Raw genomic sequence first — 71,675 nt, 5'->3', positions numbered from 1 at the left:
GTCCTGAGAGTAAGGGGACATCGGGACTGTCTGTATTACATGTGTCCTGAGCGTGAGGGGATACAGGGACTGTCTGTATTACATGTGTCCTGAGAGTGAGGGGACATCGGGACTGTCTGTATTACATGTTTCCTGAGAGTGAGGGGACACCGGGACTGTCTGTATTACATGTATCTTGAGAGTGAGGGGACACCGGGACTGTCTGTATTACATGTGTCCTGATAGTGAGGGGACACAGGGACTGTCTGTATTACATGTGTCCTGAGAGTGAGGGGACACCGGGACTGTCTGTATTATATGTGTCCTGAGAGTGAGGGAACACCGGGACTGTCTGTATTACACGTGTCCTGAGAGTGAGGGGACACCGGGACTGTCTGTATTACACGTGTCCTAAGAGTGAGGGGACACCGGGACTGTCTGTATTACATGTGTCCTGAGAGTGAGGGGACACCGGGACTGTCTGTATTACATGTGTCCTGAGAGAGGGGACACTGGGACTGTCTGTATTACATGTGTCCTGAGAGTGAGGGGACACCGGGACTGTCTGTAATACATGTGTCCTGCGAGTGAGGGGACACCGGGACTGTCTGTATTACATGTGTCCTGAGAGTGAGGGGACATCGGGACTGTCTGTATTACATGTGTTCTAAAAGAGTGAGGGGACACAGGGACTGTCTGTATTATATGTGTCCTGAGAGTGAGGGGACACAGGGACTGTCTGTATTACATGTGTCCTGAGAGTGAGGGGACACCGGGACTGTCTGTATTACATGTGTCCTGATAGTGAGGGGACACAGGGACTGTCTGTATTACATGTGTCCTGAGAGTGAGGGGACACCGGGACTGTCTGTATTATATGTGTCCTGAGAGTGAGGGGACACCGGGACTGTCTGTATTACACGTGTCCTAAGGGTGAGGGGACACCGGGACTGTCTGTATTACACGTGTCCTAAGGGTGAGGGGACACCGGGACTGTCTGTATTACATGTGTCCTGAGAGTGAGGGGACACCGGGACTGTCTGTATTACATGTGTCCTGAGAATGAGGGGACACCAGGACTGTCTGTATTACATGTGTCCTGAGAGTGAGGGGACACCAGGACTGTCTGTATTACATGTGTCCTGAGAGTGAGGGGACACCGGGACTGTCTGTATTACACGTGTCCTAAGGGTGAGGGGACACCGGGACTGTCTGTATTACATGTGTCCTGAGAGTGAGGGGACCACGGGACTGTCTGTATTACATGTGTCCTGAGAGTGAGGGGACACCAGGACTGTCTGTATTACATGTGTCCTGAGAGTGAGGGGACACCAGGACTGTCTGTATTACATGTGTCCTGAGAGTGAGGGGACCACGGGACTGTCTGTATTACATGTGTCCTACACACACCGTACTTCCTGTCACTCTGCAGACGGCCACTTGTGTGCTATTACGGACAGGTTACTGCTCCATTATACCCAAAGCCTGGACACAGAGATGGGCCGTTACCGTAATCCTCATAAAACCTTAGTTCTCTGCCCTCGTTAGAGGCGCAGGGCGATGTCCCAAATTCCAGTTTCCCAGAGTCAGTTCCTTATTGCCATAGATGAATTACATCGTCTCTCTTTGTCCCAGGTACCAAAATAGATTGTAAGCTCGGTTGGTCAGGAAGTCTAAGCCTGGACACATCTGTGTACAGTTCTGTGTATAATTGTATATTGTAATGTAGTATAATTACCTGAGTATTGTTACTCTGCAGTAATTCTAAGTTTAGAGCCCCCAGACCTAGAACACACAGTGAGGGGTGAACTCTTATTACCGGCAGAGAATATATGTCCATGTTGCAGAAAAGAGCAGATTTACTGTAATAATAAAAGTTGTTTTGTTCGTTCGCAGGAATTTCGCTGCAGACAATAAGCTGTTTTGTGCTTTTTGTAATGAGCTTAGTGACTGAAAAAATAATGACATTTAAATGTCTACGTTTCTTATGTTTTATTCTCATGTACAAGATAATATAATCCGAGATCAGCCATCTGGAAATGATCAATTTACAAACTGAATCTATTTGCAGGGTGGTGCTGAACAGCAAATTCACACTGCAGCCCCCCATGGTCAGAATCACATTAGGTTAAACTCTTTAATCTCCAGAGGTCTTATACTCCAGGCTGGTACACAGTGAGTGATCCTACCGCCAACCGCATAACCTCTACAGTCAGCACCCCCATATTATAACCTTACATCCCAATTGCCACTCAGTCATTACCAATTATCTAATTATCCCTGGGAGACCCTGGAGTGTGTAAGGTTTGGGTTGGGGGTTATATGTACTTATATTATAATGGTAGTGTGTTATACCATCTTTCCTTCTTGGTCTCTGTGACCGGGAGAGACCCCTTCCAGGAATCCTGATATACTTGTCACTGTGTATCCTCCCGGAAGATGATGGAACGTCCGGAAAGTCATATAGTGTAAAGTACATTGGGACCATGACAGCCCCCACAATCCGGCCAACGCCCTGTGCCGTGGCTCACCTCCAGAGATGTTACACCTCCACTATGAGCCCTGATCCTCTCCTGGCCGATACACATTGCAATGCTGTGACCGATGTGAATCTTCCCAGATGAGGGGAGGGGGGCTAATTATTAGGTTATTATTACTTATCAATATCCGTGTCTGACACAATGCTTATTGGAAGGAACTACAGTGAGAATAAAGTGAGAGGTGAATCAATATCCCCTCACTGCCATTGTTGTATCTTCAGATAGGCATCACTGGGAAAGACCTGCAAGGCGGTTACTCCCAGACAAGGCTGTATCTACCCTCAACCATATCACCAATGGTGGCAATTCATGGGAGTTTTGTGGCCCTTTCTCTATTCGTAAGGTCTGCCAGAAAGTCAGAGATACAAGAAGCTATACAAGAATTGACAATGGTGTGGGAGACCTTAGGTCAGACATATAGCAGGATTGAAGACTAGTGACAGGGTGCCAGGGTCTTAGGATTGCAGGATCAGGGTACCAGGAACTCAGGATTGCAGGGTCAGGATACCAGGAACTCAGGATTGCAGGATCAGGGTACCAGGAACTCAGGATTGCAGGGTCAGGATACAGGGAACTCAGGATTGCAGGATCAGGGTACCAGGAACTCAGGATTGCAGGGTCAGGATACTAGGAACTCAGGATTGCAGGGTCAGGATACCAGGAACTCAGGATTGTAGGATCAGGGTACCAGAAACTCGGGATTACAGGGTCAGGAACTCAGGATTGCAGGGTCAGGATACCAGGAACTCAGGATTATAGGATCAGGGTACCAGGAACTCAGGATTGCAGGGTCAGGATACCGGGAACTCAGGATTGCAGGGTCAGGATACCGGGAACTCAGGATTGCAGGATCAGGGTACCAGGAACTCAGGATTGCAGGGTCAGGATACCGGGAACTCAGGATTGCAGGGTCAGGATACCAGGAACTCAGGATTGCAGGATCAGGGTACCAGGAACTCAGGATTGCAGGGTCAGGATACAGGGAACTCAGGATTGCAGGGTCAGGAAACTAGGAACTCAGGATTGCAGGATCAGGGTACCAGGAACTCGGGATTACAGGGTCAGGATACCAGGAACTCAGGATTGCAGGGTCAGGATACCAGGAACTCAGGATTATAGGATCAGGGTACCAGGAACTCAGGATTGCAGGGTCAGGATACCGGGAACTCAGGATTGCAGGGTCAGGATACCGGGAACTCAGGATTGCAGGATCAGGGTACCAGGAACTCAGGATTGCAGGGTCAGGATACCGGGAACTCAGGATTGCAGGGTCAGGATACCAGGAACTCAGGATTGCAGGGTCAAGATACCGGGAACTCAGGACCAAATCATCACCAATAATCTGCCCAGGACTTCACCAAGACTAATTAATTGTTGCATTGCGGGAAAAGCAGAAATCCTAGATTCGGCAGCACTTCGGGTTGGAGGACCGTATTACAGTCCACAATGGCCAGACGGTGTAGCCCTAATAGAGAGAAACCAGCTGGGGGTCAGTTGTCATAAATTTTACTCATTATCCCCTATATTATGCATAAAACAATTGCGAAGTAGGACTCTTCACAAATATTTGGATAGATCATGCCTTAAATATGCAATTTAAAATATTAGACAACTGTTCCCAAAAAATATGTCTTAAATATATGAGAATGATATTTTGTTCTCAGCCATGTTACTCACACATAGAAATAATACTACGATCCAATCAAATCAATTGTTAAACACATTTTCTAAAATAAACAAATAACAGTAAAACAATGATTGCTGACACTATCAAAACTTTAATTCCCTTTCCAAACTTACAGAACAGTAGAATAAAATCAGACAATAATGACTTAAAGTGAAAGGAAAAGGCACAATTTCTCTAACAAATACTCTGAATTCTTTCAGTAAATAGGAAATTGTAAAACAAAAAGGAGCTTTGATGTAGCAAACAAATTGCCCTAAGCAAAGAGCATTGTGCTGTCCGTTCTGCATTCCTGAAAAGTCAAATATTTAAGTCCAATATAGCAGTGTAAAGTGTATCCAGATTTAAATGACAAAGGTGAGTGAGGGTAACACCTTCAGCCCCCTGAGTCACTTAAGGCCAAAACTCACCAGCAAAACATGAAAATAATTGTAGAACAGTTTGGAAAATTCAGTTCATCTCCCCCTATTAGCCCGAGATAAAGCCCAGTAAGGGGCATTGTACAGCTATGTTATACAGAATCAAGCTGAGCTGCATATAACATAACTACGAGAGGGACATTGGGCCCAGAAGTGGGATAGTTATCCAGGAAGAGCAGAATGATACGTTATTTGCAGATACAATGTAGCAGTTGTACTATATAGTCCACATTTCCCTCTGGGTTTCTGTGAGGAAAGAGTTTGTGTTGAGCTGGTTATTGATCTGCTGTTACCCAGTTTGGTTTTCAATGGATTAACTCTTAGTTTGCTTTATGTACTGTGGGGTTTGTAGATTAACCTAGAGCCTCCTCAGCTGGTATAAACCACGGCTGTAACAATCTGTGACACCACTGTCTCCCATCAGTAACAATCTGTGACACCACTGTCTCCCATCAGTAACAAACTGTGACACCACTGTCTCCCATCAGTAACAATCTGTGACACCACTGTCTCCCATCAGTAACAATCTGTGACACCACTGTCTCCCATCAGTAACAATCTGTGACACCACTGTCTCCCATCAGTAACAAACTGTGACACCACTGTCTCCCATCAGTAACAATCTGTGACACCACTGTCTCCCATCAGTAACAATCTGTGACACCACTGTCTCCCATCAGTAACAATCTGTGACACCACTGTCTCCCATCAGTAACAAACTGTGACACCACTGTCTCCCATCAGTAACAATCTGTGACACCACTGTCTCCCATCAGTAACAATCTGTGACACCACTGTCTCCCATCAGTAACAATCTGTGAATCTCCGCAGCTGGACAGGAAAACTTCCCAAAATGTGGAATTTTGTCAAATTTCAAAACTGAATCAAAGTGTTAGATTTTTATTTTTTTTACTAGAACATTGTAACATCGGGTTATTCTCCGCTGTATAATACACAGGAGATCCTGCTGAATATCTGGGGTGAGGAGAGGGGCTAGTGGTGGTATCGTACGGCAGAAGTACTGACAGGTCTGGAATAAACACATCGCACCTGATTCAGGATGCTCCGTCTATACGTTACTGGCCGTAAGTAAACACACTGCAGTATAAGAATATGTGCACTGTAAGGTCACTTCAGAACTGGACGTAGTCAGAATGTCAACAATGAAGCTGACGACTTTCACAATGTCGTCATTTTAACCCTATCGACCTAACGATCATGGTGACGTTCTGACTGTAGAGCTTATGGCGTCGACATTCCAGATGTTCATCATCGACATCTCATACCCAGCCCTTTTTATTATATCTTTGTTTTAACATTAAATACAGAAATCAAGATGTTCCCTGTACATACCATGTATCTTCCTTGTATACACATATCCTGTGCTATCTAGTGGCTGCATACTGCATTCTACCAAACAAGGACTGTGGGCATCAGTCATCACTATCAGTCGGCACCTACACCGGGTCTGTAGCTGCTGCAAACGAGACGGCTGACACCAGGCGGACTTATAAGAAACAAAGGGATCCGATCAGCCACATCTGTGTCTGAACATCCTCAGCCATATACTGTTCTCTACATTGGACGCTTCCCTCTCCCATTAAATGTCATTTGCGTTTGGACTTGAATTGAATACAATTACGTTCATTGGCGTAAAGTCCGTTTTTAAACCTGCGCAGAACAATTTCAGGCAAGAAACTTATGTCCCAATATGAATCAGATCCATATTGACTTGAAATAAACATTTAACAATTGTAAAGTATTTATTTGAAATATGTATTAAATATCTTCATAACACGTATGAATAAAATACATTTCCAATTACTAGAGAAGAAGAACATTCTCCCACCGTAAGACTAGACCAGAACATCAGACTTCACCAGAAAGGATTGTGGAGCTTTGGCGCCACCCGGTGATTATAGCACAGAAGATGTGTTTTTACAACGATAATTATTGCATCATATTATTGTTTTAAAAAACAGCAGAGTTAGTAAAGTTTATTTATAATTACCCATTTTTAGATATTTGTATAAACCAAAATCATGGAGCAGTGTGCATTCCCATGCATCTGTATCCATATATTTATTACTAATATCCTTTATTTATAAAGCACAGAATGTATTACTGCACACCACCCCCTGCCCAGCAGAGCTTACAATCACATTTTTCTACCACAGACACACACAAAGGGACAATGTAGGTGCACTGTATAAGTCACAATAGGAGCAGTTGTACTGTTGAATAATAAATAACTTCAAAATAAGTATTAATACTAAATTATTAGAAAAGAGTTAAGCCTGGAGACTACTGCCCCGAGATCTGTCTGCCTGCTACCTGGAGCCAAATTCGGCTGCAGGGGGGAAGCCAGACCCCAGGGCAAGGTCACTGAAAGTATTTATAGATAAGGAGTGAAATGAATAGGGCGCTGATGGGCTGGAGCGAGCAGCGCGGTTCAATGGATGAGGAAGCCGATTGCGACAGTGACCCGGAGGAGACGTTAACTCCAAACCTAGAGGTACCAGCGGTAACATCCCAGAACACAGCAGCCCTCTCCCACAGAGTGAACCAGTGGCGCAAGTTCATCATCCTGATGAGGGTAAGTAACTGTTCTGTACTAATGCGGCTGTTGGAGTCACCAGGAGACAGAACAACTGAGGCGGAGCAGCTGCTTATGATGAAGTTGTGGGGCAATCGGTGAACCGTCATCTGCTGCGCCCAGATTGGGCTCTCTTCACTTTACCAAATTTGATGACAATGTGGGAGATATTGATGGACATTTTCAGGTGTTTGAAATGTCCTGTCACCTTCATTATTTGCCCAGAAGGGGGTTCGTCTAGTATTTGGTCCCCACACTAGAAGGCCGCACAGTCTCTGGGCATCCTCCATTAGTTTGGTTCCCAAGAAGGACAAGTCAATGAGGTTTTGCGTAGATTACCGCCGGTTGAATGAGGCGACTGTGTCTGACGTCTGTCCCCTGCCCCGCATTGACGATCTGTTAGATGTGTCCACCCTTGACTTGAGCAAGGAGTATTGACAAATACCCCTGACCCCACAGGATCAAGAACAGTCGTCGTTCATCACCTCGTTCGGCCTGTTGGTATTTAAGTCCATGCCGTTTGGTTAATACCTACTGGAAGGGTGTAAAGGCATTGATCGGGATGACATTGCCACTTTCAGTCCTGGGAGGACCATCTGAGACATGTAGGACAGGTGTTGGAGAAGATTCAGTGGGCATGTCTGACCATCAGAGCAGACAAGTGTCGGATGGGGATGTCAGAGGTGCAGTACCTGGGTCATCGTGTGGGGGGAGGTAGGGTTAAGCTAGAACCAGCTAAGGCAGAGGCAATCCGAGACTGGCCCCAGCCCACGACCCAAAGACAAGTACTGGCCTCTTAGGGACCTCAGGCTACTACAGACTTTTCGTCTCAGACTTTAACACTGTAGAGAAGCCCCTGACAGATCTCACATTTGGGATAAAGTAAAGAGTATGGTGCCAAGGCAAGCCCAACCGGTCCCCAGCAACACAGCAGACAGGGTGGTATCAGAGGTCCATCCTGTCACAGCGCCCAGTTATGACAAGGACTCATTGTGCTGACTGACACCGTCGCAGTATGGACTGGGAGCAGTACTTAGCCAGGTGGGGCCTGATGGGCAGGAGCACCCTGTGGCCTATTTGAGCAGATAACTGCTAAACCGGGAGGTGGGGTATGGCAGCATTGGAAAAAAAGGCAGTAAAGAAATTCAACCTTATTTGTATGGACGACATTTTACTGTGGTGATTGATCATAATCCTTTAATGTGGCTGCAACACACCTCAGGGGAGAATGTCCGTTTGCTGCGCTGGAGCCTTGCACTTCAAATTTATGACTTTCATACAATTCACAAGCAAGGAAAGGATCACTTGGCAGGAAGAGCCGGATCCCTGGAGTCACCTCCGGTAACCCCAACAGACTGCGGGATCAGGGGCCAAATTGTGGAGACATTGCCCTCTGGTAGCCCGCATGGACTACGGGGCGAAAAATGTGGCTAGGTCCAGAGTTGAAATGTGCTTCGGTGATGGAGGGGTTAAACTACCGGTGCTAGGCACCGTGTCTGTAAAATAATTATTTAAAGTGTCTTTTATAAAAAATAAAAGTATAAATGTAATACCCAGTGCCGCAGCATTCAATAGGCCAACCCCCGGCGCTGAGCGTCAGGGAGCGCAAGGCTGTATGTTTTAAATGAATGTATTTAACGTATGGGCGCTGTGGCCCAATAAGTAAGCGGCATGCAGTGCTCGAAGGGTTAATTCCCTGCGCTAGGGCAGCACAGTGGTTAACATTGCTACCTCACAGCACTGGGGTCGTGAGTTTGAATCCCGACCATGGCCTTATCTGTGTGGAGTTTGTATGTTCTCCCCGTGTTTGCGTGGGTTTCCTCCAGGTGCTCCGGTTTCCTCCCACACTCCAAAAACATACTGGTAGGTTAATTGGCTGCTATCAAGATTGACCCTAGTCTCTCTCTCTCTGTCTGTCTGTGTATGTTAGGGAATTTAGATTGTAAGCTCCAATGGGGCAGAGACTGATGTGAGTGTACTCTGTACAGCGCTGTGGAATTAATGGCGCTATATAAATAAATGGTGATGATGATGATGATGATAGGCGTGTCTCCTACCTTCCCTGGTGGTCCAGCAGAGATCTGGGCTCCTCCGGTGGCTTTAATCCCCCGGCTCCAGTTCTCACTCATGGGGAACCGAGTACTCAGGTGCTGGCAGTGGTCCAGCGGGGGCTGAGAGGGCTTTTTAGCAGCGCCTCCTGGATTTGAATGAACCCAGGAGACACCGGGCACCAAACACCAGGCTGGAGAACGTCATAGTGTCATACAAGAGCTCAGACAGCCCCAGGTGCGGCAGCCTTGAGATTCTGCCCTTGGATCTGGCTGCTTACTCCCTGGATCGGCTATATGGGGAAGCCAGGCAGGACCCCTGGATGTGTTTTTAGGTGGGAAATTTAAAAATAAATCTCCTGCCCCCGATATATTGGCACCTGGGGTGTAGAGGAGGCTGAGCCCCCCCTCTCCCTGGCAGCTCATGGACAGAGGGGAAGTACATAATGTAAAAAGGTGATTTACATGCAGGGGCAGGTTGAGCAGAGGGGGAGGGGGGCATCTGCCCCCCCCGGGCTGGTCTCATAGTGGGCTACCTTAGACTGTGTCACTGGGCCACCTGCATTTTTTTCCTTCAAATAGTCAAATCTTGCCCCACGGGTTAAAATATGCCAGCCCTCCCCTGTTCACATGCTAATGTTAATGACAATGTCCTCAACTACCAGAAGCACTTTGTGGGGTGTTCACCTACAGCAGCCCCCATTCCAAGGAACTAGATGTGTCCACAGCACTCGGCTGTCCCAGGTCCTGTGCTCATTCCAGCTGTCGCAATATTGCCAATGGTGTGAACAGAACACAGAAGGGGGTAGTGAGCAACTGTGATGGTATTAGAATAGTCCAAAACAAACTGAGATCAGGACAGGGAGGGGTAAATTAAATTCAGTTTAAAGAGTTCAGGGCAGGCAGAGATAAGATTAACAAGCCAAGGTCAGGAGCAGGAGTAATACTTGGGACTAGTTACCAGTTGCACCATCCATTTCTGGTAGTAGCATGTGAGTAAAGAGACCGTATGCGCTGTATCTCCCATTATCAGCGACAATCTATATAAAGACTCTCTGGTGATTACACACAGCATCCTGTGAGTTATATCTACAATGTGCACGGCCACTATCTCTAGTCTCTGCCTGTGATCTCCATTCTCCTATCTTTCTCCTGTTATTTCAATCCTGCCATCTGCCGTGGTCTAAATATCAATATAATTATTTCACTGATTCCCCCCATTTATTGTAGTGATTGGCTTATTAATAGAGCGTCTGATATTTCATAATACATCTGTGCAGAGCGCACACCCGACGTAGGTGTCACTGTATAACTTCATCTGTTTGGCCTTAGACCCTGGTCGGAATGTGATGGTGAAATTGAACTGAGAAAAGAACAGAGCCCCCTAGATATAATCACTATGAAGATATATATAATATTAGGAGTACTATATATATTAGGAGAACTGTATATAATATTAGGAGTAGTATATATAATATTTGGAGAACCATGTATAATATTAGGGGTACTATATATAATATTAGGAGTACCATGTATAATATTAGGGGTACTATATATAATATTAGGAGTACCATGTATAATATTAGGAGTACTATATATAATATTAGGAGTACCATGTATAATATTAGGGGTACTATATATAATATTAGGAGTACCATGTATAATATTAGGGGTACTATATATAATATTAGGAGTACCATGTATAATATTAGGGGTACTATATATAATATTAGGAGTACCATGTATATTAGGAGTACTATATATAATATTAGGAGTACCATGTATATTAGGAGTACTATATATAATATTAGAAGTACCATGTATAATAATATTAGGAGTACTATATATAATATTAGGAGTACCATGTATAATATTAGGAGTACTATATATAATATTAGGAGTACCATGTATAATATTAGGGGTACTATATATATTAGGAGTACCATGTATAATATTAGGAGCACTATATATAATATATACCCCCTCCATTATCATTGGCGACTTCAATATCCCTATTGACAACCCCACCGACCCTGCTTCCGTCAAACTCCTTGCCCTTTCTTCCTCCCTTGGGCTCTCCCAATGGACCTCCTCTTCTACCCACTGCCTTGGTCACTCCCTTGACCTTGTCTTCTCCCACCGTTGCAGTCTGTCCGACTTCTCTATCTCCCCCTTTCCACTCTCGGACCACCATCTCCTCTCATTCTCTCTCTCCTCTACTCCTGCACCCCTCCCCCCATCCAAATCTACCCGGTCCAGGCGCGGTCTCGACACCCTTGATCCTGCTATTCTGTTCTCTTCTCTCAAAACTCTCCTCTCTCCCCTTTCCACCCTGTCCTGCCCTAATCAGGCGGCCTCCCTCTATAACCAAACCCTCTCCTCCGCCCTTGATGCGGTTGCCCCTGCCCAGCCCATCCACCTTCGCTGCTCCAATCCCCAACCCTGGCACTCCAAACTTACCCGTTTCCTCCAAAAATGCTCTCGTACTGCCGAACGCCACTGGAGAAAATCTCGCTCCCTGGCTGATTTCCTCCACTTCAAGTTTATCCTCTCCTCCTACAGCTCTGCCCTCTCACTCGCTAAGCAATCCTTCTTTAAATCCCTCATCTCCAACCAGTCCTCCAACCCCCGCCGCCTCTTCGCTACCTTTAACACTCTCCTGTCTCCCCCACCTCCCTTCCTCCTTATCTGCCACTGACTTCACCTCCTTTTTCTCCTCTAAAATCGCGGCCATCAGACTTGAAATCTCCTCCTCCACCCACTCTTCCGCCACCCACCCCTCTCGCCCTTCCTCCCCCCTCCACTCTCCCCCCAGCCACCAACTCCTTCTCTCCTTCCGCCCCACCTCGGGTGAGGAAGTCCACTCTCTCATTTCTTCTTCCCCCCCTTCTACCTGCCCCCAGGACCCCATCCCTTCTCACCTTCTTCGCTCCCTTTCCGCCTCCACCTGCTCCCACCTCGCTTATCTCTTTAATCTGTCCCTCTCCACCGGCATCTTCCCCTCCGCCTTTAGAAGATGCTCTCGTCTCACCCATTCTCAAGAAACCCAATCTTGACCCCACCTCACTCTCTAATTATCGCCCCATTTCCCTTCTCCCATTTGCCTCCAAAATACTCGAGAGACTTGTCTGCAACCGTCTCTCCACCTACCTCTCTGAACACTCCCTCCTTGACCCTCTCCAATCAGGCTTCTGTCCCCTCCATTCCACTGAAACTGCCCTGGCTCAAGTTACGAACGATCTCCTCTCGGCTAAAGCCATGGGCCACTACTCCCTCCTGATTCTCCTCGACCTCTCAGCGGCCTTTGACACTGTTGACCACCCCCTCCTGCTTCACACCCTTCAGTCCATTGGCCTCTCCGGTACCGTCCTCTCCTGGTTCACCTCTTACCTTCCCGACCGTTCCTTCTCTGTTTCCACCTCTGATTCTCTCTCCCCTTCTTCCTCCCTTCCAGTTGGGGTCCCTCAGGGCTCTGCCCTTGGACCCTTACTATTCTCACTATACACCTCTTTTCTGGGTGCACTCATCAGCTCCTTCGGCCTCAAGTACCACCTTTATACTGATGATACTCAACTCTACCTTTCCTCTCCTGATCTCTCTCCCTCCCTTCTTTCCAGGGTATCCGCATGCCTCAATGCCATCTCCTCCTGGATGTCCTCTAGATATCTTAAACTCAATCTTGCTAAAACTGAACTCATTGTCTTTTCTCCCTCTCGTACCTCCTTCCCCTCTGACCTCTCCATCACTGTTGACAACTCATCTATCTCCCCTGTTCCCCAACTCCGCTGCCTAGGTGTCATCCTCGACTCCTCTTTCTCCTTTGCCCCTCACATTCACTCTCTCGCCAAATCCTGCCGTTCCCAGCTTCGCAACATTGCCCGCATTCGGCCCTTCCTCTCCCAGGATGCCACCAAATCTCTCGTCCACTCTCTGATTATCTCCCGCTTGGACTACTGCAACCTTCTCCTTATCAGCCTCCCCCTCTCTCATCTCGCTCCCCTTAGATCTGTACTTAACGCCGCTGCTAGGCTTATTTTCCTCTCTTGCCGTTCCACCTCTGTATCCCCACTCTACCAAGCCCTTCACTGGCTCCCCTTCCCCTACAGAATCCTTTTCAAGCTCCTCACTCTGACTTACAAGGCCCTCGCCAACTCCACTGCTCCCTACATCTCTAACCTTATCTCTATTCACACTCCCTCCCGCTCACTGCGATCGTCCAACGATCGTCGCCTCTCTTCCCCTCTGATTACCTCCTCTCACGCACGTATCCAAGACTTCTCCCGCGCCGCTCCCCTCCATTGGAACAAGCTCTCCCGCTCCATCGGAACTTCCCCTAATCTGTCCTCTTTCAAACGAACATTAAAAACCCACCTTTTCCTTAAAGCCTTCCAGTCTCATGCCTAAACTCCCACCGGTCGGCTACCTCTCTTTTTCATCCCTTCTCCCCCTTCCTCGACTCCGTCTCCGTTTATCCCGTCTCTCCGTCTCATCCATGTGTCTGTCTGTCTTCCCCTCCCTTTAGATTGTGCGCTCCTTTGAGCAGGGCTCTGCTACCTTCTGTTTCCATCACTTTTAACTGCGCTCTCCAGCTACTCAGCTCACCTCCTCTCGGTCCCTCTGCCCTCTGTCTCCTCTCACTTCTCTCCGCTCCCCTCAGTGACTCTCAACCTGTCACCCGTGCCCACCCTCTTGGGCCATAGTTACCTGCCTGTACTCACTTTTCCCCTCCCTCCCTCTCTTTCATGCTGTGCCTGAGCCCCCAGAGTTATAGTGCTTACTGTTACTTGTACTGTGCTGTTTCACCTTGTACTGTGCCATTGTTTGTCCTTGTACGGCGCTACGGATACTTTGTGGCGCCCTATAAATAAAAATTATTATTAATAATAATAATAATAATAATAATAATAGGAGTACCATGTATAATATTAGGAGCACTATATATAATATTAGGAGTACCATGTATAATATTAGGAGTACTATATATAATATTAGGAGTACTGTATATAATATTAGGAGTACCATGTATATTAGGAGTACCATATATAATATTAGGAGTACTATATATAATATTAGGAGTACCATGTATAATATTAGGGGTACTATATATAATTTTAGGAGTACCATGCATAATATTAGGGGTACTATATATAATATTAGGAGTACCATGTATAATATTAGGGGTACTATATATAATATTAGGAGTATCATGTATAATATTAGGGGTACTATATATAATTTTAGAGGAGTACCATGTATAATATTAGGGGTACTATATATAATATTAGGAGAACCATGCATAATATTAGGGGTACTATATATAATATTAGGAGTACCATGTATAATATTAGGGGTACTATATATAATATTAGAGGAGTACCATGTATAATATTAGGGGTACTATATATAATTTTAGGAGTACCATGTATAATATTAGGGGTACTATATATAATATTAGAGGAGTACCATGTATAATATTAGGGGTACTATATATAATATTAGGAGTATCATGTATAATATTAGGGGTACTATATATAATTTTAGAGGAGTACCATGAATAATATTAGGGGTACTATATATAATATTAGGAGAACCATGCATAATATTAGGGGTACTATATATAATATTAGGAGAACCATGTATAATATTAGGGGTACTATATATAATATTAGAGGAGTACCATGTATAATATTAGGGGTACTATATATAATTTTAGGAGTACCATGTATAATATTAGGGGTACTATATATAATATTAGAGGAGTACCATGTATAATATTAGGGGTACTATATATAATATTAGGAGTACCATGTATAATATTAGGGGTAATATATATATTAGGAGTACCATGTATAATATTAGGGGTACTATATATAATTTTAGGAGTACCATGTATAATATTAGGGGTACTATATACAATATTAGGAGTACCATGTATAATATTAGGGGTACTATATATATAATATTAGGAGTACTATATATAATATTAGGAGTACCATGTATATTAGGAGTACTATATATAATATTAGGAGTACCATGTATATTAGGAGTACTATATATAATATTAGGAGTACCATGTATAATATTAGGGGTACTATATATAATATTAGGAGTACCATGTATAATATTAGGGGTACTATATATATATAATATTAGGAGTACCATGTATAATATTAGGGGTACTATATATAATATTAGGAGTACCATGTATATTAGGAGTACTATATATAATATTAGGAGTACCATGTATAATATTAGGGGTACTATATATAATTTTAGGAGTACCATGTATAATATTAGGGGTACTATATATAATATTAGGAGTACCATGTATATTAGGGGTACTATATATAATATTAGGACTACTATATATAATATTAGGAGTACCATGTATATTAGGAGTACTATATATAATATTAGGAGTACCATGTATAATATTAGGGGTACTATATATAATATTAGGAGTACCATGTATAATATTAGGGGTACTATATATATAATATTAGGAGTACCACCATGTATAACATTAGGGGCACTGAGTATAGTAATACAGACACCATGTAATACAGGAATTGCTCAAGGACAATCCCTCCCCAGGTGTAATAACTGCAGGACTCGGTCACGTGGTGTCGCAGACTGGAGCTCTCTGCAGGGTCGGGATCGTACTGCGCATGCGTACCTTATTTTTTCTAGACGCCACCAGAGGGCGAGTCGGGTCACGTGGGCTGCTGCTTTGCGCCTGCGCGCCTGCTTCTGTACCGTGCCCGCGCACGTCGCGTCACTGCGTCAGGGAGGCACTGAGGACGTGCGCGCTCCCGGAGTTTAGCGCAACCATGGCGGAGGGGGGAGGCGGAGGAGAACCGGGACCGGCACAGCCGCACCGAGCAGCCCGTACCCCGTCACCAGAGCCCGCCAGCCGCCCGGAGCCGGAGGCCCAGAAGTGCGAGATGGGGGAACTGCTGAAGGCGGCGCTGAGGAAGGGAGATGAGTGGTGAGAGGGCCGGGGCCACTGGGGGAGAGACCTGAGAGGGCCACAGGGGGCCGAGGCTGGGAGTGAGGGGCTCCGGGGGTCAGAGGAGTGAGGAGGAGCCGGGGCCACAGGGGTGTAGAGGCTGGGGCCAGGGAGGACTACGGGGGGAGGGTGGAAGAGACCTGAGAGGGCCACAGGGGTGTAGAAGCTGGGAGTGAGGGGGCTCAGGGGGTGGAGGAGCCGGGGCCACTGGGGGAGAGACCTGAGAGGGCCACAGGGGGCCGAGGCTGGGAGTGAGGAGAGGGCCACAGGGGTGTAGAAGCTGGGAGTGAGGGGGCTCAGGGGGTGGAGGAGTGAGGAGGAGCCAGGGCCACAGGGGGAGAGAACTGAGAGGGCCACAGGGGGCCGAGGCTGGGAGTGAGGGGGCTCCGGGGGTCAGAGGAGTGAGGAGGAGCCGGGGCCACAGGGGTGTAGAGGCTGGGGCCAGGGAGGACTACGGGGGGAGGGTGGAAGAGACCTGAGAGGGCCACAGGGGTGTAGAGGCTGGGAGTGAGGGGGCTCAGGGGGTGGAGGAGTGAGGAGGAGCCAGGGCCACAGGGGGAGAGAACTGAGAGGGCCACAGGGGGCCGAGGCTGGGAGTGAGGGGGCTCCGGGGGTCAGAGGAGTGAGGAGGAGCCGGGGCCACAGGGGTGTAGAGGCTGGGGCCAGGGAGGACTACGGGGGGAGGGTGGAAGAGACCTGAGAGGGCCACAGGGGTGTAGAAGCTGGGAGTGAGGGGGCTCAGGGGGTGGAGGAGCCGGGGCCACTGGGGGAGAGACCTGAGAGGGCCACAGGGGGCCGAGGCTGGGAGTGAGGAGAGGGCCACAGGGGTGTAGAAGCTGGGAGTGAGGGGGCTCAGGGGGTGGAGGAGTGAGGAGGAGCCAGGGCCACAGGGGGAGAGAACTGAGAGGGCCACAGGGGGCCGAGGCTGGGAGTGAGGGGGCTCCGGGGGTCAGAGGAGTGAGGAGGAGCCGGGGCCACAGGGGTGTAGAGGCTGGGGCCAGGGAGGACTACGGGGGGAGGGTGGAAGAGACCTGAGAGGGCCACAGGGGTGTAGAAGCTGGGAGTGAGGGGGCTCAGGGGGTGGAGGAGCCGGGGCCACTGGGGGAGAGAACTGAGAGGGCCACAGGGGGCCGAGGCTGGGAGTGAGGAGAGGGCCACAGGGGTGTAGAAGCTGGGAGTGAGGGGGCTCAGGGGGTGGAGGAGCCGGGGCCATTGGGGGAGAGAACTGAGAGGGCCACAGGGGTGTAGAGGCTGGGAGTGAGGGGGCTCAGGGGGTGGAGGAGTGAGGAGGAGCCAGGGCCACAGGGGGAGAGAACTGAGAGGGCCACAGGGGGCCGAGGCTGGGAGTGAGGGGGCTCCGGGGGTCAGAGGAGTGAGGAGGAGCCGGGGCCACAGGGGTGTAGAGGCTGGGGCCAGGGAGGACTACGGGGGGAGGGTGGAAGAGACCTGAGAGGGCCACAGGGGTGTAGAAGCTGGGAGTGAGGGGGCTCAGGGGGTGGAGGAGCCGGGGCCACTGGGGGAGAGAACTGAGAGGGCCACAGGGGGCCGAGGCTGGGAGTGAGGAGAGGGCCACAGGGGTGTAGTGGCTGGGAGTCAGGGGGTGGAGGAGTGAGGAGGAGCCGGGGCCACTGGGGGAGAGACCTGAGAGGGCCACAGAGGTGTAGAGGCTGGGAGTGAGGGGGCTCAGGGAGTGGAGGAGTGAGGAGAGGGCCACAGGGGTGTAGTGGCTGGGAGTCAGGGGGTGGAGGAGTGAGGAGGAGCCGGGGCCACTGGGGGAGAGACCTGAGAGGGCCACAGAGGTGTAGAGGCTGGGAGTGAGGGGGCTCATGGGGTGGAGGAGTGAGGAGAGGGCCACAGGGGTGTAGAGGCTGGGGCCAGGAAGGGCTACAGTGGGGGTGACCAGGGAGGGCCACGGTGGGAGACTAAGGGACAGCCTGACCCCCCCTGCCCGGGAGGGACTGATATCTGTCTGATCCCCAGGGACTGCCCGATAATGCCTCCTCTAACGCCCAGCCACATTATGGTGATGTCTTCTTATACTCAGCGACTGTCATTTTCAAGTATTTCCAGTGTACATCATACACTGTTTGTTTGAGGGGCAGAATGACAGCAAAATCCAGCTACATTTACACACTTTTATAATATGTTATAACAGAAGTTTTAAAAGATCTTCGGGAACAGATTTGCCAGACTCTGGTGTTTCAGACTTGTTGCACGTTATGTAGATATATAGTGATTGTTTATTGGAGTTAGGAACCATTAACAAACTTCCGGAGGTGGATCTAAGGTTATAAGTGGTGAGTGCTGCTGAGGTGGGAATTCTGGGCAGACAACTGAAACTCCTCACCCTGTCTTCATGGACATCCAGCCAAGGTCGGGTAGCATGTGGCAATTCTGGGGACTGTAGTTACATTGCAAAATAAAACATTAGATTGTGTTGTTCAGATGATCTAATCTGCCAAGAGAGGTTCTGGACCATATCCCCAGAGCATGTAATTGGCATCAGTTGTGCTGCGCACTTTCTGGCCATAAGAGGAAGGGGACATTTATCTATAGTGCAGGCTCAGTTTACAATACATTTGAATATCAGGGTATCTATATATGTAAGTTAAGTACTTATTGGGACTCAAGCCATATACATAGATATTTATACTTTGATATCGATGTCATCTTAGATCTGGGGGTAAATGTATTAAGCTGTGAGTTTGAAAAGTGGAGATGTTGCCTATAGCAACTAGTCAGATTCTATCTCTCCTTTATTTAGCGCATTCTATAAAATGATAGCTAGAATCTGATTGGTTGCTATAGGCAACGTCTCCACTTTTCAAACCCTCCGGAAACTCGCAACTTGATACATTTACCCCTTGGCGTCTGCTCTAATCTGTTTATATGTTGATACATTTGTAAGTTTAACTTTTGTCCCAAATAACATGGACACTGTTTCATCAGTGTTCAAAATCAGTTTATTCATTGTTCAACTTAGGAGAAAGGAGATTGCAGAACGTTATTCAGGTCAGACATGCTGGATCTGTGTGTATATAGGGTAGTAGTTGCATATATGTGAGCCGAGTAAGTCATTGATGTAGACAGAAAATGGTAATGGCCCCAGGATAGAGCCTTGAGGGGCCCACGCCGAGATGTTCAGAGAGACACAAACTGGGGAATAGTGGAACATGATTTCCTGAGTGTCCTCCACAGTGTGAGAAACCTTGGAAAACTGCGCCCAAACTTTGTGCTGCACGGATCACTGCGGACGGGTCACCAGAACTTGAGGGAGCCACCATTTGTGACACGTATGCAGCTTGCTTGGAATCTCTGACCTCACCGAGACTCCCTGACTAATACTCACACAGTCTTGATTACCAGGCAGTTGATTGGCTGCATTCTTATGAATATTAGCTCAGCTCACAAAATGGCGGCCTCTGCGGTGTGTTGACAACTTGATGAGACAGAAAAGGTCCATATTACAGAACTTCTTTACTGCTTTTCCACAGAAGAATAAGATGTAGTATTTATCCTTACACTACAGGTTATCTGGATGGATACTGACAGGAAAACGTATATCGGACTGCGTTGTATTGTTATTGGCGCTCTATGTCCCTGCCGTTCCATTTTATACCTCTGTTCTCAGCTTTATGTCTCTACATTCACGTGTCCCAGTGCTGGGAGTTACCATTGTTCTACCGCCTATTGCTTATCACTGCATCATCTAGAAGATGTACGTCTATTATTAGGAAGTAATGTTCTCTACTTCACGTGTAAGTGTTTTTGTAGATAAATCCAGGGGGCCACTGTAAGCGGCAGGGGGCCACTGTAACCGGCAGGGGCTCAGCTGCTCTCACAATACAGCTAAAAGAACACCCTAGACTGCAGCATTAGGTGGAGGTCGGGGCTGTATGGAGGTGAGGATACCATAGATATTGACTATGGGAAGTACTTTTGGTTTCGTTTTCTGGTGGTGTAAAATAAACAGGAATCACTGTAGAGGGGTGTGCACTGATCTTGCTGTATTTATATTTCACTACATGATCAGTGGCCGGGTTGGTTTCATTCATTGCTTTTTACCATACAGACTATTTCCTGGTAACCTGTCATTTTGGCAGCGCAGTCTCTAATCCTCATAATCATGCTGTAAAACTGGCAGAGCAGCCACGATGGGCGATGTAGGGACAGATGACTCAAGGCATCCCTTCACTAGGAGTGGGCGGAAACATCTTCTGCCGTCATTGTGCAATTCAGGCTGAGATTTCCTCTACCAGCCTATGAAGAAACATGTGAAAGACTTGCTGAACACAATCCAAGTTGTATGTGATTGAGAGCTGTCCACCAGTCACACTTGCATATAAATAGTTTTCCAAATGCATATGTGATAATACACTAAAAATAAAGCTTGTACATTATGTATGAAGGCTGAATATTATACGTGATAGAAGTGACATATTTGTGCTCCGCTGTGGGCAGTGACCGACACGTACTGGGTTTCATCTCTTGTGCTTTGGTTTATTCCTACACACGATCCGGTCCAGTGATGTCAGATCACAATGCTTTGTGCATCACATCCCTTTACAAAAGTACAAACCTGGGGTTACCTTCAGCTGGCTGATGGATTGGGGAGCCAGGTTGTACCGTAGTGACTCCTGATTCATATCCCAAAATGCAGCAGACGGTTAGTGTGCCGCTTCTGTTCCGTCCATGCAGCGCATCGTTCTCTGCCCGTGTCAGTGCCGTGGAGCACATTGGTTCCACTATCAGAGATCTCTCACCGCATCCTATCAGTATGGCGCGTTACTAAGGAGCGGGTTGTGCATCCGTGGTATCATTTACATGTGCCACCTTATGCTGTCTTGTGTCAAACCTAGTTCTGTTTCCATACAGAAAGGGAAATCATCATAAATTATTTTTTTTGGGCCATTAAGAAACAGTTGTAGTCCCACACGTGACGTTAGGATTAGCAATTGGAGCTGAACTGTCCAGTAATACAGAGTCCTGAATATAACACAGTTCTATATGAATGCACTTATTTCACCTGGTGATGAAGAGAATTTTCCTCGTGTCGTCTCTAGAAGCTCTGTGAGGTCTGTAAGGGGTTATTACCCAATGTTCTGTGGCGTCCACTCAGGGACAGGGAGAAGTTTCAGATACCGTTGTGTGTTGAACAGTAGAGGGACGTTCGCTGCCTGTACATTTCATCCAGCGGGGGGTGAACAGCTGCCCAGATTTTCTGCTCTGAACTATGAAAGATTTTAGAGTGCTGCCTGTTTGGCCGAGCCGCTGTGCACGTGATCAGCTAATAGTTGTGTGTGTGATATCTTTCAGGTATCTCGTTGACAGCCGATGGTTCAAGCAGTGGAAGAAGTATGTTGGATTTGACTCGTGGGACATGTACAATGTGGGAGAAAGCAATCTCTTCCCGGGGCCTGTGGATAACTCCGGCTTGTTTACAGGTACAGTAAAAACGCTGCAACTTGTGTAATTATATAGACTGGTCTATGCTGTGATGAAAGAACTATACTATACAAGGTAAATAGAGCTTGTTGGCTGGAGCTGTCATGTCAGCCGACGGTCCTGTTATGTAGCTCACACTGTATCTAATAATTCCCCTCAGCTCCCTGTTGCTGTGATTGGAGGAGCAGTTTGTAGGCCCCTCCCTGCCGTTAGTAATGGTCCAGCTGTTTCCTTTGTAATACACCTGACACTGTTGTGTTTATGTCCGCTGTGTTGTTCTAGATCCCGATACTCAGGTATTGAAGGAGCATCTGATCGATGAGCTGGATTATGTCCTTGTGCCGACTGAAGCTTGGGACAAGCTCATGTGCTGGTACGGGAGTGTCCAGGACCAGCAGCCCATAGTGAGAAAAGTAGGTGGTCACCCGGCCGGCGTGGAGCCCGACACGGGGACAGCTCTCTGACCGCTGTGGCTTTCTTGCAGGTAGTGGAGCACGGCATGTTTGTGAAGCACTGTAAGGTGGAGGTTTATCTCATAGAGCTGAAACTCTGTGAGAACGGCGATCCAGACAACGTGGTCCCTCGTCACTTCAGCAAAGCGGACACTATAGGTGAGCTCAAAGCCCCCAGACCCGGAGCCCTGCAGATACCTCCAAACCTTCCGATCCCCACCCCTGACTGTCGCTCCCATTACACAGATTCTATAGAGATGGAGATGAGGAACATCTTCAATATTGCTGCAGATAAAGAGACTCGGCTGTGGAATAGATATATGACCAACACCTATGAACAGCTGACCAAGCCGGACAACACGGTGCAAGATGCTGGACTGTACCAGGGACAGGTAATGGTGACGGCCCTAACGCAGGACCGCTCGCCCAACTTAGTTCAGCACTAATCCTGGGTGACTTTTATCTTCTTATAGATTCTGGTTATAGAACAGAGGAACCCGGATGGTACATGGCCCAGACAGTCTCAGACAAAGTAAGTGAGAGTAATATAATCAGTATAGTATAATACACTGCAGCACCCAGGCTACAGGACCCGGGCCCTCCGCGCCACAGGACCCGGGCCCTCCGCGCCACAGGACCCGGGCCCTCCGCGCCACAGGACCCGGGCCCTCCGCGCCACAGGACCCGGGCCCTCCGCGCCACAGGACCCGGGCCCTCCGCGCCACAGGACCCGGGCCCTCCGCGCCACAGGACCCGGGCCCTGCCGCTATATATACGTTTCCCAAGTCCCCCAGGCCTGACTAATCACCTCCAGCTTTCTGCTCCTAACGCTTGGACTCAGACGTAGTTTACATGTAATCACAGCTCTGCATTTATAATATATATATCTTTGTTGAATAGGTCAAGTACAGCAACAAGTAGAACGTATACTTCATCTGGGAAGTCCTCGGCCAGCAGTTACTCCTCCTCACCTTCTTCATCATCCACCTCCTCCTCCTCCTCCACCATTACTAACGGAGACAGTGGCAGCAGCTATGGGATGAACAGCTCCAGTTTGGGCAAAGGGTAAGATACTGAGGAGTAGGGATCAGTGGGAGTTACTATGAGCCAGCTCTGTGCGGAGGCTAATAGGACACATGACGGTATAATACACCCTCAGTGGCGGCTCTATATATCCGGAGGGATGTTGTAGGACACAGCCGGACACGTGACTAATGGCGGGCACCATACTGTATAACACGTCTTATTCCTGTAGTGGTTACAGAACATTCATGTAATACAGGGAGCTCTCCTATAATGGGTGGGAATTGTCATGTGGTCCCAGACCATAGTCAGGGGGACAGTAATTACCCTACTTATATAACCTTCATCTCCACCCTGCTCCGTCACCCGCAGACTCCAGGAAGTGAGTGCAGCAATAAACCAGGTGATAACTGACACTCCAGAACCATTTCTTTCTGTGATGACTGCACATAGGGTGTTCGGTTAAGGTCCAATTCTCCTGGAAACTGTCATTATCCCCTTGTTACAGATGGATACCCAGGTTTCTGCAAAATAATATGAAGCACAGGATCAGTAAAGTAGAATGTTTGTATCTGACACACACTGATGCTGTCACGGATACGAGGCTGAGGCGAGGGGGGTGGAAGCCATCATTAGATTTCCGTCAGTAGGTTGGGTGTGTTTAGTTGGCTTCTGACGATGGAGAAGCTCTGTCCATCTGCTCTGTGATGTAGCATCAGAGCGGTCGGTGAATAGGTTCCCAGAGGAGGAACGCTGACCGTAATAACACTACAGTATAACCCCACTGCTCTCCGCTACTGCTGAACTCTCTAAATTATATAGAACATTTTGAGCTGTTCTCCTTTTGGGGGATCCTACTAAAAAAGGGGGAGAGCTTGTAACAGTTATTATTTGTACCTGCTTGGATGCACACTTAGAAACTATATTAAAATCCTCGGAGGAAATGTGACCAGTGACCTCCATTTACTATATTATCTTAATTTACTTGTCGGCTGTAACTTCCGACCTGTGTATTAAGTGTTTCTTCCTTCCTCAGGGGATACGGGTCATCGTATAACTCGTACAGCTACCGGGAGCCTTCCAGTAAGCCGGGTCTCTGCGGGCTCAGTAATCTGGGGAACACGTGTTTTATGAACTCCGCTCTGCAGGTAACATGCGGACATATGTCATTCTTATATATCTCCTAAATCTGACACTAAACCATGAAGGCTCGCCTGAGGCTCTCTGCGCAGGTTACAGCTCCTCCCCCTGCGCATTCTGCACAGATAACTAATCCTTTACAGGTGTCACTAGTTACAGGACAAAGACTGACGTTCGCCCTGTAAATAGCCATCTCCATTCATTGGGAGTCAAATTCAAAAGGTTTCAGGCTGTGACCGGTCCTAATGCCCCCTCCAACGTCATGTTCTGTTGGGGAACTAATTTGATTTGCTGCTTCTTAATAGTGGGCGGCTCACCTTTATAAGAGGTTACAAGCAGCTTATATGACGTGTGCATCTCGATTCACAATATAACTCACACCGTACTGCTTATGTTACGTAGATTTCCATCTAATAGTGTTCTACATTTTTGTTGTCATATTATGTGATCCCTAACAGTGATGCGAACATGCTGTGTGTTTCCCCCTAGAACACTTCCTTCTCCTCCCTCAGGGATCATTATTGTATAGTATATATTATTAGTATTACCTTTCTGTCGTCGTTCTAGTGCCTAAGTAACACCCCACCACTGACCGAGTACTTTCTGACTGACGCGTATAAGAATGAGATTAACCGGGATAATCCACTTGGGATGAAAGGAGAGATCGCTACGGCCTACGCGGATCTGATCCGTCAGATCTGGTCAGGAGAACATTCGTATGTGGCTCCGCGCATGTTCAAAGTAAGAGCACCCTCCCCCTAGATTGCTCAGCACGGCCTCCTGCCTTGTACTGGATCCATCTACTGGAAGCTACTGCATATAATGTCTCGTACCTTTATCTTCTCAGACGCAAGTTGGCCGCTTTGCCCCACAGTTCTCTGGGTACCAGCAGCAGGACTCTCAGGAGCTTCTGGCGTTCCTGTTGGATGGGCTGCACGAGGACCTCAACAGAGTCAAGAAGAAGCCGTACCTGGAGCTGAAAGATGCTAACGGCCGGCCGGACTCGGTACGGGGAACGTTCTCTGTACGTTATACTGCGCTCATGTCAGTCTTCTCGGCCTTATTACGTCATTCTTCTGTTCTTTATGACTTTCAGGTAGTGGCCAGCGAAGCCTGGGATAATCACCTGCGACGGAACCACTCTATTATTGTAGACATTTTCCACGGCCTTTTCAAATCCACCCTTGTGTGTCCCGAATGCTCTAAAGTCTCTGTGACCTTTGACCCCTTCTGTTATCTGACCTTACCGCTCCCCATGAAGAAGGACCGCACCATGGAGGTGTTCCTGGTGCGTGCTGACCCACAGTGCAAGCCCAACCAGGTACTGTGTGTTGTAGGAGCGGGAGGGGAGGTACATGGTAACGCCTTGTCAATAACATCGCACATCTGTCCTCTTCCTATCTCTCTCCAGTATCGACTGATTGTGCCTAAAATGGGGACAGTTTCTGACTTGTGCTCAGCCCTATCTAAACTTTCGGGATTGCCAGCAGAAAATGTAAGTATCGCTCATCCTTTCTTTAGGGGTTGACCCCAGAATAAAGAAGCTGTTGTCTAACCCCTGGTTTGTTTATCGTGTCAGATGGTGGTGACGGACGTGTACAACCATCGTTTCCACAAGATCTTCCAGGTGGACGAGATGCTGAGTCACATCATGGAGAGAGACGATCTCTTTGTGTAAGTAGCGGCTGGATCTTGTGTGACAGACGTGTGTGTCTGGGAGATTCCGTCAGTTACAGCAGGATTGGGGTATTGGGGTACAGTGTTGTACAGCGTTGGGATATTTGTAGTGTTTTGAAGAAGACGTTTCCTGACTCGCCTCGTAGACAACTTCTGCTTGTAGTAAACGGTTCTACGCCCGACCTGTGTCAGTGCGAGGACTGGTAACGGGTAACGTGGTCTCATTGGCGTCTAAGGCTGATGTAACAGGCTCTGTGACAATACATAAGGGCTGCATATAGTAAATGTCATCACATTATTGTCTTAATAAATAGGATGTTCCTGATTGTTTCACATGATGTTTGTGGAGGGCAGGGGCCTCTCCTTCAGCATCATGGGGGCGCACAGAGACGATGTGCGTTATGTTCCCACCCCTAGGAGGCAAGGTGTTTGCTTCTCCCTGTAAACCCCCTCGTTACCCCTCGTCCTGTTAGTGCCCTGCTTTAGGGGGCCGGGAGCAGTCCCCGGTCAGGCAGCCCCGGCATGAATGTGAATTTAGGACAGATCACTAATTCTCACTTGTTCCTTATGCCGGGTGGGTGTTGGGCTGTACACTAATGGTGGCCATGTTGGAGGACCTAGCCACCACAGATAGAGGGGGTGCATTCCCATCATTCATTTCCCATGCGATACGTGAGCAGGGAACCAATCAGTTGGAAGTCATGTGACTGACATCGGAGGCCTAGAAGATCTACTCAACAGACGTGGAGCGTCCTCCTTTCTCGTCAGGGCCTGATATCCCTGGATTAGGCTTCATGGCTCTTAGCAAAACTTATGGGTTGGGCATTAAACCAGCCCCACAGTATCACCCAGGTAATAGTGTCTGACGTTATGTGGTGGCCTTGTCTCCTTCACCATCTCTTACCTTGTATTGGGTGAAGGAAGGAGTCAGATCCTCCCCTTGGCCTTCACTCGCACGGCTCCATGTGGGTGGAGGTAGACTGCGTGCGTCAGTGATGTTATCAGTCATTGACACTACCGGGGAGACAGCTCTGACCTCCCTAATGTGCTATCCCCTCTTCCTATGTCTTTGCCCCTGTTCCCTGCTGTCCCATCTCCACCGTATCTAAGTGTGTTTTCTACCACATGGATTCACTGTAATATTATGGCGTTGATTGTTCCTGATAACAATACTAAGAAATGTATCGTCACCCAAACCCGCCGTCCCCTTACTCTGCAGTATAAACCGTGGGCCCCGCAGGTCCTACAAACTGTTCCAAGTGATCAGCATTTCCCCCTCCCATCTTCTAAATGACGGGACTCCCTGTCGTCTCTGTGCTGCTGAAAGAGGAAAAAGCATTGTACTTACCGTACACACCATCAATGCGGGACACAGCGCACTCCCAGACATCGGTGGTAAATTGAGGGGTGATGAGAGCTGAGGATTATTATAGGGGAAGGGGCTCCTATTGTCGCTGTGTCCTATATGCTGCCATGAGAGGTATTTTACGGTAAGTACAGAAGGTGAATGTAGCCTGGTTGGTTTCTCATGTTATTGTTATGATGTCACATCCGCTGTAATCTGAATCTTTGCTGCAGGTACGAGGTGAAACCTTCCAGGGGAGATGACTCTGAGTGGATCACTTTGCCGATCTGTTTCCGAGAAAGACGTTTCCGGCAGACGACCTCGGCAGGAACCATCCTGTACGGACAGCCTCTGCTGATCTCTGTACCCAGACACAACCTCACTGTGGACATGCTGTATAACGCTGTCCTGGAGAGGATCCAGTAAGTAATCTCTGACTGGTGCACAGTTATAGGTAATACCACACCATTACTTATGTCTATTGGATGCTTCGGCTGCAAGGAGACGTACACATCTAGCTTAGCTGTGATCATATCCGTACAACAAGAGGGTAATCTTACTGACACAACATCGGTGCCTTGAAATGTATTCACTCCTAACACCCGCCTGGCGCCCACTAAATCACAATCAGTCTTGACACAGAGTACTGAGAAGGGAAAACTACTGTATAATACGCGGTGGAACGACTCCACCTGTATAAACGTTGGTGAAATGTTACCATGTAGTCATTGATGGGCAGAATCTGGGGAGGGGTACAAGGCCGATGCATTAGGGGTAATCAGAGGGAGGATAAGAGCAATGGAAGAATAACAGCCGGTAAATGGCATATAAAGCTGTGAGGTTTGTGGGCGGTGTTATTATCGTGTTATTGGGGCCCTTTCAGCCGCAGGCACTGGAAGTGTTGTCAGGACTGATGGGAATATAAATGGAGGACATTAGACACCCGCTACCCTCTGCCTCATAGTTTATACTTAGGAGGATGTTTTTGGGGCAATGCTGACCGCAAACCAAGAGCAGCGGTGGGTGGGTGAGTCCTGGCAAGACCCTAAACTGTCCATCACCGTTCTCCAGCTAACCTGACCTAGGTGACGGATTGGCACATACTGGGTTATGGGTTATATGTAACATTTGGCTGTTTCTTGGGGGGGTTGGGGGGGACTCACAGGTGAAATGGCTCATTCTAAAACAATGTAATTTCTGAAATAAAGTGACAACTGGTGGGGGAGCTCTGTGTTACATTAGAGATGTATTAATGCATTAGCTGGTAGGAGGAGATACTGGCGTATAATGTGCTTAGTCACACAGATAATGTCCTGGGTGGGGCCGGGTGCACAGACCTTTATTACAGCTGTGAGAGTTAGATATTTAGTAACGAGACGACAATGTCAAATGTTCAGATCCGCAACTAAACAGTATTTATTCTCATTCTGTCCTGTTCAGCATCAGCGTATGTGTGCGCCATACAGCAGTCTTATAGGGCTCAGCTATGCGGCCCCTTTACACTGTTATAGGACGGTGCCATACAGTGTAGAATATATACTAATATAGACCAGTGTATGTAATATCTAATTGTGTTCTGTGCGCTGGACTGTATTATATATTGTGCTATATGTTTTTATGCAGTGGTTGTAAATCTCCAAAACGTTACGTTTCTGTGGTTTTCCTGCATCCTATCCTTATTGGATGGTAGCGCCGCTCATGCAGAGGTTAATGGAGAGGATAGTGTCTTTCAGGTGTTTGTGGTGTATTGGGGCAGTTACCTGCTTTTATCTCAGTTGTCTTTCTTGTTCCTCCAGTCGTTATATAAAGTCTCCATTACCGGAAGAATATACCTGCACGGCCGGCGAGAGCAGCGCCTGTAATGGCTCCAATGGTCTTTATGATGGTACGTTGTCCCCGTGTAACAGTGATGTACATGGCAGCAAATGGGTTCTGAATCCCTACATATAAAGCCAGTTTGTTACTCTCCTGTCCAATGTATTCTATATTATTTTATCTGTCCTTATGGTAATTATTATTATTATTATTATTATTAATATTTATTTATAAGGCGCTACAAGGCATCCGCAGCGCCGTACAGAGACAAACAAAATCACAATACAATGGGAGACAGCACAGTACAGTAAACACAGCAACTCAGTACGCTCAATGCACAGCTAGAGAGGGCGGGGAAGGGGGAGGGAGGATCCAAAAATGACGGGGCCCAAGAAGGGGGGCGTGGAAGACAGGGAGACCCCCAGGGGGGAGGAGGGAGCGAAAGTGGATGTGGGGTGGAGGACCTTTGAGGAGGAGGGCTAAGTAGCTGGAGAGCAGAGTTAGAAGTGGTGGAAACAGGAGGAGAGATGGCCCTGCTCAGAGGAGCGTACAATCTAATTGATATAATACACCTCTTGGAAGGGGTTTATTTGCAATTCCTGCTGATGCTGTGGCCTTATAGGACCAATAAACCCAAAATATAACATTATGTGATCAGAACCAATGTTTATGCACTGTTGAGTGTTACTGATATTCCACTGCAGCTCGGTTATAACATATAAAGTATTGCTCCTCCCCCACCCCAATACAGACAGCTGAAGCCCCTCCCACATCTGTAGGACAGTGTCCTATGGGACCTGATAAATTTAAAAGAATTGGTTCCGCCCAAGTGTGTGAATCTACCAATCCACACAGGGCTGCCAAACTGTCACTCACTCTGTGTCTGCTCCCTCCAGACTAGGCAGCCTGCTGCAGAGGTGCCGCACATGTCTGATATTTCATGTACGGCTAGTTGTAGGCACAAGGCCTTGGCGACAAATTGTAAAATACTTTTCTAACATTTTGATCACTTTGAAGATGAGGAAATGGACCATCAAGAGGGAGATGAGAGAGGAGGATTCCCCGAGGAGTCAAACGGCCAATCAGATGATAGCGCTGAGTACGAGAGCTCGGAGGGAGGATGCAGCCCCTGTAATAAAATGCCAAAGAAAGCCCCGAACTGTCGCAAGAGGCTGTTCTCCTTCAGCTTGGTGAACTCCTACGCCACGTCGGACGTGGGCTCCATGCCTGCCGAGGGCTCCTTCCTAAAACTCGACTGTAAGTTTGTCAGCAAAGCTGGTTTCCCTACTGACCACGTGGAGCCCCGCCCCGGCCCCCTCTGCCCCGCCCCGGCCCCCTCTGCCCCGCCCCGGCCCCCTCTGCCCCGCCCCGGCCCCCTCTGCCCCGCCGCGGCCCCCTCTGCCCCGCCCCGGCCCCCTCTGCCCCGCCCCGGCCCCCTCTGCCCCGCCCCGGCCCCCTCTGCCCCGCCCCGGCCCCCTCTGCCCCGGCCCCCTCTGCCCCGCCCCGGCCCCCTCTGCCCCGCCCCGGCCCCCTCTGCCCCGCCCCCCTCTGCCCCACCCTCTTCACGCGGCATCGGGAGATTTAATAATGTGTCTGCTGCTCGACCTTCTAGGCTGGAATCTTAGTTGTGTGAGGACAAGATGTCCTGTCCGTCAGCCCAGACCGGTCGTCTCATCTGCTGTTTCTCCCATTCACTGTGGTCTCTTCTTCCTCAGCTTATTCCACTGTCGCAATTGACTGGGACACGGAAACCAAGAAACTGTATTATGATGATCAGGAGGCAGAGGTGAGGTCTGGTGACAGCATTAATAACGGTACTAGTACAGTGGTCATACCGGTGGTCACATGGGGATAGGACTTCATCATGCTGAGCTGTTTCCTCCCACGTGTTCTGTCCGCAGCGCAGACACATACATGCCAATAATATCTGACCAGTTGAGGTCACTCTTGTGGCTCTCAGGAGTCGGACATGTTTTCTCTGTGAATATTGTTTGTATAAAATGTGTTTTGTGTGGAGAAAATACCAAAAAACAAAAGTGGTAACTCCTTCACAGAAGGCAAAGTAACTGGTATATTTCTGTAACGTAATGTGAAGCACTAGTCTGTACTGACCACTGGATGTAATGCTACATAATGACTGTGTCTATGTTGGGACAATTCTCCCCCCACCCTTCCCACAGATTGCCCCGTTACCCCCCCCCCCCCTCACGTATGTCCCTTAATGCAGGGTGACCTGTATGTATTTGTCTGACGTTGTGTTCTATGTAGGCCTATGATAAACACGAGTCTATGATGCAGCCTCAGAAGAAGAAGATGACGGTAGCACTTAGAGATTGTATCCAGCTCTTCACAAAGACGGAGGTCCTTGGTGAGCACGACCCCTGGTGAGTCCTCCGTGTCTGGCACAAGTGACTCCCAGCTGCGTTTATTCTGCACGTCTCTGACATCTTTATCTGTGTTGCAGGTATTGCCCAAATTGCCGGAAGCATCAGAGGGCCACCAAGAAATTTGACCTGTGGTCTCTGCCAAAAGTCCTTGTGGTGCATTTAAAACGCTTCTCGTACAATCGCTACTGGAGGGACAAGCTGGATGCTGTGGTAGAGTTTCCTATTAGGTAAGATGACCTTCATCTCTGTACCTGCGGATGAGTCTGTGTTGTAGTACTTGTAGCTGCACCGCACGCGCCGGATCCTGGTGACAGCGTTGTGTAATACAGGCCAGCAGGAACCTGGTCCTAGCGGTCAGCCGCTGTCTCCATGTTTAGTTCTGTAACACTGGACAGTCCTCTTAAAGATGTGACCTACATGGATATGATCATGAGCCAGTACAGATACCGGTTTGGGAGGGGGGGTTGCTGGGGGCTTCCCCGGATGTACAGAAAGCTGCACGTTGTCTGACCGGCTCGGTCCCTGGGGCGGATCTGACCGCTGTCGGTGATATCATTGCTCTATGGCTGTTCTTGTAGTAGAGGAGTCGGATACACTGTGTATATGAATCCATGGTCACTAAACAATGAAAGCTGCACAGGAGGAATCTGCCACCAGATCATGACAAGCGGACATGACCACGACATAACACAGTGTGCCAGAATATTGACTCTTTATCTGACTCTTTCTTTATCTCTAGAAACCTTAATATGTCAGAGTTTGTCTGCGACCCGACGGCTGATCCCTACGTCTATGATCTTGTTGCCGTTTCAAATCACTATGGAGGGATGGGAGGAGGACATTGTAAGTGTGTATATTGTGCTGCTGTTGTCACTCCCGTCTGTGTGCAGTCGTTGTGCCTTTACATGGGGGGGTAATATCGCCCTATCTCTTGCTGCTGCGCCGGTGACAGTGTCTTGTGCCCACAGATACAGCGTATGCCAAGAACCAGGACACAGAGCAGTGGTATTATTTCGATGACAGCAGCGTGTCTCCAGCGTCTGAGGATCAGATTGTGGTCAGTAGAAGTTTTATTATATGTAATAACTGTCACATACATGATGGTTACTGAATGCTCATTTATGTAATAGTGATACTGTGTTATATCAGTGACGGCTGTACTGTGTCCATCACCTACGCAGCGCGGAGGCTGCCATGTTGTAGACTGCGCTCTGTGCGTTGGATTACAGCCGTATAGTCCTCTGAGCTCAGGGCTGTCACTAAAGTCGTTGGGGGTTGAGTCGTTTTGGTGGATGAGGTTTCCTTAATTTTTAAATCCAACTGTAGTTCTCCATCATCTGTAATTTCTGAGCCTGGGGTCTGTTGTCTTCCTATCTGTACTTGTTCAGCTCTTTAGATGCTGCCTCCATCTTGTGTCATCTTCTAGATGATATTACACTGGACGTCCGTACATAAAGTAACGTCTGTTTTCTGTTGTTCTTCCAGACTAAAGCGGCGTATGTACTGTTCTACCAGCGGCAGGATAGCGGTAAATTTAACGCCCCATCGCCAGCAGCTTCTCTGAGCTCTCCCCCCGCAGAGGACGATCAAGGGGAACAGGACAGACCGAAAGACTTGGACTCAATGGACACCAACTAATGATTTAATCCCTGCTGTTGTAAAGCCCCATGTTCAGCAGACAATGAGACCCTTCCAGGGCGACTTTCTGCTCCGTGATGTACATAATACCATTCACAGCGCCTGGCGGAGGAGCGGACACTACCAAGGATCCACCTTCACCCCATTGTGTCTAACATACGGCAGTGTTCATTACAGATCAAACAAATCCTATAGCGAACTATTCAATATAAGAGGTATTGGTAATATATAGTTTGATTCTCTATTTATGCTCCGCAAAGAGTTTCATTAGTTTCTGGCTTTAGATTTTTTTTTTTCTCCATCATTAATTTGAAGAAATGAAATGAACACCAGCAGCCTTTGAAAAGTATATTTTTATTACAAAGTACTGTAGCACTTGGTGAGGACTTGTCCCAGCTCCCTCCGTGCCGGCCGGGGATCCTCTGCGCCCATGAAGCCATGGATTTGGTGTATAAGGCAGGTGCCACAAGATTGCAAAGACCATTAAATAGTAAATAAGATGCATCCGCTTAGGACGCAGGGTTTCTTTTCTTCCTGTTTTTTGGGGTGGGTCCTATTTATTGCTGTTTATTTTAACCAGTTTCCACGTGTTTAAGGCGCTGTACAATGTAGAAGCGCGAGGATGTGGTTTGCTGATTTGAGTGTTTAAAAACAGTCCTTCACCTTCCTGATTGCAGCAGTCCGGTGTTCCTGGATGCTCAGTGTGATTACTACTGTTACCACAAGGGGGCAGTAATAAGTTATAAGAATGTGCTATGGATATCTGTGGGAGCAAAGGGGTTAATTGAATATCTCAATGAAAGCGCATATCTGTGTGCATCTTACAGGAGGTGCGCGCGTAGAGCACGTAACCATCTTACAGGATGTGCGCGCGTAGAGCACGTAACCATCTTACAGGAGGTGCGCGCGTAGAACACGTAACCATCCGCGTAGAACACGTAACCTGCCTTATCAGTAACACATTACACACCGTTGATTTCAATGGAACTGGTTGCGTTAATTGTCTATTTAAACTTTGCTGTGTGTTACATTTAAAGTGCAGCGAGCAGGGGTGGACGTTTTGTGGGTGGGATCATATCCACAAGAATGCAGCCAATGAATGCATGACGAGCAAATGACATCACTGGGAGGACGCACGGAACACAGTAATTAAGCGCCTCAGTGACATAACTGGTTCCTAATGAACTGATTGGCTGCATACTGGTGGGCGTTGGCCCGGCCATAAAATGGGCCCCTCTGTGGTGTGTATGTGGCTGTAACTGGCAGAGAATGTGCCGTAATCTCTTCCCATAATTACAACATATTTATATTGTGGTGGTTGCACTTTCCATGTTGTATCACTTCTCAGTCTCCTGTAACTTGTATTACATGGATAGCGGAGCTGACAGGGTCAGCGACAAGCAGCATCCGCTGAAGAGGGGGGGTGAGATCTGTCTGTGCCCCCCGCCACCCAGCTCGCTGCTCCCATCAGACTGAGGTCAGAATATTCTATGATCCTGGCCAATAATACAGTTTCCCATAATCCTCTATGGCAGTGTCTCCCAAACCCAGTCCTCATGGACCCCTAACAGTGCATGTTTTCCATATCTCCTTGTTGGAGCACAGGTGTACTCATTACTGACACATTTTGAAAGATCCACAGGTTGTATAATTTCACTTGTGACCTGGAAAACCTGCACTGTCCTGAGGACCTGCTGATGGCTCTGTTAGGGCTCCTGAGGACCTGCTGATGGCTCTGTTAGGGCTCCTGAGGACCTGCTGATGGCTCTGTTAGGGCTCCTGAGGACCTGCTGATGGCTCTGTTAGGGCTCCTGAGGACCTGCTGATGGCTCTGTTAGGGCTCCTGAGGACCTGCTGATGGCTCTGTTAGGGCTCCTGAGGACCTGCTGATGGCTCTGTTAGGGCTCCTGAGGACCTGCTGATGGCCCTGTTAGGGGTCTTGAGGACCTGCTGATGGCTCTGTTAGGGCTCCTGAGGACCTGCTGATGGCTCTGTGTGTTGGTGTGTGTCTGGCGGAAGCAGTTTAGAGGGTTAATGATCACTGCTCTTTATTTTAGCTCTTTAACCCTGAAACCGAGGCCGACGCTGCTGACAGATGAGGCTGCACATGAGGAACAGAAATGTGTTGTAAGATTTTGGAATGTTTCCTCTGTACATCCATCTGGGCAGTAATCCCCCCCATCCCCCATACACACACTCAGTCTCTCTGATTTCCTTATTTGACTAAGAAATGTCACAATACAGGAAGACGACGCAGCCGCTGTTTGATTCATGACTCACAACATGGGAGAGTAGATGCCTATAGTGCGATATAGCAGAGAGAGACCTTTATATATACCGTTGTATTCATTTCCCCACAACAGAAAGCTGAACAGTTTAAAGGATCTGCAAATGTAATAATTGTTAAACCACTCATATTTCAGGTTTTTATTCGTTAACACTTTGCTCCCCTGCAATTCTGTGGCTTGACAAGTGTTGAAGTTTTGCAGGTCACTGGAGGTGTTACAGAGGTGCTTTCCCAGAGAATCCTGTTGTCACAACCTCTGGTATACCTACAGACTCCTGTCAAAGTACTTTCAGCAACGATTAACTTAAAACAAGGAAAAAAAGTCTTACGAAGGCTACTTTGTTTGGAGACTTGTTTGTTTTTTAATAAACATCAAGTAGCAATAGACATTATACAACCTGGACTTTTTTTTTGTTTTGTACAAGAAACAGCCATTGGGCATTCTGGTGCCTGGTGTGTGAGTTGGTTCTTGGGACTTTTGCTAAGAATGTCGTATTACTTGTCAGAACCTTCTATCTATAGTAGAGGTGAGGATCTATTCACTCTCCAGCTGTTGTCTACCAGCCTGGAGGTAACAGCTGGAGAGTGAGTAACATTCTGTAATGATGACTCCACATAATTAGTGTTATATGCTGCACATTGGTAATATATGCTTGGCAGACACAGCATCCAGTGAACAGTCGCTGGGCCGCTGCAGGGGGCTGATATCGGACTGTACATCTTTCTGTATAATTGGCACGTTGTGTGTCTGGCTTTATTATATCAAGAAATAAACGGGTGTTGGGAGCTTAGTCTGGAGTTCTCTGGTGTTTTGTGACTGACAATCTAACCCTTCACCAGTGGAGGGTCATCGTCTATCATTCACTGTACCCAGCTGTGTACTGGTCATGGGCAAGCAGTGGCCGATCTATGACTATATAACTATATTGTAGGGTTGCACTCATTGTACTGCAATACATGTGATAACTGGTCAGAACAGTCCTCAAATAAAGATTAGTGAAAGTACATAACACCCATTACACCCACTCTCTTACCTCCAGGGGTAACCTACAGGTCCCATCAGATGCAAGTTATACAATGGTGATAAGTCCATTATTACGGGTGACTGAACTATCTACTGTATCATCCAGTTATCGTCCCTGAGATGTTCATTGTTTTCCATTGTCTATGACCCCCCCATGTAATAACCCCCTCCTTGTTCATAACTTTTATTTTATACCTTGTTACACAAACTTCTCTGCCTGAATATGAAAGAGGGATAGACTTTCACAGAAATATGGTAACTTACCACTGCTGGCATTGAAACACCTAGACAGGGAAATGTGAGGCACTGTGCTCCAACCAGTGGATCCCAAACTTTAGTTCAAGGCACCCCTAAGTCAAAATAATAACCAAGTAGTCCAAGTAGCCTTGCTCACCACTGGCCCTGACTGAGGCCCCCCAGGGAGCGACAGCTCACAGATTGGGAACCAATAAACTAATCTCTGTCATTCAGTTATAATTATCATTTATTTGTTAGGCGCCACAAGATTTCTGCAGCGCCGTCCACAGTACAAACAGTAGACTATACAGGGTGAAACAGTACAGAACAATAAACACAAATACCAATACTTCAGAAACTCCAGGCAGGCAGATGCAATAAGCACGGAGCAGAAGAATAGATGAGGAGACAGGAGGGATGAGGGCTCTGCTTATGTGAGCTTACATCCTAAGGGAGGGTAGACAGACCAGGCACAAGGGGAGCCAGAAGAGAGAAGGGAGAGCGAGTGGTGGAGGAGATGGGGGTTAAGTAGGTGGTTGGTAGGCTTTACGGAAGAGGTGGGTTTTCAGTGCACGTTTGAAGGAGCACAGAGTCGGAGAGAGGCGGATGGAACGAGGGAGGTCGTTCCAGTGAAGGGGGGCTGCCCGGGAAAAGTCTTGGATTCTGGAGTGGGAAGAGGTGATAAGAGTGGAGGAGAGGCGGCGATCATTGGCTGAGCGCAGGGAGCGGGCAGGAGTGTGAATGGAGAGGAGGTTAGAGATATAAGGGGCAGTAGAGTTGGAGAGAGCCTTGTAAGTGGTGGTGAGAGTTTGAAAAGGATTCTGTAGGGGAAGGGGAGCCAGTGTAGGGCGAGGCAGAGAGGGGAGGCCGAAGAGGAAAGGCATGAGAGGAAGATGAGTCTTGCGGCCGCATTGATTATAGAGTGGAGGGGGGAGTGGGGGAGGCCAGTGAGGAGAAGGTTGCAATAATCAAGGCGGGAGATGATGAGTGCGTGGATGATAGTTTGGTGGCATCCTGAGAGAGGAAGGGTTGGATGCGGGCAATGTTGCGCAGTTGGAAGCGACAGGACTGGGCAAGGGAATGGATGTGGGGGGCAAAAGAGAGAGAGGAGTCGAGGGTGACACCCAGGCAGCGGAGTTGGGTAACAGAGGAGATGGTGGTGTTGTTGTTGACGACAATAGAGAGGTCATGGGGAAGGGGAGTCTGGGCGGAGGAAAGACAATGAGTTCCGTTTTGGAGATACTGATTTTGAGATTCAGTTCTCTTCTAGCAGATAACCCCTGAATAGGTGATGGACATGTGAGAGCCATCCCTCTTTATAGCATAGCAGGGTAATACAGACTGAGGGCATGTACTATTCTCAGCATACATATCCAGATCAGGGGGCCGTGGGCACCGAAACATGACAACTGTTCTATCTCTTATAAAAGACCAAATCACCTGCAGGACAATCACATCCCCTCTGTGCTCCCAGCATCGCTCCACAGTCCCAGGGGCTACAGTCCGCTTGGCGGCTTCATAAGTCCAGTCATCCTTCCCAACAGAAGGAGTTACTAGAGAACGGTTAGAGGAGTTGGTTCTGCTCCCTCCAGTTGAGGTAAAGTGGAGATGACGAGTAACGAGGTCCTAGACAATTAAGCAGCCCCTCTAGAATTAGTCCCTACCTGCAATGTATTCTGATTGTCTCGGGTGATTACTTTCAACACTGAACCTTCAGGATTTGGAGAACTAAGATCAGCCCTGTACTCCCAATTTAGAAAGGACCCAGACCAGCTCTCTAATGAGTTGGGCTTAGTGGCTGAATCCAGACAAAAGCTGTTTGTACCTCTCAGTGTTCTGGGGCCCTTTATCCATTACCCAAGAAGATTTGGAGTTACCGGGAACCTCTCCAGCTATGTCTCCTCTGATTTTGCTTCTAGCAGGACCCTCACTTCCTCATCCAGTTCTGGCTTTTAGGGACCCCTTGGCCAAGAGATTAGACGGTCTTCTGAAGAGCCCATCTTCCGCCTTAGATTCACCATGTAGGCTTTGCAGCCACTTTAGTGGGCAAATCGATTTTAACTTGGGTGGAATAACTTGGGAGCAGTTGCAAAATGTCACACCCAGGGCGGCGCTGATGCAGCTACGGAATTTAGACTGTAAGCTCCAATGGGGCAGGGACTGATGTGAGTGAGTTCTCTGTACAGCGCTGCGGAATTAGTGGCGCTATATAAATAAATGGTGATAATGATGATTTTGTCTTACTCCGTCTTGTCTGAGGCATCAGTAAGAGATAGTAGAGCACAGACCTTCTCCTTCACTGATGTCTTTACAGCAAAAGGTCCCTCTGAGGTCTTATTATTGTCACAAATGGGCTGTAGCGCTGAACATGAAATTAACAGTAGTAATAATATAATTAAACTGAATATAATTATACAAAAATAAACATCTACTCATTAACACATCACACACAGATAGATTGGTAATACAGAACTAGTTATTACAGGACAGTGAGAGTGATGGTAGTAATCAGCGGGAAGTAGTACTGAGCTCAGGACAGCAGGGCTAAGGAGGCAGAATAGAGGTACAGAGGGTGATGGGATATTAGAAGGAGAACACGAGTAACTGGGACCCTGCTCCTGAGACCTCACATCCTAAAGGAAAGGGGGAGACACAAATAGGGTGGTACCGACTGGGGGTGAAAGGAGGAGACTGATAGACCTGTATAAAGAAGTGACTCTTATGGGCACACTTGAAGCCTTGGAGAGCAGAGACTTAACCTGATGGAGCGTGGGAGATGGTTCCACAGCTGAGGAGGTGGGAGTGGGAAGAGGTGATCAGTGAGGTAGTGAGGCGGGGGTCATTGGCAGAGCGGAGGGGGCAGCGAGGGGTGTAGGTAGAGATGAGGTTGGAGTTATGGGGGGGGGATTGGCTGAGAGCTCTGTGGGTGAAGACTACATCTAATATAGGAGTGGGACGCAGTCACCCGAATGGCCTCTGTCATTAGTTGTATTTATACATGTAATTCTGGGTGCATAATGACCAACAGGGCCAAGTAAGGACTGATTAACATCTCTACCCCCAGATCGCAGACTGACGCTTTAAATCTTCATTCACCATTGTAGTGTAAGGATAATAATACAATGTGACAGAGCCAATAGCACCGTGGTCGTATCCTGTAATAGAAGCCAAATGTCTATGTAAACGGTGCCCTAAATATTAGGGGGTTATCGCCACAATGCCCGTTCTGGTACTAGAGAGACCCAAGTGAAAACAAATGTTGTTGATTAATAGTGAGGTTGCCCCACCCCTCAGAATATAACAAATATATATTTTCTGGTGATGGGGGTGGTAAATATGTAAATATATATATATACATTATATATTATTACTGCTACATTTTAGAGCCTTTTAAAAGGTTTTTTTTTTTTTTAATTAAAGCTTTATTTATTGTTTGTAATAGCAGCACAAACCAGGCTTCAGTTCCATACATGGGACTTTGTTCCGCACATGCTCAGTACGATCACTTGGGCCTCAGATTATTAATCCATGTTCCTCAGAGATGAGACTGGGGAACCGGGAACACGTCCGGTCTGTAAGGTCAAACAATATGTTTACTCACAGAAAGAGACACCGCTCTGCAATAACATGTCTGCAGGCATTATAAAGTGTTATCAGGTCTAACAAACCGATCTGACGGAGGAAGAGGCTGGGGCCGCAGGGGGAGACTCGGAGGCTCGGAGGGCCGCAGGGGGGAGGCCCTGAGAGCCACAAGGGGAGGTTCGGGAGAGCCCAGGGGGAGGCACTGAGGGCCGCAGGCGGGGGGGCTCGGAGGACCGGAGGGCGAGGCTTGGGGGGCTGCAGGGTGAGGCTTGGGGGGCCGCAGGGCGAGGCTCGGAGGGCCGCAGGGGGAGGCTTGGAGGGCTGCAGGGCAGGGCTCGGAGGGCCTGCAGTGGGAGGATCGGAGGGCCGCAGGGCAGGGCTCGGAGGGCCGCAGGGGGAGGCTTGGAGGGCTGCAGGGTGGAGGCTCAGAGGGCCGCAGGGGGAGGCTTGGGGGGCCGCAGGGCGAGGCTTGGAGGGCCGCAGGGGGAGGCTTGGAGGGCTGCAGGGTGGAGGCTTGGAGGCTCAGAGGGCTGCAGGGGGAGGCTTGGGGGGGCCGCAGGGCGAGGCTCGGAGGGCCGCAGGGGGAGGCTTGGGGGGCTGCAGGGTGGAGGCTTGGAGGCTCAGAGGGCCGCAGGGCGAGGCTCGGAGGGCCGCAGGGGGAGGCTTGGAGGGCTGCAGGGTGGAGGCTTGGAGGCTCAGAGGGCTGCAGGGGGAGGCTTGGGGGGGCCGCAGGGCGAGGCTCGGAGGGCCGCAGGGGGAGGCTTGGGGGGCTGCAGGGTGGAGGCTCAGAGGGCCGCAGGGCGAGGCTCGGAGGGCCGCAGGGGGAGGCTTGGAGGGCTGCAGGGTGGAGGCTTGGAGGCTCAGAGGGCCGCAGGGGGAGGCTTGGGGGGGCCGCAGGGCGAGGCTCGGAGGGCCGCAGGGTGGAGGCTTGGAGGCTCAGAGGGCCGCAGGGGGAGGCTTGGGGGGGCCGCAGGGCAAAGCTCGGAGGGCCGCAGGGGGAGGCTCGGAGGGCTGCAGGGTGGAGGCTTGGAGGCTCAGAGGGCCGCAGGGGGAGGCTTGGGGGGGCCGCAGGGTGAGGCTCGGAGGGCCACTTGTCCATAGTTCAAAGGATGTGTTTAGCTCACAAGATGGCCGCCTCTACAAACTGCTCAGTGATGTCGGTGGCCCCTAGTGAAGTAATAGGCCGTAATCTTGTGAAGATAAAAGTTCACATAATGGCCGCCTGACGTCACTACTTCCAAGTCAGACGATGGGTTTTATTCTCAGGAATAGTGCAGTCGCTCTACAAAATGGCGGCCTCCTCTGTCTGCAGGCGACACGAGTACTTTACATCTCTTACATGGGAGCGCCAGCTGCCTTCACAGCTGCTGTTCTGATTGGCTGCAGCTGTTGCCATGGATACGCCTATTCCTCGCGCACAGTTTTGTTCCACCCATCGGTTGGGAGCAGGAACTGCTGGAGTATAATCTTCCTCCCTACGTGTCATGGCTGCCGGTCTGTAACACCGTAAGCTCCTGGTTTATGGCGTCATCCATTGTGCGCTGTGTCATAGTTACTCTCAGTGTTACTGTTTCCTGTGTGGTTTATAATGCGACACTAAGTAACTGCTAATACTAACCAGTGATCCTCTGTATTACACATCTAGATACAATCACGTGTTCTGTGTACACAGACTGTTATCTATAGATATCATCACTTACGTCTACGGGTAATGCTGAGAGAAATGTTTATTAATATAATATCATATATATATATTTTATAATATCAGTTTATGCATTACTCTTGGGCCCTAAGCGCTCTATACAGCGAGGGCCACACCTGTGCAGTGCGGTTATGGTGGAATAAGGCGAATGGATTGCAGTAACTTTATAATGAATGACAAATTGTGGTCTGTTCCGGGTGTTGTCCAGGGGGCTGAGACTGAGTCGTCCGGCAGAACGATGGACAGGAAGACAACATGGGAAATATGTCTAATATATAAGACTGGTATTCACACCCATAATGCACTGCTTCTCCATGACAGCATCACCTGCATTCTCCATTGGAACTGTGGGCACTGCCAGGGTTAATGACCGAGAGGGACGGTCATACAGAGGACATATATGGTACACAGAGTATCTCTGTACAGCGCTCTGTAATATGGTGGTGCTATAGGAATAACCGGTAATAATACTATGAGCTGTGTTCTATAGACGCCCAGCGTCCGTCTGATCATATTGTGCTTTATGTACCTAGGAGCCATGTCTGAGAAGTTGATAAGATGCAGGAAGGAGCTTTCAGCTGCGATTACCAGAGCGTCCAGTCAGCTGCAGGACGCTCAGCCCTCCGCACCCCACATGCTGGAGAGACCTGGCCCCATAGAGCCACAACATAGTCCATCTGGAAGACCATCTATCCTCAGTCAGCCGGCGGAGAGCGTTAGACTGATGCCTACAAAGAGACAGTTCCCTGAGACTGTCTGTAACCGTCACATCTGTGTCAGGAAACCACTGTCCAATATAGAGAACGTTCTGCACCTCCATAATAATCCACCTTCTGTCAGGTACTGATCACCACAACGTAGATCATATTATTGTACATCACTAGTAACAATGCCCATTACAGTAATGTCCACATTCAGACGACTTATCATATGCACCCTCCTAGGACATCTCTACAGACGTCAGTGCATTTCAGCCATGTGTTTATGTAATTAGACTGGTTTATATCAGTTTTATTATGATACCACATAGCTCAGCTCTGCACGTAGATATTATTGTATCCAGAGAGAACATTTATAAACCACAACAATAAAGAATGGAGTAACAGTTGCAGGAATGCAAAATAATATATTCTAGGTAGAAAACCCATGAAATAAATTGTCCAATTCACACTAATATGTTTTGGTGGAGATGGCGGAGTTATACAACTGTGTTATACAACTGTGTTATGAGTCACTAAGTGTGTAATAAAGTTTACATGAAACCATTGGATTATCTCCGGTAGATCTGATTGCGGAATAGTTTGGTGTTTATGTATTGAGAAGATTCCTGGTGGAATGATTCAAATCTACCAAACAGAAATATAAATTGTTTATGTGTTAAGAGCTTAATGTGAGTAAAGCAACTAATGTGTGATTGATGTATTATACTAATGATATATATATATATATATATATATATATACATACATACATACACACACAACACAACACACGCCACTTTATTAGGTACACCATCCTAGTATTGTGTAAGACCCACCTTTGCCGGAGTTCTTTGTGGCAGGGATAGTACAAGGTGCTGGTAACATTCCTCACAGATTCTGGTCCATGGTGACATCACACAGTTGCTGCAGACTTGTCGGATGCACATTAACGATAAAAATCTCTCGTTCCACTACATCCCAAAGCTGCTCTATTGGACTGAGATCTGGTGACTCTGGAGACCACTGGAGTACTTTGATCTCATTGTCATGTCCGTGGAACCAGCTTGAGATGACGTGAGCTGTGTGACATGACGCGTTATCCTGCTGGAAGTAGCCATTAGAAGATGGGCAGACTGTGGCCATAAAGGATGCACATGATCAGCAGCTACACTCCGGTAGGCTGTGACATTAAACAATGCTTAGTTGCTATTAGGGGCCTATTGTGTGCCAAGAAAACATTCCTAACACCATTACACTACAAGCCTGTACCGCTGACACAAGGCAGGATGGGTTCATGTTGTTTACGCCAAATTCTGACCCTATCATCTGAAGGTCCAGTAGAAATTGAGAGTTTCAGACCAGGAAATGTTTTTCTACATCTCTCCAGGTTTGGTGAGTCTGTGCCCACTGTAGCCTCAGTCCCTGATCTTTGCTGACAGGAGAATAACACAGTGTGGTATAAGGAGGTCCAGCGTGGTATGAGGAGGTCTGGAGTGGAGCCCTGTGTGGTCTTCTGTTGCTGTAGCCCATCCACCTCAAGGTCCGACGTGGTATGAAGAGGTCCTGAGTGGTATGCGGAGGTCCGGCGTGGTATGAAGGGGTCCAGCGTGGTATGAAGAGGTCCAGAGTGGTATGAGGAGGTCCGGCGTGGTATGAGGAGGTCCGGGGTGGTATGAAGGGGTCCAGCGTGGTATGAAGAGGTCTAGCGTGGTATGAAGAGGTCCAGCGTGGTATGAAGAGGTCCAGAGTGGTATGAGGAGGTCCGGCGTGGTATGAGGAGGTCCGGGGTGGTATGAGGAGGTCCGGTGTGGTATGAGGAGGTCCGGCGTGGTATGAGGAGGTCCGGCGTGGTATGAGGAGGTCCGGGGTGGTATGAGGAGGTCCGGTGTAGAGCCCAGTGTGGTCTTCTGCTGCTGTAGCCCATCCACCTCAAGGTCTGACATGCTGTGTGGTTAGAGATGCTCCTCTGTACATCGCTGGTATAACACATGGTTATGTCAGTTACCGTCACCATCCTGTCAGCTTGAACCAGTCTGACCATTCTCCCTCGCATTGACAAGGCATTTTCGCCCACAGAACTGACGCTCACTGGATGTTTTTGTTTTGTACACCATCCTCTGTAAGCTCTAGAGACTGTTGTGTGTGAAGGTCCCAGGAGATCAGCAGTTTGTGAGAAACTCAAACACCCGTTACCATCAATCATTCCACGGTCACAGTCACTTACATCACATTTGTTCCCTATATTGGCGTTTGGTCTGAACAACAACTGAACCTCTTGACCGTGTCTGCATGCTCTTCTGCCTATTGTTGCTGCCACGTGATTGGCTGATCAGATATTTGCATTAACGAGCAGGTGTACCTCATAAAGTGGTCGCTGAGGGTGTATGTGTATATGTAATGCTGCCTTACTGAGCTGAGTAACATACATGACATTACCGTAGTATTATACTGTAATTATACCTCATGCGCTCTCACCACGTGGCAGCATATTTACATGTTAGGCACTGGGGGCCCTATAATGGGGTAACCGAGTCCGGGTTGTACAGAATTTAAGCTCTAACTTTCCATACAGTGAGGAATTACAGCCATTGCTTCAAGACGCTGAGAATCTGCCCAGAGATCCGAGTCCACAAGATATCACCAGAGACCTTCTGGACATTATCGGTGAGTCCCAATTATTATTGTGCAACTTTGATATCTTAATATCGTCAGAATTCTCTATTTTCCATGGAAAATAAATGATGATCTTTCTAGTAATCCTTCCTGATATCATTAATAGGAGACTCATCTATGTCCAATATCAAAATGAGCATTTCCGTTATTTAGAATATTTATTGTCTGCAATATTTAGAGAACACCAGCTCCCCGGTGATGAAGGAGATCTCCCGGACCCTGGAGTGGGACCCTGACATTAGCCGAGATCCTGAGGAAATTCTGTCCCTGACATTAGATGACACAAACTCACCAGCAGGGGGCGTAACTGAACCAGCTCCTGGGGATGACCAGATGATTGAAATGGTTTTGGACCTAGAGGATGATTACAGCACCATAAAGAGCTATTTTATACTGTAACTCAGGGAGCTACTAATCAGCAATAATTAGCAAATCATCCATTTCCGTGCGCATTTCTCACATGAAGTATTTACACTAAACTATGAATGGTTCAGTTTGTTTTATCTTGTTTTACATTTATTTCTGTAATTTTATATGAAATTCAAACATTGTTCTGTTAAGAATTATTTAAGTTTAATTAAAATATTTATTACATCTACATATATAAGGTTAAACAGACTGAATATTTCCATATATAAAATAATTGATCACAATCCAAGATATATGCAATTTCTGTGCGTGTTTTGAAAGAATATTTTACTGACAAGATGATCGTAATTTCTTGGTTAGTTAACTTGTTGGATGTCATAAAATAACCAATTATCGCAGGGCTCCCCCAAACCTTTTGTAACTGTGTTAGAGATGGCAGCTCCCCACCATTTCAACATCTTCAATTACCTTGTGTCTTACAATTAAGTTGTACAACCACAGATGTCAGATGTGGTCATCATCCAATCAGATTTACCAGTCAACATCTGAATGATCCCACTTAGATGTTGGTTGGGATTAACTTACTTTTGTGACCCATTATAATTATGTGATTGGACAGGAAGAGCCCCCATTCCTGGAGACCACACACAGCCAAATGTTTTGGATTGAGGTGAATTTTGTGTATTCTTATTGCGGACAGTTGTCAGCGCACTCTGCGCGGTCTGAGTACTTTGTGCGTCCATCTGAATTCAGCTTCCCTGGAACAGACCACAAAGCAGCTATATTATGGTATATATAATATATAGTATATTATATTTACGGTCATCACATCTATTAGGGCCCTGTTGCTGCAGCTACCGAGGCGGCATTTGTCTGCGCTGCCTCAGATTGCGGTTTCATATTCATTTTTTCTCTCATAATTCTTTCCCCAGTAGTTTTGTTGTTTATTTCTGGGACCCCTGTGGCGCCGTCTCCTCACATGGCGCTGATAGGGCGGAGAAGGGAGATCTATAATCACCAGTAAATCCCGTTCTCTTAGGTCTGGACTATCAGTGTATTTAGTGTGGTTGTTATATGAATGTTATTTTCTACTTGTCACTATTGGCCGCTCCGCGTGTCCTGTCTCCGCCTCTAGCGCTCAGCTACTCGTAGACCCGACCTCTGAGGGGCAGGTTTATTATGGCGATGATACATTTCTATTCTGCTTCCTCCAGGAACAGTTATAGATCAACCAACAATATTTCTCCACTGTTACAGCCCTAAATGCTGGATGTTGTTGTGATGGCAGAATAGTAACTGTGGAACTTATGGTCTTAAAGCCTCATGGTTATTACCTGCGTTGCCTGCAAAGCAAATGTGCAAAGTCATCCTGACCCAGCAGTCTCTCCACGAAGTGAGAAGCTGTTTCCTTCAAAGATAGTGACTCAGCCGCCCACATTAAACCTGGAGACACCGTATCTGCAGAGCAAGTGCTTGGCACCTACAGCAGTCTGGAAATACCAGAGATTAGGGCAGTTTGGGAATAGACAATAAAAATACTGTGGCCAAAAGCAGATTAATTGGAGCAATTAACTGTTTCATCAACAGAGAAGCACAAACCTGATGGAGTTTGTATGTTCTCCCCGTGTTTGCGTGGTTTTCCTCCGGGTGCTCCGGTTTTCTCCCACACTCCAAAAACATACTAGTAGGCTAATTAGCTGCTATCAAAATTGACCCTAGTCTCTGTCTCTTGGGGAATTTAGACTGTAAGCTCCTATGGGGCAGGGACTGATGTGAGCGAGTTCTCTGTACAGCGCTGCGGAATCAGTGGCGCTATATAAATATATGATGATGCTATTTTCTTATCACTGATTGTATGGAACTAGCTGCAAATATTACATCCTGTTCTGCTTCTTATCTGTTCCAACATCAGCACTTACCACAGGAAACCACACAGTGAGTACAAGCCGCACTCAGGTGATGTCAGCGCTATTCTCCATTTTCAGCAGCTATTTCTATAGCGCCACTAATTCTGCAGCGATGTACAGAGAACTCACTAACATCAGTCCCTGCCCCATTGGGAAACACAGAGCGAGATTAGTGTCAATTGTATAGCAGCCATTCTATATAACCCTGTCTGCTCTATCAGCCCCACTGACCTGAGCGGTCACTACAACTCCCCTTAATTCTATTCCATCTGTCAGAACTTATCCCAGACAGATCCACCCAAATCATTTCACAGTAGATAGACAGACTACTGATTAGAATCTGACCCGCATGTAAGAAAGATGGAGGCATCTCATGCACAGCTGCCATTGGTGCACATGGCATTGTATGGGTGGTCAGAGGGTAAGAGAACGCCCTTCAGGAGGGAACCCAGGTTTAGGGTCAAGCCCTCAGTCTTCCAATTTGAGGAGCTGCAAAGTTTGGAGGTTCACTATTTGAATCATTGTGACACCATAGAGGGGTAGAGCCCCTTCTGGAATAATAGTAAACTCATTTTACACCAGTCCAAGGTAATTACATGGACAACACCATCACAAGAAACATTGTTCTAGTGATATCAGAGAGTAATAGCTCCAGTAACAATCTGCTGGTCACTCCTGAACGAGGACAAATTGGTGGATATTTTTTGTATACACAAATAACCAACTGTCAAAGGAAAAAAATTGTAAATTAGATATAAATATATATATATATATTACACACACACACGTGAGATCACAAACACCATTTGTCAGGACTTGTGCTGAGTGCGGCAGAGCTGTGATACAATGTAACAGACGTGATACAAGGACTCAGCGTGTAATGGGAAGCGCACACTCCAGTATTTATACACAAAGAACAGGACGGGTTCTATTGTCTGAGCCGCTTATGTTTCACAATGTCCCTGCACAATAGTTTCTGCTTTCTACAGTGACCACCCAACCCCCTGCTGACTGCACCCACCCTGTACCTGCCTCTTGCCCCAACCCCCCTCCCCTGTGCCACCCAACCACTCACCCCAGGTTAGGTCAGTGAGGGGGGGGGGGGGGGGTCCTCACCACACCTGTCAAGTGCCTTTGAAGTTACAGGATACTGGTGCAGCTTGTTGTCCTATATAACCACCATGGGAGCAGGATGGATTTTTCCCCCTTAAAGCAAGTGGGGTATTGTGGTTTATAATTTTCCCTGAATCAACTGTGGTTTGTGGATGAATAGCGAAACTTGATGGAAACCGTGTTATCCACCCAGAACCAGGAAATAAAAGGCACCTAGACCTGGTCTGGACAGACTGCAGCTGGCTGGGCATGCTGGGACTTGTAGTTTCCCCAACCCCTGGAGACACAGGTTGTCCAGACCCGCACTAGGAAGATACAAGATCACTGAGACCCCTTTATACCCGGGCACCAGCTTCCTATTAGATTATCTGTAAGAAGATACAGGATCACTGAGACCCTTTATACCCGGGCACCAGCTTCCTATTAGATTATCTGTAAGATACAGGATCACTGAGACCCTTTATACCCAGGCACCAGCTTCCTATTAGATTATCTGTAAGATACAGGATCACTGAGACCCCTTTATACCCAGGCACCAGCTTCCTATTAGATTATCTGTAAGAAGATACAGGATCACTGAGACCCTTTATACCCAGGCACCAGTTTCCTATTAGATTATCTGTAAGAAGATACAGGATCACTGAGACCCTTTATACCCAGGCACCAGCTTCCTATTAGATTATCTGTAAGATACAGGATCACTGAGACCCCTTTATACCCGGGCACCAGCTTCCTATTAGATTATCTGTAAGAAGATACAGGATCACTGAGACCCTTTATACCCGGGCACCAGCTTCCTATTAGATTATCTGTAAGAAGATACAGGATCACCGAGACCCTTTATACCCAGGCACCAGCTTCCTATTAGATTATCTGTAAGAAGATACAGGATCACTGAGACCCTTTATACCCAGGCACCAGCTTCCTATTAGATTATCTGTAAGATACAGGATCACTGAGACCCTTTATACCCGGGCACCAGCTTCCTATTAGATTATCTGTAAGAAGATACAGGATCACTGAGACCCTTTATACCCAGGCACCAGCTTCCTATTAGATTATCTGTAAGAAGATACAGGATCACTGAGACCCTTTATACCCAGGCACCAGCTTCCTATTAGATTATCTGTAAGAAGATACAGGATCACCGAGACCCTTTATACCCAGGCACCAGCTTCCTATTAGATTATCTGTAAGAAGATACAGGATCACTGAGACCCTTTATACCCAGGCACCAGTTTCCGATTAGATTATCTGTAAGAAGATACAGGATCACTGAGACCCTTTATACCCGGGCACCAGCTTCCTATTAGATTATCTGTAAGAAGATACAGGATCACTGAGACCCTTTATACCCAGGCACCAGTTTCCTATTAGATTATCTGTAAGAAGATACAGGATCACTGAGACCCTTTATACCCGGGCACCAGCTTCCTATTAGATTATCTGTAAGAAGATACAGGATCACTGAGACCCCTTATACCCGGGCACCAGCTTCCTATTAGATTATCTGTAAGAAGATACAGGATCACTGAGACCCTTTATACCCGGGCACCAGCTTCCTATTAGATCTGTAAGAAGATACAGGATCACTGAGACCCTTTATACCCGGGCACCAGCTTCCTATTAGATTATCTGTAAGAAGATACAGGATCACTGAGACCCTTTATACCCGGGCACCAGCTTCCTATTAGATTATCTGTAAGAAGATACAGGATCACTGAGACCCTTTATACCCGGGCACCAGCTTCCTATTAGATTATCTGTAAGAAGATACAGGATCACTGAGACCCTTTATACCCGGGCACCAGCTTCCTATTAGATTATCTGTAAGAAGATACAGGATCACGGAGACCCTTTATACCCAGGCACCAGCTTCCTATTAGATTATCTGTAAGAAGATACAGGATCACTGAGACCCTTTATACCCGGGCACCAGCTTCCTATTAGATTATCTGTAAGAAGATACAGGATCACTGAGACCCTTTATACCCGGGCACCAGCTTCCTATTAGATCTGTAAGAAGATACAGGATCACTGAGACCCCTTATACCCGGGCACCAGCTTCCTATTAGATTATTTGTAAGAAGATACAGGAAATATTTTCAGCAAAAACTGTAAAACTTTATTTTTTTGATACAACATTAGTTCCCCACAACCATCCCCTCCATTCAGTGACCCCCCCAGACAGTTTACAGGTACATCAGCTCCCACTCTGCAAGTTTTAAGAAAGAGCATCATAAGAAAAAGTCTGGGGGTGTCTGCCGTCTGGACTGGAGATCGGGGTCTTCGTACACCGCAAGACGCGAGTAAACGCACAACTCTCCTGCGGCCGCCGTTCAACGCCTCAGGCTAGAAGGATCTAAGTTATAATATAATGATAGAGTATCACTCATGGACTGGGAATAGGACTAATCACCGGCTGCCGCTATGAACATGATACGATGGATCCTGACTTCAGGAGGTTTAAACGAGAGTTGTGGACACTGGAGCGCTTCGGCCGTTACATCTTATCATCGAGCTGGACATCTCTGAGGAGCTTCTCAATGTCATCCTGGATGTTGATGGTCTCGAAGCAGCGGCCGTATCTCTTGTACGGGACGCCATCAGCACCGATCAGAAACTTCTCAAAGTTCCAGGAAACGTCGTTGCGCCGCACCGGGGACCAGATGATGCTCTTTGGGTCACCCATGAGGGACACGGCGTCATCGCTGGGGTATGGGAGCTTCTCCTTCAGGAAGGTGAAGAGGGGGTGCTCCTTCTCCCCATTGACGTCGCACTTCTCAACGAGGGTGAAGTTGGGCTCAAAGCCGCCCCCCGGGCGTACGTACTTCAGTGACTGCAAGATCTCCTGGTTGCTGGTGTTCTCCTACAGGACAGAACGTAAGAGCTGTAGAACACGCCAGGTACATACAGAATTATCTACAGTCATATCACATACATGCACTACAAGAGATATAGTACATGAATATAGTACAATATAATATGAGGGGTGAACCAGGGTATATTGCGATATCAGTGCTCCCCAGAAAACGTTACCAGCCGGGTGGGGCCGTTGTATATGGTCCAATGATACTGAAAGATGTGGGAGGTTGTTGCCCCCACCTGCCAGGACTGGTCAGACCGGAGGTCAGAGGTCAGTGGTCTAACGCTGCAGCGCTCACATAGAAACAATGGATTATTGTATTATAATAGGACTCCAAGAGCCGGTGAGAAATAGGTGCTGGGAGAACACTGGTTATATGGAGGGAATTTATGGTGTAATATACAGAGTATATAGTAGTAAGATGAGCAGGATACAAAGTAATATTGGAGAACTACAGAACACTATAGTGATACTGTATATAGTAGGAGGATGACACCTAATACACAGGAACACAACAGGTAACAGCACAAGTCAGTAAGAGGATATACAGCTATACAGGAACAGTTATCTTATTAGAGGAATATAAATACACCACAATATACAGGAACAGAATACAAGAGGGTTATAGAATAGTATAATAAAGGAATATAGATGATGCAGAACAAAATGTACTATATAATGTAATGTTATATGGATATATTACTATATAGTGTTATATGAGGATGATAAACCTAACAGCAAGACAGTAGTATAATATTAGAACAGTATACAGAATATAATAATGCATTAGTGGAAGATAACAGATCAGGGTGAGACAGCAGAATATATTATATAGTATATAATGTATTCGTGGAAGACAGCAGATATATAATATAATGTATTAGATGATATATAATGTCATGTATTAGTAGAGGACACAGCAGACATATAATATAATATAGTATAATGTATTAGAGGATATATAATATAATATATTAGTGGAGGACACAGCAGATATATAATATAATATAATATAATATAATGTATTAGTGGAGGACACAGCAGATATATAATATAATATAGTATAATGTATTAGATGATATATAATATAATGTATTAGTGGAGGACACAGCAGATATATAATATAATATAGTATAATGAATTAGATGATATATAATATAATGTATTAGTGGAGGACACAGCAGATATAGAACATAACAGACAATAATAGGAGCAGCTCCCGGTACCTGGTGCCCGAACTGGTTACAGGGGAAGCCCAGGACCCGCAGCCCGCGGGCTCCGTACTCGCTCTGCAGCCGGTTCATCTGGGTGTAGTCCCGGACAGTGGTCCCTCAGAGAGAGGCCACGTTCTCTATCAGCAGCACCTTCCCCCGGTACCGGGACAGAGCCAGCGGCTCCCCGGAGCTCAGGAGGCGGACGGAGAACTCGTAGACTGAGCGGGAGCACATGGCGGAGTGTGCGGGGAGCGGGGGGCCGGGGCTTATATACTGCGGGGCGGGGCTGGAGGAGGGCTTATATACTGCGGGGCGGGGCTGGAGGAGGGTTTATATACTGCGGGGCGGGGCTGGAGGAGGGCTTATATACTGCGGGGCGGGGCTGGAGGGAGAGACACGCCCAACACCTAGACTTCTCTATTGAAGGGCGGGAGCGGAGGGACGGCACTTATATACTGCGGGGCGGGGCTGGAGGGAGGAACACGCCCAACACCTAGACTTCCCTAGTGAGGGGCGGGAGCGGAGCGAGGGACTTATGTGCTGAGGGGCGGGGTGACGGCGGGACACTCCCTCGGTCTAATATCCCGGATTACTTGATCCTCTGTAGTATCACCCGGCCTGGATTATACCTGGAAGGATCTGGATGATGTCAGTGCTCTCTGATGAGTTCATCTGTACTTAGATATAAGGGATCCGCTGGTATCTGTAAGTACAACTAGTACAGGAAGTGGGTGGTTAATAAAGAGAATTCAGGTGTTTTGGGGTCTGGAAGGAGCCCCCTTTCCCCTCCTCCCCCTCCTCCCCCCTCCTTTCCCCTCCCCCCCTTCATCTTGTGAAACTAAATTGTCAACTTTCCCAGTGGGGGATTTGTTTTACTTTCCTCTGGTTCAACACAATTAGAAGTTATGAGAAGTTTTAGTTATATTGGTCTCCTGGAGAACTGTAGAATGTTCCAAACTGTTTTCTTTCATGTGTCATCCATTCAGAATACAAACCTAGTGCACCAAAGTGTAACCCGTAGTAACCAATCAGATGTTTTCTTTAATTTCTTTTAAATTTATAGTTGGAAACCGACAAACATTATTATGTATTATTCTCGTAGATTTGTAAGGCACCACCGTGCTCCGCAGCGCCGTACAGGAGGGAAAACAGTACATACATGAAACAGGGACATACAAGGCAGACAAAATAAACATGAAAACAAAGGGTATGGAGGACCCTGCTCATTACAGAGCTCACACTGTAAGTGGAAGAGGGCGCAGCTGAGACAAGAGGAGCGAGGCTCCTGAGTGTGGCTCAGAGTGGGGATTGGGACAGTTGTGAGGGTGTATTAGTGTGAGTAGTGTTATCGGGGATAAGGTGAGGTCTAATAAAGAGATGGGTTTTCAAAGAGCTAAAGATTTGAAGGTTGTGGGAAAGTCTGATTGACCGTGGTAGGGAATTCCATAAGTGGGGAGCAGCGCAGGAGAAGTCTTGTAGGCGGAGTGAGAGGTGGTTACCAGAGACGAGACGCAGGTCAGATGTAGATCTAAGAGGGAGGGAGAGTATTTGGATATGACATTTGAGATATATAGCTATCTATCCCAATAGGTAGGAAGTGAACCAGTGGTGGGATTCAGCCGGTTTTCACCGATTCGCCAGAACCGATACCTAATTTTAGGCTTAGTTCGGCAAACCGTTGAATACAGACTGAGTCCACCCTCTTCGTTGATGGGGGGAGCAGGGTCCTTTAAAATAATTAAAAATAATACCTGCTTGCGGCGTCTGCGTACCTCCTCCCTCACCGTCCGCACTGAATGTCAGGGGCGTGACATCAACACGTCACACCCGACATTCAGTGAGGAGCGGTGCAGGGAGGAGTTGGCAAGAAGACAGAAAAAAAGAAAAGAGACGAAAGAAACCGATAGAAAAGGTAAGTGAAGGAACAGAAGCAAGGGGGGTAGAAGCAGCATGGCACAGTGTGAAGGGGGGGTAGAAGCAGCATGGCACAGTGTGAAGGGGGGGGTAGAAGCAGCATGGCACAGTGTGAAGGGGGGTAGAAGCAGCATGGCACAGCGTGAAGGGGGGTAGAAGCAGCATGGCACAGTGTGAAGGGGGTAGAAGCAGCATGGTACAGTGTGAAGGGGGGTAGAAGCAGTATGGCACAGTGAAGGGGGGTAGAAGCAGTATGGCACAGTGTGAAGGGGGGTAGAAGCATAAAGGAGGGTAGAAGCAGCATGGCACAGTGTGAAGGGGGGTAGAAGCTGCATGGCACAGTGTGAAGGGGGGTAGAAGCTGCATGGCACAGTGTGAAGGGGGGTAGAAGCTGCATGGCACAGTGTGAAGGGGGGTAGAAGCAGTATGGCACAGTGAAGGGGGGTAGAAGCAGTATGGCACAGTGTGAAGGGGGGTAGAAGCATAAAGGAGGGTAGAAGCAGCATGGCACAGTGTGAAGGGGGGTAGAAGCTGCATGGCACAGTGTGAAGGGGGGTAGAAGCTGCATGGCACAGTGTGAAGGGGGGTAGAAGCTGTATGGCACAGTGTGAAGGGGGGTAGAAGCAGCATGACACAGTGTGAAGGGGGTAGAAGCAGCATGGCACAGTGTGAAGGGGGGTAGAAGCAGCATGGCACAGTGTGAAGGGGGGTAGAAGCAGCATGGCACAGTGTGAAGGGGGGTAGAAGCTGCATGGCACAGTGTGAAGGGGGGTAGAAGCAGTATGGCACAGTGTGAAGGGGGGTAGAAGCAGTATGGCACAGTGAAGGGGGGTAGAAGCTGCATGGCACAGTGTGAAGGGGGGTAGAAGCAGCATGGCACAGTGTGAAGGGGGGTAGAAGCAGCATGGCACAGTGTGAAGGGGGGTAGAAGCAGCATGATACAGTGTGAAGGGGGGTAGAAGCAGTATGGCACAGTGTGAAGGAGGGTAGAAGCAGCATGGCACAGTGTGAAGGGGGGTAGAAGCTGCATGGCACAGTGTGAAGGGGGGTAGAAGCTGCATGGCACAGTGTGAAGGGGGGTAGAAGCAGCATGGCACAGTGTAAAGGGGGGGTAGAAGCAGCATGGCACAGTGTAAAGGGGTAGTAGAAGCAGCATGGTAGTGTAAAGGGGGGGTAGAAGCAGCATGGCACAGTGTGAAGGGGGTAGAAGCAGCATGGCACAGTGTAAAGGGGGGGTAGAAGCAGCATGGCACAGTGTAAAGGGGGAGTAGAAGCAGCATGGTAGTGTAAAGGGGGGGTAGAAGCAGCATGGCACAGTGTTAAGGGGGGTAGAAGCAGTATGGCACAGTGTGAAGGGGGGTAGAAGCAGTATGGCACAGTGTGAAGGGGGGTAGAAGCAGCATGGCACAGTGTGAAGGGGGGTAGAAGCAGCATGGCACAGTGTGAAGGGGGGTAGAAGCAGCATGGCACAGTGTGAAGGGGGGTAGAAGCAGCATGGCACAGTGTGAAGGGGGGTAGAAGCAGCATGGCACAGTGTGAAGGGGGGTAGAAGCAGCATGGTACAGTGTGAAGGGGGGTAGAAGCAGCATGGCACAGTGTGAAGGGGGTAGAAGCAGCATGGCACAGTGTGAAGGGGGGTAGAAGCAGCATGGCACAGTGTGATGAAGAGGGGCATTACTGAGGCATAATTTGAAATGGGGGCACTACTGTGTGACATAACACGACTCATTACTATTATTATCTTGATATTAGCAGCATAAAATAAGAAATATATTAAACACTGGGTTTGACTAGATAACCGCCTCTTGATATTGATATAAATAATTTATTATTATGCAGCTTTTACAATATTTGTTGTTTATTACATTGTTATTGTCTGTGTAATGTCTTAATAATTTGTACTCTTTTATTGCCTATATTTAAATTTAATTCCTATTGTGATTCAATTTTAAATATTAAACTACCTTTCGGTATATCTTTTTGTATACTTAAAACGGTCATTAGGGCAGAGAACCGGTTGTTAATTTCTTTGAATCCCACCACTGAGGTGAACCAGGAAAGAATTGCGTCACAAAGGTCGATGGACTGACGGGTGTGTAGGAGAAGAGGGTGATCAACGGTGTAAAAAGCAGCAGAGAGGTCCAGGAGGATGCGTATGGAGATAGGACCCTTAGATTTTGCAGTAAGTAGATCATTGGTCACTTTTGTGACAGCAGTTTCAGTGGAATGTTGGGGGCAGAAGTCTGATTGTAGAGAGCGGAGAATGGAGCGAGAGGAGAGAAAGGGAGACAGACGTTTGTACACTAAATGCTGAAGAAGTTTGAAGGCAAAGAGGGAAATAGGGCGGTAGTTGGAGAGAGGCTGGATCGAGAGATGGTTTCTTTAGAATAGGTGAGATGAGCGCAGGTTTAAAGGAGGATATAAATGTGTCAGTGGAGAGAGACAGGTTGAAAAGGTGAGTTAGAGGTGGGCATGCAGTGGAGGAGGGGAGCGGAGTAGTTGGGGGGGAGTAGGGTTGAGAGGACATGTTTTAGGGTGAGATGATAAAATGAGTGCAGAGACTTCGTCTTCAGTTACTGGAGAGAATAATTGAATGGATTGTGGAGTGTAGGCGAAGGTGGGTAGAGTGAGTGGAGTGAGTAGAATTTGGCATGAGGAAATATCTTGTTGAATGGTGTCAATTTTGTCTTTGAAATAGGTGGCAAAATCTTGGGCAGTGAGTGAGGGAGGAGGTGCAGGTGGGCAGAGAAGTGAGCTGAAGGTGGCGAAGAGGCGACGTGGGTTGGAAGACTGGGTGGACATTAGAGATTTGAAGATTGTGTGGCAATTAAAAGGGCAGCGCTGTAAGATGAAAGGATGAATTTATAGTGGAGGAAATGGGGACAGGAACGAGATTTCCTCCAGCGCTCTGCAGTGCGGGGGCACTTTTGCAGGTAGCGGATCTGTTTGTTGTGCCACGGCTGGGTTGGATTGTCGGAGACTATATGTATTAGCTGCAGCTGCATTGTCTGGGGCTGAAGTGAGTGTTTTGTTATAGAAAGATCCAGCCTGATTAGGACAGGACAATGCAGTCACTGGAGAAAATAGTTGTTTTGGTGAAAATAAGAAGTGTATTGGGTTAAGAGTACGTAGGTGTCGTTGTGTACGTGTGGATTTGGGTGCAGGGGGATGGGCATGAGGTACAGTGGGGCTGAAGGAAAGGAGGTTGTGGTCAGAGAGTGGGAAGACTAAATTGGAGACACTAGAGATGGAGCAATATCTGCAGAAGACAAGGTCAAGGGAGTGTCCTCAAAAGTGGATATAAATAGAATAGAATGTGTGTGTGTGTGTGTTCAGTAACATCCCTGTGTTGTGTGTAAAAGAATAATTAATGTCTGTTTGCATTGACCGGTGCTTATTACTCCATCATATGTGTCACCATTGATAACAGAAGGATGTAACTAGGTTACAGATAAATATTTAACTGCTTTTGTTGCTGTGAGTTTCTGAACGTATTCCAGCGATCGGTGAGTTACTGAGCGGTGATTTTACAAACAAGTCTTTACCAGGAAGCCAATAAAATATACTGCAAGGCAGATGCAGGTTATGTGGGGTCATACAACACCGTCTAATCTGCAGAACTGCTTTTACATGTTTATCTGAAAGATTATTTCAGGAAGTTATCTGCAAGTAAAGTAAAAAACATGTTTTGAACTATGGTTGAGGGGTGTGAACTGTATCTCATTTTATCTTACTTAGAAAGTTGGTTGTTTATACCATATTTCTGTGAAAGCCTGGCCCAGATCAGTCTGATAACCATCAGGAATGGAAGGTGCCGCTGACATGAACTATGATGAATCTGGTATCCAGTACAGTCATTCATTGGCAAATTATTCTCCTCTTGAAGGGGATGAATTGTATAAAAATGTAAATTACACTGCATACCTTGCAAATGATTCACAGGGACTGTCCCACTGATCGGGACTTGTGTCCTGATTCCAGGACAACTGGGAGATGTCTGCCGGTATGTGGTCCCCCTTGAATGTTACGCGTACCAGTGGGAGGGGAAGAGGGCTGCCCCAACGTGACAGCCTATGCGCCCTTCCCATGTATGGCCGCCCCTATAAGTTGGGAGATATGTATAGACCAAGTTATTGCATTTAATGTGCCTTTCTGACACCACAAATCTTCTGTGTATATAATTTCTCCTCCTATTGCTGCCAATCAACGACCTCATTAGCATAGATCCGCCTACTTAGGGAGGTCTGTGTCATGGCTGTTCTGGTCACACAGAACCTCCCCTACTTCCAGTTAACCAACCACAAGCTCTCTCCTTCCTATTCCCCATACTGGGGCAGTAACCGGGGAAGAAGAGAGCTCGCTGATGATTGGTGGAAGGGGAACTGCGTGACCAAAGAATGATTGACAGCTCTGACATAGACCTCCTCAGTAAGTGGTTCAATGCAGCATTAGTGCTACCATTGAGCTAACCTAGGGGGCTGCTTATAGTGCCAGAGTGCTGATTGCTGACAAGGTGCGGCCTCAGCCGCCAGCAAATTCTGCTCCTCTGTCTGAGATCAGGGGAGGGCAGAGGGGTCAGACTCCACTCAGCAGCCTATTAGAAACATTTTAAAGAAACAAAAATGGAGGTGGCCCAGCCCAAGGAAGCCACTATGGGATCAGCCTCGGAGGCAGAAGCCCCCATATCCCCCAAGGTCAGCCAGCCCGTCTGTGAGACGCTGGGCGTGAAGCGCTATGATGTCACAGCCCAGCCACACCCACAGTCAGAGGAGCAGAAGATACCAAGTATGGAGGACGGGGGGGACCTAATGCACCCATGGAGCCTCTGCCGGCCCCGGCTCTACGATGTAGGTGCAGGATACTGAGGCCGCTGACAGGCAGAGCTGGAGAGGGGATTATACACAAGAATCCACATTAACCCCTGTAATAATGTATCAGTTTGTTCCATATTACTGGTTATACCTCTGTGTGATCTTCTTACATTGTTTATTCATTTACTTCCCACAAATAGCGATCACTCCTATGTCACATTATGTTCTACTTAAACATGTTAACTTCACAACATCAACAATTGGTAGATACATTGTTATCACCTTCAGGAACGGATTGTCTTTGTTTATTACAATTAGTACTTAACATATTTCCAAATCTCTCATTTTCCAAACACCTCCGGCTTTTCTATGTACTCTATACACTGTGTATACATTGTAATCACTTCAGTGGTCACTTGGAAAACAATGAACCCCCTACTGTATATTTTAATGGATATTAGAAGTCACCTCAGATGTCTGTGACCTGTGTAACCACCTACATCATGTGATCACAGACCCCTCATATAACTTACAGGACATGAACTGAGGCGTCTGTCGTTTTTATGCTAATTCCATAAACTGTTACATTAGATGTATTACATACAGCAACAGCCTCATCTCTATTCCAAGAGCCCCACAAATCCCAAAACACCAACTATTAAATGATGTGCAGTATAAATCTAACCACAAGAGGGAGGCAGTGAGCACAGTACAGAGGAGTCACATTGTAATAATGAGGATTAGACACACAGAATAACACACAATGCTGTAATACACCTTATTACCTCACACACTGTGGTGTGTACTAGAGACCGGCCACTATCTGAGCTGCATTGTGAATCTACAAGCCCCATCATGCTTTGCCAGTAGACATCTCATAGCAAGCAGGCAATGCTGGGACTTGTAGTTTCACAACACCTTGAGAGCCACAGGTTGGCCAGGCCTGATCTAAGCGCTACATATTCTTATAGACATGGACTCCGTACGATGCGGAAAGTGTTACATTTCTGCTCCAATGAGTCCCATAACTTCTGCACATTAAACTGTCCCACTGATGCCAAGATCTGGCCTCATGTCCTCGGGGCAGCGGATCAGCGCCGATGGTCAGGGATCTGGCCGGTCCTTATTTATGGCAGAGACCCCAACACAGAGAGAGCCCCCACTCAGGGACCTCACCTCAATCAGGAAGGAAAAGGGTTGCTGAATATTTTACCACTGATTTAGGAATTTTAGAGCTAAAACAATGTTATAAGGAAACATCAAGATTAACGATTCAATAGTTTTGGCTCTTCAATAAATAGTGATTTACAATTAGCATACAATATATTACCACAAGTCTTCCCCAAAATATCAGCTCAGCAAATCAGTACAAACTGAAGCCTTTTCCATAAAACAGTGACGACTGACACAGGAACTGGGGAGCGCTACTGTCTGACGAGTTATTACTGTAAAATTAGAATGTTCAGCAATTTAAGGTGTTCAGTAAAAAGTCTACTTTAAGAAACTTTCGTACAACTATAATGCAGCAATGTAGTCATTCATAGATGTAGCTTCTGATTATGACTGTTTGTAGATTTATATTAGACCTAGATTGCTCTTATAGAAAGTATTTGCATATTAAACCATCAGTGTCTTGTGCAGAAACTGTTATTAAGCTGCACCCAGTAAGGTGAGGATGTGGTGAGACGTCACCTGTTCTCTGTACCAGGATTCTGGGTGTAGCTCAACCCTGCCCGGTAGTTGGGAGATACTGTAGCCACGGTCATGGAGTTAGGAAGATGTTCCGGATTCAATGGGATCAGGAGCAGCTGCCCCCGATGCTGCTGGACCCTCCTATAGCGCCACGTGACACGTGACCAGCTGAACTAACTCACTCGAGAAGTGTCTATTGAGCGGTGTGCTGCTAGCAACAAGAGACCGGGGTGTCTCCAACTTTTCACTATCCTGGATATGTTCTATTATTAACATCTACAGACCGGGATCGATCCTATACTTTTAAGGTTTTTTGGACTGAGATATCTGAATTCAACAGGTCCGTTGGTGAAGCATTCACATAACCTATAGGAATCATTACGGAGATCCACTACAACACGGTATCGTACTGCTTATTTGCTAAATGCCGGATAAAGTTGTTACACCTATAGGGACTGATTTGCCTATCCAGGAACCCTCAGTTTGGGTTTGATGTAGAGGAGACTCTACTGGTTATACATTGGATGAATTGTAGTAACATCTGTGTGTATCATATATGAACCAGCCGTATAGATCTCTCATCACACTGGTTAGTTTACCTACTTGGTTGATTCGTGTACAAAGCATCATTATCGATTTACCAGGCACACCTGCTACATAGACCCCAAGAGGGCTTCATTGATGAACACTCCCAGCTTGAGTCTGAATATTCAAGACACTTTTGATATAGAGTCTTTCTAGGAGTAATATATTGGCCAATATATATATTTTATAACACTCAGCGTTGGACCATCATCGATCATTGACTCATTAGAGTACTGTTATTTTTGTAACAGCTGGTCTACATAGGATAAATGTGTTATCCGTTTTTTATATATGTTTATTAAATGATATAATTTTTACATTAATCAATGTGTTATTGGTGAGGAATTGCAGAATCACACTCAGCGCTGATTGTTTCAGTTTGTATTCATTCATAGATGTAGCTTCTGATTATGACTGTTTGTAGATTTATATTAGACCTAGATTGCTCTTATAGAAAGTATTTGCATATTAAACCATCAGTGTTTTGTGCAGAAACTGTTATTAAGCTGCACCCAGTAAGGTGAGGATGTGGTGAGACGTCACCTGTTCTCTGTACCAGGATTCTGGGTGTAGCTCAACCCTGCTCGGTAGTTGGGAGATACTGTAGCCACGGTCATGGAGTTAGGAAGATGTTCCGGATTCAATGGGATCAGGAGCAGCTGCCCCCGATGCCACTGGACCCTCCTATAGCGCCCTAGCCCCTCACTCTACTCTCTCCCAATCTGATCCTACTGCCTCTGTCTTAATCACCGGCTTTAGCTTCTTCTAACGTTCCTCTCGCTAAACATTTCTGCTCATTTTCCCTTTATTCCTTTCATCATCTCATGAGTTTTCGCTCTGTTGCATCTCTCTGTAACAGGCAGCAAAACACTCCTCACTGTCAATTCTGTTTTGCTCTCTTCTCAAACTTCTTTTATGTCAAGACACCCCTCTCATCACACCCGTTCCTTACGGTCGGACCTCTCCCCCCTCTCATCACACCCGTTCCTTATGGTCGGACCTCTCCCCCCTCTCATCACACCCGTTCCTTACGGTCGGACCTCTCCCCCCTCTCATCACACCCGTTCCTTACGGTCGGACCTCTCCCCCCTCTCATCACACCCGTTCCTTACGGTCGGACCTCTCCCCCCTCTCATCACACCCGTTCCTTACGGTCGGACCTCTCCCTCTCATCACACCCGTTCCTTATGGTCGGACCTCACCCCCTTCCCTTACGGTCGGACCTCTCCCCCCTCTCATCACACCCGTTCCTTATGGTCGGACCTCTCCCCCCCTCTCATCACACTCGTTCCTTACGGTCGGACCTCTCCCCCCTCTTTATCTGCATAAGTGGCTTCCCAGCTCTGATTAAACCCACTTACATCGCCCTAATAACTTCACAATCACCTTTCAGAGGAAACTCCTTGTTCTATACAGTCATTTATTCTGGAAGATACTTCCCCGGCCCTTGCAGATAGTCTTCATGTACTTATGTTCTATTCCTTCCTCTATGGCAGGTATTTCACTACGGGATAAGGGTGTGTGTAAATCTGTCTGGACCTTTTAAGACAGACCCCGACATCATAGCTCAGTGATCCTTATAGCCTCTAACCATACCCAGCAGTCAGCCGTGGTCCGAGGACTCCGCGCAGGTGATGTGCTGGATTCCCTGCACTCCCAGAAGACATGCAAGTCACAGTGTTGTAAGTTTTTATATCCCATGAAGACGGGGCCTTCAGTCCATCAACGGACAAACTTGATTCTCACAAAACTGGTTTCTCACTTTTTATTGTCAAAAACAATTAAAAAAAAAAAAAAAAATTACCCAGAAATTACAAGTAACAGTTAGATATTCCAATTATACAAAAACATGAGCGCTACATATGCCGAGGGAGGAGGGGGCCCCGTTGTGTGGGGGAGGGGGCCCCAATACCAGCTCTTATAGAGTTTCGTCACATCTGCACAGAGGACAGCTAGTAATACATTATTCTATAGTAAATGAGATCAGTCTGGTCAACTAGCAGAAATCAGATGGAGCCCAGTACGCTGTAGAGAGACAAAGCCTTCACCAATCCTGTACCAGACACAGCTCGGCCCAGAAACTGACTCGTTTCCCCTTCTCTGCACAAATCTGTCATTTCCCCCGAAAGCTGGAATATTAGACCCATCTCTGGAGAATCACAAACTCATTTCCACACGTAGAACACCGAACACCTGATCCTCTAATGCAAAGATCGCTGCTGTCATTTCTGATGTATTACATAATAGGAACTGCCCCCTATGGATAGGACTAGCCACTTGCTTGGGATTCAAAGCCTCATGGATTCAGTAGTCCATAAGTCACACAGTAATGGGCAAACTAATTGCATATAGCTGAAACTTTCCTATCGACATTGCAGAGGGACCAGTTTAATTAGAAACCCCCAACCTCTAAATGCACAAGCTGTGTTTATAGACAACTACGCACAACCTCAATCCCGGTTCCACCTATAAAATTACAGAGCATCTTAAGTTTTATTACAAATGCGATGTTACAAGACCGATACAGAAAATTGTTTTATTTACCAATGGCAAATAAAAAAAAAAAAAAAAGTTGACAAGACAATAAGCCTTGTACATAAACCCTTTCACTATCAGGGCTACAAATTTATTGCAGACCTCTGTGGAAACAATACTACTCATTAGTCATCACTGCAACAGTGGGCAGTGAGGGACAGGTAACAACTTGTGTTGTGCTAAAGGGCTTCTACATTACAGCGTGAGCATCATCCTCTAAGACCGTTCTACCGGGGAAGTTACACAGCTGACTACAGAAACGTAGCAGTCTTACAATCCAATAGGCTGCACGCAATCTCTTGGGGTGTTGTGAGGTGGGGTAGTTGTCACTGCATGCGAGAGACTGAGTGTGCACCCAGCAGATAACAGAAGTCTGTTCACTTGTTGGCAAGATGCCGATACACAACTTTAAACCAATGGGCCGGGGACTGCAATTAATAGTGTAAAAATCTGAAACTGTTAATGAAGCCTAGGGATACAAAGGAAGCAGATTCCCTGGGCACAGACTGGCTTACAGTGGAATGTCAGAGTTAGTCTGGTGCAATGAGAAATCTGCTAACAGTGAAGTTACATAGAATATTTATATATAATCAAGAAAAAATGTTGACTTAAATACTGATAGCAAGATGACTTTCTTATAAAATCTCTTAACTCATTACATAATAAATGGAAAAGACAAAGGCCGGTAAGAACACTCTAAAGATTAATAAACATCACTTCAAGGAATTTCTGTGACGGTAGTTGCCGCGCGGCTCTCCCGATACGCTGCGCCCCGTCGGGATGCTGTGTGTTGTGGGGTTACGGCGGCTCTACCCGTTAGATAAGGCGGCACGTAGTTTTCTTCTTGCCACGTCTGGCTTGCAGGGCGGCCCGTGTGGCCAGCTCAAACACTTCCCTGACGCCGTCCTTGGTCTTTGCAGAGCATTCCATGTAACCATACGCAGAAATCCGGTTGGCCATATCGCGTCCTTCCTCCGGCTTTACTGGCTCCTGTAACAAGGGGATCGAGAGAAGACCAGTGAGAGAAAGTATAAAAATTATAATTCTATGACATTACCGCTAGCAGTAATATGTAGGATAATGTGACACGACAGACTGTATGATTCAGTATCTGTGTATACCCAGTACCCCAACGCTCAGAGTCTGTCCCTAGTGACCTTTGTGCCGACAGCTGTGAGAACTGTGAATGATGAAAGCACACGAGCTGGGGGGGAAGGGGGGCCCAACAATGCAGTAACTTTGAACCATCCAATCTCTTGCTTGGACACCTGTATTGGGAAAATATTAAAGCACATTAATCCACAGACCTGTTTCATCTTGGTGAGCTCCCGGCGTGTGTGCTCATCGTTGCGCAGATCCTTCTTGTTTCCAACCAGGATAATGGGCACATTAGGACAGAAATGTTTTACTTCAGGGGTCCACTTCTCGGGGATGTTTTCTAGGAAGACGACCGCATGTTATAATGACAGCAGGGGGCTATATACAGGGGGCTATATACAGGGGGCTATATACAGGGGGCTATATACAGGGGGCTATATACAGGGGGCAATATACAGAGCAGACGGCAGTAATCACACGTCTGCTTTGTCACTACCTCTCAGGAAACATGGAACCTAATGAACACTCAGTACTGATAATAACGTGGTATCTGCACAGGAACTAAGAGGGTGAAGTAGAGGAAAGTATTGAAAATTCACCACTTTAAAAATCACAACTGAATATAAAATTGAACCAAGTTTTGTTACCCCAATAAGTCTTTAGTAAAGTCAGAACTCACCTAAACTGTCTGGGCTATCGATGGAGAAACACATCAATATAACATCTGTGTCTGGATAGGACAGAGGCCGCAACCTGTCGTAATCTTCCTGACCGGCTGTGTCCCACAGCGCTAGCTCCACCTGGTTACAGCAAGAGGAGAATGTTGTACAATCACCCGATACATAGAGAGAGGGGACCCCAGCCATGGCCACCAGCCTACCTGCTTCCCGTCCACCTCAATGTCTGCAACATAGTTCTCAAACACCGTTGGTACATAGACTTCAGGGAACTGGTCTTTACTAAACACAATCAGGAGACAGGTTTTTCCACAGGCTCCATCTCCAACGATGACAAGTTTCTTGCGAATGGCTGCCATTACTACAAAGGAAGAGACTAGTTCAATAAAGACAGATCAGATCTAAATTCATGTCACAAACACAATCAATGCAAATAAAAAGCTGGGTCTATGGCAGAGGCGATTTAGGGCAAATGGCAGGCCGTTCCCTTGCACCCTACAACTGACGCAATCTCTGCACCAACCCCGCTCCGGGATGGCTGTGCCCCCGATCAGAATGATTCTATACTGAAGCACTGTCACTGACTGCACCAACATCTCTTGGACGGCTATGTACACGGGCAGCACATTACTTTCCTAGTGATTAAACAGGTGTTAACGCTTCTAATACCAGTCAAACCAATTGTTGCTACAGGGAAAAATCATGTGTTGCCCATGTTAGATCTTCCACCAAGCTGTGTCCGTCATTAGGCTGGCACATACGTTGTAGTCTGCCCACACTAATCATTGCCAATTCTTATTATGGCTCTTTAAAAAAGAAAATGTAGGAAAGAGCCTGGTGTGCGGACAGGTTTGTATCTAGATAATGTTTTCACACAGAAAAATACAACTAGCAGAATATGAAATACACACACACACACACACGTGTGAGCCGAGCAGGGCTTGATGATACCAGGGCACTAGACTCAGGTTCATTGCATGATGGGGCAACTTATGAGGAGAAGTAGTGACCACCTGCCAATATACACACACACACACACACAGGAATCCCACTAAAGGACACAGCCGTCAGCCTACTAACCACATTCCGCAAAGCAAGTGACTGAGAACAGAGTAAGAAGTCCTGCAGCAGAGCGGCTCTGTACGTCCATTGTCTCAAGTTCTGTCAACTTTTGGCCTGGACCATTTTCCCTATATACTTTGTGAATGTAGAAGTGTTCTGTGGCCATATACAACACTTCTCCATATCAAAAGGACATGAGTAAATATTATGACAGGAGACCTCAATTTAATCTCAGGAGAACAACCCGGTGCTATTCACTGGGTTTTAGGATACAGGGAAGATCTATAGGTAAAGTACTCGAGACATTGCCCCTCAGATCATATCACATATACACAATAAGCTCCTGAGGGAGACTTCGTATCCATTATAAACTAACTTGTATTTCAGATTTAATAGGCATGAAATAGAGTAGCAGCCAACAAGCAGAACTCCTTAACCTCACGCAGGGAATCGTTTTAGACTAAACTTGGATAAAATTACAGCAATCAGGTCATTCAGCACTACCAGAAAGGGTACATGAAAGCACTGTTACTCAAATGGATCATTAATATAACATTTAATGTAAAACATTGAAAAACAGCAGTATCAGGGAGGACTCAGAGCTGCACGAGTCAACGAAGCTCTATATAGTCTATATACTTCCCAATTGTAAAGCTCTACGGAATCTGCTGGTGCTATATAAATAACTGTTGATGATGATGATATACTTACAGGCTTGCCTATGTTGATACAACTTGGATAGAGGGGAGGGGGGTTGGTTTTTGAGACCCTGCCAGTAAGAACTAATGTATTTGCAGCATATTAAATTTCCAACAGCACAGAGCTGGGTGCATCTAATGGTCTAACCATCAAACAAACTGATAGCTTCCAAGTGTCACACACCTTGTGGTGAACAGAGAGTGGCATCCAGTAGCCATAAAGGACACTGTCCAGACTTTTAAGAGCCGTAGCTGGTGGTGAGGAAAGTGTGAGGCTACCGTAAGATAGACATTATCAGCCGCCAATAATACAGCAGCCATCGGCAGCAGCGCGGTGCTGCTGGGACGAGAGGCACAGCAAAGTGGAGACATGAAAGACGAACCATAACTGTCCTTCAACATTTATCCCCGAGGGACACTTTTTTCCAGTGTTCACAGAACTTGTGTCCGCTGTCGCCACCAAGGATGCCGCAGAGATCAACGAGGAACGGAGATGGCACCAGCACTGACAGGTGAACTCTGTAGGTCCAGCAGCTGAACTCAGGTGGTATCTAGTAGCTCTACAAAGCCACCATCTCCTTGGTGTGATGACTGCACCTCCATGTAACCTTCCACAGCCTCACACCTGAACAGTTTTATATAAGAGGCCGGACAGAGGTGACCCAACGTGCAGCCATACATATGGTTTTGTTTTGCAAGATTCCATAATAATGATGCAGATTGGAAGCAGGATCATAAATAGGCTGTGTAGAATGAAATGTTACTAACTGTCTTGTTTTGGGAGGGTATTTGTTATGGACTACTCTCCAGTGACACAGGCAAGTCCCAAGAAAGTGAATTCCACGTTACCCAAGGAGACGTACATCAGATCTGCATATAAAAGTTCAGGCAGCTATTTACAGATTTAACCAGATCTTACATTTTCCTCAACTATTTTGCAGAGAAAAACTATGGGCCCAGTTTATCCTGTGTGTACTGCAGCCAGGTCATATTGTGATTGTATCAGTGGATAAGCAGCATATAGGGAAATAACGACTCAACCTCTCTACTCCCTGGTGACCAAACACTGGAACGCTGCTCTGCAGTCCTGGACCAGTCCCAGCATACAGGGGCAGGAGGTCACATAGTGCTGGGATTGCTTCTCTGCAGCAAGAACTCAGAGATCACAATACAAGGCTCTAGCTTCAGGTGGAACGTCCCACTGATGGGCACAGTGGAGATACCTGGAATCTCCACTCTTCTCTGGACCAGGCTGATCAGCTGACGAGTGTTAGAGCACAATACATACTGACAATGATGGCACTTAGTACAGAGCCGTACTGATAAAGGAACGGATGTTCATTTCCTGCATGAAAAGGGCGAAGTTTACCACCAGGACCGCAGCATATTTACAAAAGGGAACTAAATTAGCAAAATGATGGATTTGATTCCACTGTTTTTAGGTGATCAGGTCAAATGTAAGCAGAAAAACCTCCAAGTGTTAAGGCATTTACACACCGACAATGGAAAAATACAAATCACTGTGCTGCAAGTAAGAGCAAGAAGAAACAGGCAGGTGGATAAGTCTCATCCACAACATACAAACATGACAGCAGTGTACATGGCAGACCCCTTGCAGGCGCACTATCACTTCCTCATTCCTGACAGTTTCTGTATTTTCATCTTACAGGCTCCACTGTTTATCAATGTGTCCCCCAGACAGACTTTGCGCTGGTAACACCAGACCTCCAGATTACAAACACGTATTGTTGTGAATGAATAATCTGCTCAGTGACCAATGCCCCATAGAAGGCGGCACACCCAGGCAGGCTTCCTGGACACGTATGTAAGATGTGTGTGCAAGTATCTCCTGTAACAGGAGGAGCACAAGTTATGGACAGGCCGGCTAGAAGCTGTTTGACCACAACGGTGACAGGATTAGGACATCATTCAAAGCTGCCAGGGATTTATCACCGAGTTAAGCTACTGAAAATCATGTGCTCAGGGGTCTGACAGCATGTATCCCACAGATCCATGACCATTCCCCATAGGAGAGAGGCGATTGCCATTTAGATACAAGAGTTCTGTCCAGACAACACATTTACTGAATCCACAATGGTGCGCTGTTCATCTGCCAGCAGTGACAGTCACCTATAGAGGTAATATTTTGCCAGATGCTATAAAGAGATCCTCGGTCTGGAGTGGGTTAATGATAAACAATGAAAGAACAGTTGGCACTAGATATCCCCAGAGCGGCACACAGGAACTGCCCAGCCCTTTACAACAGAAAGCAGGCGGATGGCCCTGCAGCCACGACACAACGCTGCTTCCTGCGTCTGTATTTTGCAGTTGACTTCCCCTTGCAGATTACACCGAGTCTTACAGAGGCACAGCCTGAACTCCGCACACTGTGTCATGCATTAAGCCATCGCTGACAAACCACACAGATTGTTGGAAGATTATTCTGTAGTCTCGGAGCAGATTTACAAGTAGGGCAGTGTGATGAACAGAAGGTAAAGACATGAAGTGTCCTTCCACACGGTTGTACAATGCTCCCTCTAACACCACAGGCTAATTATAGTGAGGATGACATAATGGAATACATAGTGTACTCTGACTAGGTGCCCTGTACATCCAGAGGACAACCAGCAATTCACTGCACCTCTATAGAAGAAACATTGTTTACACAAGAGAACCACAACTTTCAAGTCACTAAACTCATCAAGGACAAAAACCTAAATATGAAAAACCACTACATATATTTTGTTAATCATTACAAATCAAAAGGGACTAATCACAAGCCGCCTTTCCTGAGTGATAAACTCCTTGCAGACCAGAGATTGCAGGATGCTGCTGAGGACGTTACCACAAATAAGCCCAATACTAAGATGTCACCGCTGAAACCCCATATGTAATACAGGCCCACGCGTGCTGTTCTGTGGCCCCACACCACATCCAGACACCCCAATAACACAGAAGAAGTGGGAGCTGTGCCGGATACGGTCTCCTCACCTATCTGCTGTTATTGCATTTTCAGGGGCATCACAAACTAGACGGTTTCTTCTTGGCACATTCCCATCATCGAGTTCTAGGATTTTATAAGCTGGCACGACCCACGTCTCAAGCATTAACGTGTGCTACTTGTACAATAAATGTATTGTTAAGACAGACACATTTTTGTCATGCATTTTAAACAAATGTTTCCTAATGTGTACATTCCTTGTCATGTATTTTCCCAGTGCACACGTGTAAACAGGTCATGAAAGGCTTCAAACCGCAGCACATGGACAAAACGTTCGTCAATCCCAATACGCCGGTCATGAAAACTTTATAGTTATGGATGAGGATTGGTGACAAAATTAACCCTAGGCTACAGCCTCATGGATAACAGTGTAGTGCGTATGCCTCCTTTATGAAGAGGTGATGAGCCTCTGACCTACCAAAATTGTATAACCTGGCAGTATATGCTGCATGGAAAGCTTTGCATTCTGATAGATTTGTAAAACGCTGCATATAACATACCACAGGCATAGCAGCCATAACCCTCCCCATAGTCACGTCTTTATAACCCAGGCTGCATGGAACATGGATAAGCCATTACAAGCACTGTGTAAGGAGCAGCTTACCTTGTGCATCACCTATTCCACAACATGACGTGTTTATAGTCCCAGCAATCAGTCTTTCCAAGTGCACAAGTGGCAGAACAACATAAACTGCAGATGACAATCTATAGATGTTCATGCACGGTGGCT

At 47.1% G+C, this 71,675-nt stretch overlaps 4 protein-coding genes across 7 annotated transcripts in view; 2 read left to right on the top strand and 2 right to left on the bottom strand.

Moving 5' to 3' along the window:
- The first annotated feature begins 16,034 nt into the window (after nucleotides 1–16,034).
- Nucleotides 16,035–36,275, top strand: USP4 (ubiquitin specific peptidase 4). 2 transcript variants are annotated; one of them, XM_075183920.1, is made up of 22 exons: nucleotides 16,037–16,254; nucleotides 21,592–21,719; nucleotides 22,003–22,137; nucleotides 22,209–22,331; nucleotides 22,419–22,564; nucleotides 22,646–22,704; nucleotides 23,073–23,237; nucleotides 24,232–24,343; nucleotides 24,903–25,076; nucleotides 25,183–25,341; nucleotides 25,432–25,656; nucleotides 25,747–25,830; nucleotides 25,915–26,009; nucleotides 27,591–27,779; nucleotides 29,154–29,242; nucleotides 30,190–30,429; nucleotides 30,888–30,958; nucleotides 31,441–31,556; nucleotides 31,637–31,786; nucleotides 32,299–32,402; nucleotides 32,528–32,616; nucleotides 33,045–36,275. In XM_075183920.1, the coding sequence occupies exons 1-22, from the start codon at nucleotides 16,097–16,099 to the stop codon at nucleotides 33,195–33,197; spliced, it is 2,964 nt and encodes a 987-aa protein (XP_075040021.1). In that variant the 5' UTR covers nucleotides 16,037–16,096; the 3' UTR covers nucleotides 33,198–36,275. The 2 variants fall into 2 exon arrangements, with proteins under 2 accessions (XP_075040020.1, XP_075040021.1); XM_075183919.1 differs by having other exon boundaries at nucleotides 16,035–16,254; nucleotides 25,183–25,656.
- A 5,140-nt stretch (nucleotides 36,276–41,415) lies between these two features.
- C8H3orf62 (chromosome 8 C3orf62 homolog) lies at nucleotides 41,416–45,887 on the top strand. The gene is made up of 3 exons (XM_075184152.1): nucleotides 41,416–42,869; nucleotides 45,303–45,394; nucleotides 45,582–45,887. The coding sequence occupies exons 1-3, from the start codon at nucleotides 42,553–42,555 to the stop codon at nucleotides 45,800–45,802; spliced, it is 630 nt and encodes a 209-aa protein (XP_075040253.1). The 5' UTR covers nucleotides 41,416–42,552; the 3' UTR covers nucleotides 45,803–45,887.
- Nucleotides 45,888–50,894: 5,007 nt separating this feature from the next.
- Nucleotides 50,895–53,127, bottom strand: GPX1 (glutathione peroxidase 1). Its single transcript, XM_075183918.1, has 2 exons — nucleotides 52,885–53,127; nucleotides 50,895–51,661 (listed from the first exon to the last, which is right to left on the bottom strand). The coding sequence occupies exons 1-2, from the start codon at nucleotides 53,104–53,106 to the stop codon at nucleotides 51,296–51,298; spliced, it is 588 nt and encodes a 195-aa protein (XP_075040019.1). The 5' UTR covers nucleotides 53,107–53,127; the 3' UTR covers nucleotides 50,895–51,295.
- A 10,498-nt stretch (nucleotides 53,128–63,625) lies between these two features.
- RHOA (ras homolog family member A) overlaps nucleotides 63,626–71,675 on the bottom strand; it is a 19,866-nt gene continuing 11,816 nt past the window's right edge. For all 3 annotated transcript variants that reach the window (XM_075183916.1, XM_075183917.1, XM_075183914.1), the window contains exons 2-5: nucleotides 66,388–66,545; nucleotides 66,187–66,307; nucleotides 65,717–65,847; nucleotides 63,626–65,399 (exon numbers count right to left, since the gene is read on the bottom strand). In XM_075183916.1, the coding sequence (XP_075040017.1) occupies nucleotides 65,226–65,399; nucleotides 65,717–65,847; nucleotides 66,187–66,307; nucleotides 66,388–66,543 (582 nt within the window). In that variant the 5' untranslated portion in view covers nucleotides 66,544–66,545 and the 3' untranslated portion in view covers nucleotides 63,626–65,225. The remainder of the gene's footprint in view (nucleotides 65,400–65,716; nucleotides 65,848–66,186; nucleotides 66,308–66,387; nucleotides 66,546–71,675) is intronic.

This window comes from Mixophyes fleayi, chromosome 8 (assembly GCF_038048845.1).
Source record: "Mixophyes fleayi isolate aMixFle1 chromosome 8, aMixFle1.hap1, whole genome shotgun sequence".
In the NCBI taxonomy this organism is placed as follows: domain Eukaryota; kingdom Metazoa; phylum Chordata; class Amphibia; order Anura; family Limnodynastidae; genus Mixophyes; species Mixophyes fleayi.
Note: the sequence above shows the minus strand (reverse complement) of the source record. Positions and strands in the feature narration are given on the sequence as shown.

What these genes read in the sequence shown, in the direction of transcription:
- USP4 (XM_075183919.1), top strand. Translation starts at nt 16,097, where the DNA reads ATGGCGGAGGGGGGAGGCGGAGGAGAACCGGGACCGGCACAGCCGCAC. An exon ending in TAACTCCGGCTTGTTTACAG is followed by an intron (nt 21,720 to 22,002) that starts GTACAGTAAAAA and finishes GTGTTGTTCTAG; the next exon opens with ATCCCGATACTCAGGTATTG. An exon ending in GCTGTCCTGGAGAGGATCCA is followed by an intron (nt 27,780 to 29,153) that starts GTAAGTAATCTC and finishes TTGTTCCTCCAG; the next exon opens with TCGTTATATAAAGTCTCCAT.
- C8H3orf62 (XM_075184152.1), top strand. Translation starts at nt 42,553, where the DNA reads ATGTACCTAGGAGCCATGTCTGAGAAGTTGATAAGATGCAGGAAGGAG. An exon ending in AATAATCCACCTTCTGTCAG is followed by an intron (nt 42,870 to 45,302) that starts GTACTGATCACC and finishes CTTTCCATACAG; the next exon opens with TGAGGAATTACAGCCATTGC. An exon ending in AGACCTTCTGGACATTATCG is followed by an intron (nt 45,395 to 45,581) that starts GTGAGTCCCAAT and finishes TGCAATATTTAG; the next exon opens with AGAACACCAGCTCCCCGGTG.